Source organism: Carlito syrichta, unplaced genomic scaffold (genome assembly GCF_000164805.1).
Source record: "Carlito syrichta isolate Samal-C Ts95f unplaced genomic scaffold, Tarsius_syrichta-2.0.1 Scaffold316463, whole genome shotgun sequence".
Classification (NCBI taxonomy): domain Eukaryota; kingdom Metazoa; phylum Chordata; class Mammalia; order Primates; family Tarsiidae; genus Carlito; species Carlito syrichta.
Window position 1 is genome coordinate 341,211 of NW_007260559.1, and position 69,326 is coordinate 410,536.

Genomic DNA, 69,326 nt, shown 5'->3' on the forward strand with positions numbered 1-69,326 from the left:
AGCCGCAGCGGCGGCGCTGTGGCGAGGCAAGGCCGCGCCTCTGGCGAGCGCTCTTCGACGGCGCCCTCAGCGTGAAGGGAGAACGGACGGGTTGGTATCCAGGGGGAACTGCACTTCTCCAGCGCGCGGGATCCGCTGGCGACTGACAAAATGGCTGCTGCACCACCGGAAGTGACGCGCGTCGAGGGCGGGGCCCGCGCCCTGATTGGAGCACGGTCGTTTTCTGGCTGGATGGGGCCGACTGAGTGACGTCAGGCCTGCGGGCGGACATTTTGGAAGCGGGTAGGCCCTTCGTGGGAGATCGAGGGGGTCGTTGGGCGGACATCTTAAGTCCTGGCAGTTCCCCTTTTCATTTTTCCCTTCTTTCCCACGCTTTCTAAGGAGCCACGTGTGGGAGGAGCTGGTGGGCAGTTGTGATCTCATCCCAGACCTCCGGAGGGGTAAAGGAGTAGGATTTTTTAACCTTCTGAGAGGCCCGACGTAAAAGCATCAGGTTTCGACCCTCCTAGCAAACTGTCCGTCTCTAGACAGGACCAAAGACGGCTCCAGCCATGGGGAAATCTAGGTTCCATTTAATAAGCGTTATGAAATTAAGTCCCTCGCCGGGCTCGGTGGCTCAGCCTGTAATCCCGCGCCTTTGGGAGGCTGAGGTGAGTGGATTGCCTGAGCACGCGGGTTCGAGACCCGCCTGGGCAGCGAGACCTCATCTCTCCAATAAATCAAAAAATCAGCCGGGCGTGGTAGCGCATGCCTGTAATTCCGGCTACTCGGAAGGCTGAGGCGGAAGGATCGCCGGAGCCCAGCAGGTCGAGGCTGCGGTGGCCGGGAGCAGCCACTGCACTCCAGTCTGGGCGACAGAGTGAGACTCCGACTCAAAAAAAAAAAAAGAAATTAAGTCCCTCGATGATAGAAGTTATTGTCGCTTCTAAACTTTCAAATGTTAGCTCAAAAGCTACCAGGAATAGTCGCGATTTTTCTGGAATGATCAGCATGCATAGGGACAATTTTCTGCACATAAAGGGCAATCGTGATGGAGAAAGGTGGGAAGGGGTAGGTAGCACTGTTTTCGTAGAGCTTCAATTGCGTATGTTTTTACGTAAATCTAGGGGGAAACGTTCTCCATTTTACACCCAACATATACCAAGGGCACAAGAGGCTGACAGACGAGCTGCGTTTCCCGGTGGGCACCGAGAGTCCTGCTTGAGGCATTTAGTTGGTAGTCCGGCGGTCCTCCTCCCACGAGCTCGGGGCGGACTGCACTTCCTGGCAACTGGGGTCGGGCGCTGGCGGCGAAACTTCAGTCCTCTTCCTCCACCAGGGAATCCGCAGCCTCCGTTAAGACCCTCGTGGAAGCAGGTAAGGTTAATGCAGGCGCTCAAAACTAGGATGCGCCCAGTCTCCGTGGCATTGGGGCGTGTACGTGTGCGCCAGATAGCCCGGACACGTGAGGCGGCATCGTTGGAAGACTACAGGTGTAGGGTCGTGAGCTTCCGAGGCTCAGAGAAAAAGCAAGACACAAGGTCGGGCATCTACTTAGGATTAATCAGTCTGCAGACTTCGCGATTACCGCTGGAAGAGGGAGGAATTAAAAAATGGCGTCCCACCCCTTTCCCCGAGGAGTGGGACAGAAAGCAGAACCCCAAAATCCACCCTCTAAAAGGATGCTTGGCCAGCCCCACTGCAATTCTGCAGTTATATCCCTCTAAGACGAAATAGATTTAAATAGAATTTTAAGTCAACAATACAGGTAGGATGTAAAAATGACAGAAGTGGAAGTGACGAATACTACTACAAATTTAAAAAACACATTCCTCCACCCAGTTTCTGCTAAAATACAGCGCGTGAAATCACTGAATCCACTAACGCTCGGATTCTCCTTTGGGCCAATTAAAACAGACGTTCTAATAAAATGCTTTCCCTATGGACAAATTGTCTTCCTGAGCAAAGCTAAACCTGCTGTACCATGAGAACAGGTAATTGATGTTTATTTCCAGCTCCTTCTGGGCTGCAAGCTACCTAGGACTCAAGGGTAATCAGAAGTTCCACTTTACTAAAAGCCAAAATTTAGACCAGAAAAGCAATAAAGGTACATTTTATAACATATCCAAAAATTAGAACCCATAACTCTGCGAATATTTTATTTTCCTTGTCCACAGCTAAGTGATATTTCTACTGTAATTCCATAAAAACGTTGTCATTACAATGAAAGGGTTTTTTGAAGTAAAATGTTTAATATTTTCCCTTTATGGACAAAGGTCTGAGTGCATCTCACACATCACGTTCCCAAAAGGGGCTTATTCCTTTTACCTTGGATAGAATTGGGGAAATGTTGACGATACCTTGACCTAATATTCCTACATGTAAAAAAGCATGTTTTCAAGAGGACTCATTTGTCCATAGTATCCTTAACTTTGCACAGGTTGGCAGGTAACAGACTGCTTTCGGTAGTCTATTCTTTAAATAAATTATAATCGCTTGTTATTTTCCAGCTACTCAAACATTTTTGCAATTTAACATGGCTGTCAACTCCCCAGCTCAACAAACTACTCTGGAAATCTAGTTACCCACGAAGCAGCACTCTCCATTTAAACTAATTTTCTGTGAGCGAGAGCAGAATACAGCTGATAGTTTTAAGCACCTTCAACTCAGCTTTCAGCTATTAGTAAGGTGGGATACCAATGAATAGAAGCAAACCCATTATAAAATATTTATGAGAAAAGGTAATTTAACAAGAAAGTCATATAAGATTTACTTTCTGCAAGCAGAGAAATTATAGAAAAGCACATTTTTATATTCACCTGGACTAAATCTATGCAGCATCCTAGTACTTGCAGCCGTGTAACCAAAAAGACAATGAAGTCTGTGCCCAAGACACTGAAGCTAAGCAAAGCCAGTGCTCAACCATTGATTTTATGAATCGTATTTTGCTTGACATCTCTCCAACTGACTTTAGGAGGCATTATTCCTGAGAAATGAACTTTTGTTTGTTTTTTAATTTGAAGTCGCACTCTGTCGTCCAGGCTGGAGTGCAATGACATCACAACCACCACCACAGCCTGAACCTGCTAGGCTCAAGATCCTTCTGCCTCAGCTTCCAAATGGCAAAACTATAGACACACGCTACCACACCAGGGTAAATTTTTTATTTTAGAGATGAGGTCCCGCCGAGGTGTCCAAAGCTGGTCTTCAAACCCCTGGGTTCAGGCAATCCTCTTTGCCTCTGCCTCTCAAAGTGCTGGGATTAGGTATGAGCCAACCCACCCAGCCTCCTAGAAATTAACTTTTAAAAACTGTCTACTTCTTAAATTCTCAGCAGCATTGATAGTTCTCCTATCACTATGTAGGCCCAACATGCCTGTTACAAGAGTAAAAAAAATACAGCACAACCAAGAGTTACAGTCAGATCTTTATTTAAAAATCAGATCTGCCAACTTAACGCTTTCCACCAACTCGGGGAGCAGAAACCTTCACAGGCTTCACAATCTTTTGCTTAGGTGCTGCCTTCGTGGGTGCCTGTAAAAAGATAACATGCCATGTGTGTAATTATTCCACAAAACATTTAAAAAATTTATTTTAAAGATGTGGGTTACAATCCAAGATTAGGCAGATAAGTGGAACATTTTATTACCCATCTCTTACGTCCAGATTCTCCATGTATCTTAGATCACTTTCTTGTAGTTTAACTGCATTCATATTACCAATCATTTGATGTAAACCACCACCCAATATTCAAAGTCCATCTTTACAACGAAAGATGAAGACTAAGACATCATCATAGATTAGAGGGGAGTAAGGACATACAACTAAGTGCAACGTGGGATCCTGAATTGTATCCTAACAGAGAACATTATGTTTTATTTGTGGTATAGGATAGATGTTAATTTCTGGTTTTGAAACCTTTACAAAATTGGTAACCTTGAGAAAAAGCTGGGTAAACTCTACTATTACTGTAAACCTCTGAGTTAAAGTTATTTCAAAAAAATACAGCTTGAAATACAAAAGCCACCCTTTATTTCCCCTTTCCCAATTCTTAACATTAACAAATGCTTTGGCTCCTGGACAGGGGAACTCTCTGGAGACCCAAACCACTCACTTAGAAATCAGTTACAAACATCATTTCCAATCAGACCTTGCAATAAGTTTCTTAAAACTGAAATTTTATATAAAAATTTGGATTAAAAGTTTTCCTGTTGTATTGCTTAAGAAATCCAAGCAACCCATAATTACCTTAGCAGCAGCCATGGCAGTCTTTTTAGATGCTTGCTTAGCTTTTTTTGCTTCCTTAGCAGCCCTGTGGGATTAAAAATAAGACAAAACACTTTACTACTTAAGGGTACAGCTTATTTTATTTATTGTTTTGAGTTGGAGTCTTACTCTGTCACCCAGACTGGAGTGCAGTGGCGTGCTCCTGGCCACCGCAGCCTCGACCTGCTGGGCTCCAGCAATACTTCCACCTCAGCCTTCCAAGTAGCTGGACCTACAGGCACGCGCTACCACGCCCGGCTAATTTTTTGATTTATCGTAGAGATGAGGTCTCGCCAAGTTGCCCAGGCGGGTCTCGAACTCGCAGGTTCAGGCAATCCACTCACCTCAGCCTCCCAAAGCACGGGATTATAGGCTGAGCCACCGAGCCTGGCTAAGGGTACAGCTTATTGACCAGGCTGGAGTGTGCTGGGCAAGTAGAACAATCACATTTCTTACATTCCCATCTCCATCTATTTGTAGGTTAAATCAAGGGGATCTGTCAAATTTAACCACCACATCAGCTTAACATGTATTACATTGCATGGTAACTACAACTGCATAGAGAATTTCAATACAACAAATTACTTAGACTACATAATAAATCTAAAAATTTATAATCAACAATTCTAATATAAATGGAAATATAAAAGTAAGAATAGCGAATTAGGTTCTGGAGCCTACAAATGCAAACATAACCGAAAGTCAATCTCAGTAGCTGAAATGCTCGTAAAGAAGCCTTCCTCACCTGATGGCTTGTTCTCGTTGAGCCTTTCTAACTTCAGGTTTCTGATTCCTCTTGGCCATTATATCAGCAAGAGATGCACCAGTAATGGCCCTCTGGAATTTTACTGCACGGCGGGTTCTTTTCTTTTGAATTTCTTCCTACAAAACACAAAGATGGGGGACACACTTAGGAACCTGCTCTCATGAATTTGATGAAGTCGTAAGATTCATATTCAACAAAAAGTTATTCACACAATTATTTGAACTAAAACATGTTTTCCACTTATGGATTGTGTAAGCCACTATTACAAATTCTGGCCATTTTCTTACTAATTTAAAAAGACAAAAAACTAAGGAAGTGGTTATTTCATGAACTGGATGGTACTGTTAAGTGGTTTTGGTTAAGACTTGTTTACACGTTTAATAATTTACTGGCCACATTGCCTCTGAGTTTTGGCCCCCTTTCCAATCTGTGAAAGGTGACTAACAAACTTCTTTCTGGGGGGAGGGGGATGGGATTAACAGTAGCAAATATCTGTCTGGGGATAGGAAAACACCTCTTATCAACAGGGTGCCTGAATGAAACGTAATTGTACACCTAACCCTTAACTGTACCCCACAAAACCATAATAAAAAATATTGATTAATAAAAAAATAAAAATAAAAAAATAAACTTCTTTCTACTTTCTTGGTTGCAATCTTGCACTATTCCCACGGCACCAGTCCACCTTGCCTCAGTTGACTTTCAATGACCATTTTTATACCTACCCCTGAATTGTACCTCACATTTTAAAATTTTTTTTAAAAAGATAGCAAAAACAAAACACAAAAAAATGAAGTTATTCTGGCAAAAAAAAAATTTTTTTTACTTATAGAAAAAAAGATCAAACCTCAAGTCACCTATTTTAACTCAAAGAACTATCACTGGGAGAAATACTCAAGTTAGACAACGATGAAAGTGAAGCCACCCAATTTAGGTAGTGTCTAGGAATCAAGGCAGAGTGAAATTCTAAGATTTCCTGCAGGTTCTATATTGGAAACCTCCACTACACAATGCTTGTGAGAAAAAAAGACCTTTCGGTGCACCTTTAAGTTCACAACAAGCCGGGCTCGGTGGCTCAGCCTGTAATAATACGCCTTTAGGGGGCTGAGGTGAGTGGATTGCCTGAGCCCGCGGGTTCAAGACCCGCCTGGGCAGCGAGACCTCATCTCTACAATAAATCAAAAAATCAGCCGGGCATGGTAGTGCATGCCTGTAATTCCAGCTACTTGGAAGGCTGAGGCGGAAGGATCGCCAGAGCCCAGCAGGTCGAGGCTGCGGTGGCCGGGAGCGGCCACTGCACTCCAGTCTGGGCAACAGAGTGAGACTCCACCTCAAAAAAAAAAAAAAAAAAGAGTTCACAACAAAACATATTTGAAGAATTATTAAGGAAAGGATATATAAAATTACCTTTAAAATATTTTTAAAAGCAGGATTTACTGAGAGGACAGAAAAGCTCCCACAGTGGGAGGAGACCTGAAGGGGTTGCCCTACTTTAAATTTTTTAACAAAAGACATATATATTTTTTTTAAAGCTGGAGTCTCAAGGTTGCCCAGGCTGGAATGCAGTGGCACACTCACAGCCACCACAGCCTCAACCTGCTGGACTCTGGCAATCCTTCCACCTCAGCCTTCCAAGTAATTGGAACTACAGGTGTGCGCCACCACGCCCACCTAGTTTTTTTGGTTTATTGTAGAGATAAGGTCTCACCAAGTTGTCCAGGCTGGTCTCAAACCCTGGGCTCCAGCAACCCTCTCACACCAGCCTTCCAACAAAGTACTGGGAGTACAAGTGTGAGCCACCGTGCCCAGCTTTCTTTTTCTTCCATCAATCCATTCTTTTTTTTTTTTTTTAATTTTAAAGATGTGGGGTGCGATTCAGGCTTAGGTATACAAATGATCACTGTACAGGTAAAGTTTGGGCCTGATTTTGGTGCCCACTCTGCCTGGTTTGAGATCAAGTACCCTTATTGATGAACTGTGCCCCCCTCACGCCCCTGGCAGTGTCCTGCTACTGCCAGTTCCTTTCTTATGCAGCTATAATTGCTCAGGGTCTGCTTATGAGTGAGACGTGTATGGTTTTAAATACATCCTCATCTTAAACTTCTTCTCAGAGGAAATCTTGTAGAAATGCCAACCATTTACCTGTTTTTATATCTTGTCTCAAATCCATTTTAAAATACTGTTCTTATTTTAAGATATACAGAACAAAGTTGACCATTTTAACCTTTTTAAAGGGTCTAATTTAGTGCCACTAAGTACTTTCATGCTGTGCAACCATCATCACTGTCCACCTCCAGAACTTTTAAGCGATGTGATCTTGGCTGGCTCAGCCTGTAATCCCAGCAATTTGGGAGATGAAGGTGAGTGACTGCCTGAGCCCGTGGGTTCGAGACCAGCCTGGGCAACTTGGTGAGACCGTGTCTCTACAATAAATCAAAAATTAGCTGGGCATGGTAGTGCGTGCCTGTAGTTTCAGCTACTTGGAAGGCTGAAGCAAAAGGATTGCTGGAGCCCAACAGGTCCACTGCACTCCAGCCTAAGGGAGAGAGGGAGACTCCAATCCAAAAAAAAAGAGACATGGTCTCAATATGTTACCCAGGTTGGCCTCGAACTCCTGAGCTCAAGTACTACTTCCACCTCAGCCTCCCTAGATGCTGGCATTACTGGAACATGTCACTGTACCCAGCTACATCATCTCAAACTCTAAACCCACTAATCAAACTTCCCATTCCTCCCTCCCCCCATAGCTCCTAGTAATCTCTATTCTACTGTCTATAGAAGCGTGCCTACTATAAGTTCCTTATAAAAGCAGAGCTGTACACTATCTATTCGGCTTAGAACACTTAGCCTGTCTCCAGGATTCATCCAAGCTGGCTGATAAGCCTCCCACCCAGCCACCCAAGTAGTTGGACTACAGACCAATATGCTGGGCGTTACTATAAAACATTATCCGTAGGAGTGATCCAAGTCTTTCTTTCCAATTTTTTTAGTATAAACCTACAAGTGGAATTGCTGATCACACGATCACTTTTGTATTTATCTTTCTGGGGAAACACCAAATGGTTATCCACAGCGGCCGCACCATTTTATGTTCAGCAGTGCACAAAAGTTCCAATTTCTTCTCATTCTCACCAACACTGATAATTTCCCAGTTTTGATAACAGACACCCTAATGGGTTCATCAAATGAAATTAGAAATGAATGGCTCCTTCTTGGGACATTTCAACTTAATACATCTAAAGGCATTTCTTTCTCACAATACCTAGGTTAAGTCTTTCATCCAGGAGATGCTCGTTAAATAAATATTCACAAACCTAAGGATTCCAAGCCTCCCGAATAGTATAAGTCTTAGTCTTTTTTCCTCACAAATCTCTTTCGCCCAGCTAAGAGGGCACTTTACACACACACGCGCGCGCCTGTCAATTACAGCATTTTGGGAGGAGGATTACTTGAGCCCAGGAGTTTGACACCAGCTTAGGCAACAGAGCAAGACCTCATTCCTACAAAAAAATTTAAACTATTAGCCTGGCGTTCTAGCGTGTACCTCTAGTCCCAGCTACCTGGGAGGCTGAGGCAGAAGCTCACCTGAGCCCAGGAGGTCAAGCTGTGATTGTGCCACTGCACTCCTGCCTGGGCAACAGAGACCCTGCCTCAAAAAAATAAAATAAAAAGGCACCAAGAAAACATAGAACATTCAGTCTTGAGAACGTTTCATGAAAGACTCCATAACTGATACCTATGATGGGACCAATCTCTAAAGTACTATAATCTAAACCAAATTACCTTAACTACTCAATTTACACCCACCGATACAACATAAGCCTCCTATGGCGTCCTATAATCCAAATGAGCTTAATGTAATGTATCTGACTTGCATTAGGGCGTGCTTTCAAATCTCATCTCGGTACTGTTAGCCTAATATAAGAGGACAATTTTTATCTCACTGACACTTTACAGTTGAAGAGCACTTTCACGTACCAACTCATTTAATGACAATTTTACAGAGCCCCAAACCAACGTTCAGAGAGCTGTAACTACTCCAAGACTAGCCCACATCATCAAAGGTGCGCCACTTACCGACTGTCCCTTTTTGTGCTTTCTTCTATAGAGGACAGTCCAGTTTATTTGCCGAGGATTCCTCTTGGAAAGGAACGCTGACTCGCATTTTGCGTTAAGAAACTGAAAGACCTAGAATGATAAAATTCCAAGTAACTACCTCCTCAACTATGCAAAGCGTACATGAAACTGAGCTTGAAATGCTTATAAAATTCACTCTAGCTTTTTTCTCATGTCACAAAACTGAGACCCACAAGGACCGGAAGGCTCACGCCACCCAGCAGGAAAGTAACTGGGTGGCACCCACAAGGTCTGCGCGTGTGGTTTTTTCTCGAGGACAGGCAAAACTACGCTCCCAGCAAAGGCTGGGGTGGTGCGTCCGATCCTGGAAGCATTCTTCTCTCGTGCCCCCTGCGATTGCCAAGAGGACGTGGTGCCCCAAAACCACAGGATACCTCGGCATCCCAGTTAGGTACTCGACCTGTCTCACCGGAGATCGACACTCAATGCCGCTTCTCTTAGAAGTTTCGGATCCCAACAAACGTTCCATATAGGGTCCCCAAAGCCTGGCCTTTCCTCCTCGGGGTACAAGCAGTCACGTTATGCCGACCGGCCTTTTTACCTTCCCGTCGGTCCTGGCGTAGCGCCTCCCGTGTCCAGGGTAAATCTTGTAGCCGCTGAAACTGCACAACTCGACCCTGCAACAAAAGGGGAAAGCCTATTAAGGAGGGTGTCTGCGGTAAGGAGAAGCCATCCCCAAGACGCCTGAGAGGCGTTCGGCCCGAGGATGGAAGCGGATTAGAAACCACAGTCCTCGCTTACTTCATGGCGGCAGATCCGGGAGAAGAGGGAAGACGGCGAAGAGAAGGAGAGGATCACGGGAAGAGACCTTATAGGCCGCGGGGCAAATCTCCTCCCTAAATTCCCTTCGAGGGCCCCGTCGCTCCGTGATGACGTCGCCGCGCGGGTCGACCGATCTCGGTTTCCGCGATGATTGATTTCCTGGGGAGGAATTCTGCGAGAGGCGGGGCCGGAGGGAGGTGACGGCCAGCAAGGCGGTAGTTCTGTCCTGCTATCAAGTGTTCCAGAGCCGTCGTCCTGCGCAGAGAATGTGAACGGGAGAGAAAGATGTCCTGTCTTCTCTCTCTTTTTTTAATTAAAGTATTTTTACTTTTTTAGAGACAGGCGCTCGTTCTGTCGCCAAGGCTGGGGTGCAGCGGCGCGATCATAACTCACTGCAGCCTCGAACTCCTGGACGCAAGAGATCCTCCCGCCTCAGCCTCCCGAGCAGCCGGGACTACAGTCATGAGCCACTGCGCATGGCCTAATATTTTGTTTTGTTTTTACTTTTTTGTGGCGACGGGTCTCGCTCTGTCGCCCAGGCTGGAGTGCAGATCATAACTCACCGCAGCGTCAAACTCTTGGGCTCAAGCGATCCTTCCGCCTCGGCTTCTCGAGTCCCTGGGACGGTAGTCCTAGTCGCACACCACACTGTGCCCAGCTAATTGCCTTGTTTTGTTTTTGTGTTAGTTGGAGGCTCACTCAGTCACCCAAGCTGGAGTGCAGTAGCACGCTCACGGCCACCCCAGCATCGACCTGCTGGGCTCCGGCGATCCTTCGCGTCCACCTTCCAAGTAGACGGAACTGCAGGCGCGCGCCACTACGCCCGGCTAGTTTTTGTGGTTTTTATTGTAGAGACGAGGTCTCACCAAGTTGCCCAGGCTGGTCTCGAACCCCTGGTCTCGAGCCACCGCGCTGAGCTTCATGCCTTTGTTATTATAGACGAAATATAGCCGGGCGTGGTAGCGCGCGCCTCTAGTTCCAGCTAGTTGGAAGGCTGAGGCGGAAGGATCGCTGGAGCCCAGCAGGTCGAGGCTGGGGTGGCCGTGAGCGTGCTACTGCACTTCAGCCTGGGGACAGAGTGAGACTACAACTCAAAAAAAAAAAGTTTCAAACAATTATTATGTGCCTTGGGATTGAAAGATTTAAGTCCTAAGATTCAGTCCTAAAAACAGTAAGCACCACTTATGTTATCTTGTAATTTAAAAAACACTTTAAGGGAAAAAAATACCAGCCTATACAAGACAGTTTAAATAGCAACCCCGTATTAGATAAATACAGGAAACTGTAGGAGCCTGTCAATAGGTGAATATGTAAGCAAACTATAATGTATATCAATGTTCTTTGACTCAACAATAAAGTGGAATGAACTGTTGATTTATACAACAATACGGATGGATCTCAAACATTAGGCTAATTGAAAGAAGCCTTACTTACATTAAAAAGTACATCCTGTATGATTCCTTATATATCAAGTTCCTTATATATCAAGTTCTACACCATGCAAAACTAATCTGTGGTGGGGAAGAAATCAGAACAGTGGTTGCCAATGTCTGGGAGGGGAAAGATTGGCTGGAAAGGGGTAGGAGGGACCTTTCTTTGTTAGTGTTTGTGCTCTATATCTTCATGGGTTTTGGATTAATTACACAGTTTGTCAAAACTCAGGAGATGTTCATTTAAGATTTGAAAATTGCCGGACACAGTGACTCATGCCTGTAATCCCAGCACTTTGGGGGGCTGAGGCAAGAGGATTGCCTGAGCCCAGGGGTTCAAGACCAGCCCAGGCAACTTGGCGAGACCTTGTCACTACAATAAACAAAAAAATTAGCCGGGTGTGGTGGCGTGCGCCTGTAGTTCCAGCTACTTTGAAGGCTTAGGCAGAAGGATCATTTGAACCCAGCAGGTTGAGGCTGGGGTAGTGGTGAGTATGCCATGGCGTTCCAGACTGGGCAACAGAGTGAGACTCCTACTCAAAAAAAGAAGATTTGAGAATTTCATTGTACATAAATTTTACTTCAGCACAAAGGAAACTAAATATTGAGCACTGGTTAATGAAATACATGGTGAAGTATTTAAGGAGAAGTGTACTGATCCATTACAAAACATGATGGCACTTCATAAGGGAGGGAGAACGTTTTGCAGGATACTCTGTAGTAAAACAACAACAACGAAAAAAAAAAACATGATGGTGGCTCAAGCCTGTAATCCCAGCACTTTGGAAAGCTGAAGTGAGGGGATTGCCAGAGCCCATGGGTTCAAGAACAGCCTGGTAAACTTGGCAAGACTGCAACTCTACAATTAAAAAAAAAATTAGCTGGGCATGGTAGCACTTGCCTATAGTTCTAGCTACTTGTAAGGCTGAGGCGGAGGGATCTCCTGCGCCCAGCAGGTCAACGCTAGGGTGGCTGTGAGTGTGTCACTGCACTCCAGCCTGGGAGACGGAGTGAGCCTCCAACTCAAAAAAAAAAAAAGAACATCATCATCATCGTCCCAGTGGTGGGATGATGAAGCAGGAGGATCACTTGAAGCTAGGAGTTTGAGATGATCCTGGGCAACATAGCCAGACACCATCTCTACAAAAAATGTTTAAAAATTAGCTAGGTATGGTAGTTCATGCCTGTGGTCCTAGCTACTTGGGAAACTGAGGTGGGAGTGTTGTTTTGAGCCCAGGAGTTCGAGGCTGCAGTGAGCTATGGTCAGGCCACTCTGCCCCAGCTTGGGTGACAGAGTGAGACCCTGTCTCAAAAACAAACTGACCAGCCAAAGCAGGAGGATTGCTTCAGCCTAAAAGTTCAAGACCAGCCTGAGCAACATAGAGGGAACTTGTCCCTACAAAAAATAAAAATTAGGTATGGTGGCATGCACCAGCTACTTGGGAGGCTGAGGCAAAATGATTGCTTGAGTCCAGGAGTTCGAGGCTTCGGTGAGCCATGATTTTTCCACTGCATTCCAGCCTGGGTAACAGTGAGACTCTGACTGAAAAAACAAACAAATGGATGGATGGGGGATAGATGGACGTACATGTGCTAAAACAAGTATAATAAAATGCTGATAATAGAATCAAAATGTAGGTAAATGAGTGTTCTTTGCAAAATTCTTTGCATTTTTCTGTGTTTGAAATGTTTCATAATAACGTTTGGGAAAATAAATAGAGACATCTTCTGGGAGGAACTGGTATTACTGATTGGCTTAGAAAGGCAAGTACAACAAAGCATGGTTTTTAAAAATATGAGTCGGTATGTAATAGCTGCTTATTATTTTTCACATACCTCCTACTTGTTCTCTCATGTGTGTAAGCTGGAAAGCTTTCTCCCTGTCAACTGTCTAACCTCCTACTCAGATTTTACTTTCTGTAGATAAGGATCAGTAAACTTTTTTTCTAAAGGGTCAGATAGTAAATATTTTAGACTCTGTGGGCTAAGAGACAAAACCAAAGATATGTAGGTACTTATAAAATGAGAGAGAAAACTAATTGCCACATTTTCATTGATGAAATTAAAAATATGGTAATACTGAGTACAAGGTGGCGTGGTGGCTCAGACCTATAATCCCATCACTTTGGGAGGCCAAGGCTAGAGGATTACCTGAGCCTAGGAGTTTGAGATCACCCTGGGAAACATGGTGAGACTTCGTCTCTACAGTTAAATAAAAAAATTTAGCCAGGCGTGGTAGCATGTGCCTGTAGTACCAGCTACTTGGAAGGTTGTGGCAGAAGGATAGCCTGAGCCCAGCAGGCTCAGAGACTGCGGTGGCCATGAGTGTGCCACTGCACTCTAGCCTAGGTGACCGTGCGGAGACTCCAACTCAATAATAATAATAATAATAATAATAATAATAATAATAATGGCCGGGCGCAGTGGCTCATGCCTATAATCCCAGCACTTTGGTAGGCCGAGGTGAGAGGATTGCCCGAGCCCACAGGTTTGAGACCAGCTTGGGCAACTTGGCAAGACCTCATCTCTACAATAAATCAAAAGTTAGCCAGGCATGGTGGCATCATGCCTGTAGTTCCAGTTACTTAGAAGGCTGAGGCGAAAGGATCACCTGAGCTCAGCAGATTGAGGCTGTAGTGTGCGTGAACATGCCACTGCATTCCGGCCTGGGTGACAGAGTGAGACTCCAATGCGCGCGCGCGCGCACACACACACACACACACACACACACACACACACAATAATAATAAGTACTAATTTTTGTGAAAACAGGTCTACTGATGAGAGGAATGAAAATCTTGTTGTGGAGTAAACACTAATAAGGGTACCTGATCCCAAAACAGGGGAATTGAGGACCAATGGGAGATTCAAACTTCACCTGTACTATGATCACTTACGTACCTAACCCTGAATTGTACCCCACATCTTTAAAATAAAAATCTTTTGGGGGGAGGTGCAGAGTAACATTTTTCTTAGGTTTCAAAGTTCTTATTACCTATCATCAAAATGCACTGCAAATGTTCATCTGTCAATCATGATCTGTAATGAAATGTGTGAAGTCTCATCTTTGAAAATATCTTTTCATACAGATAGGCACTGCCCAATACTGATATCAATCCAAAGGCATATGATTTAAACTGAGCATATTATTCTCTGGGAAGGCAGTTATAGAATGTATTATTCTCTTAGTATTTGCTTTTTAGCACATTAGAGGAATCATTTCCAACTGATGGTTAGATGAAAGGGTCTCAATTGCACAGTGAAATGGCCCTTGAAATGTGGAAGTTTCCTTTGTTCTTGCATTGAGGTCTGTAAGATACTGCTAAAACTGTAGTTAGAGCTTTAAACTCAACAACTGCTAACTCATGTGAGGAGGATGGAAATCTTGCTTTTTGTTTTGACTTGTAATTCAAATAATGTTAGTTACCAAAATGACTTTACCACAGAATAAGTTTTGCATGCCAGTACTGTTTTGTGATTTCAGGTTGAGTTCATTAAGAACTATCATCAAACAATCAAGATTTGCAGACTAGCAAAAACAAATTCCAGAGACTTTCACTTAGTGTTTCATATAGTGGTTAAGAGAAGTCTTTCTCATTTAGAAAAATTTCAATCTTGGCTTTAAAAAAAATCATAATAAAGTGTTATCAGTGCTAAGTCATCAAACGCCATGGCAGAGCAAGTCAGGATACTCTGCTATTTTAAGAAATAATGCAATCCATAAGACAGGACGAAATTTAACATGGATACTGCTGAGCCAACAATACCTGTACATGGTAGAATCAAGTGTTTTCCACAATCTACCTGTTACTTAACAATGTGATGATATTATGATCATAGGATTTAAACACCTTACATTTCTTTTCTTTTCTTTTTTTTTTTTTGAGTCAGAGTCTTATTCTGTCACCCAGGCTGGAGTGCAGTGGCACACTCTTGGCCACCACAACCTCGACCTGCTGGGCACAGGTGATCCATCCACCTCAGGCTTCCAAGTAGCTGGAACTACAGGTGTGCGTCACTACAGCCAGCTAATTTTTTGATTTATTGTAGAGACAAGGTCTCACCATGTTGCTCAGGCTGGTCTCGAACTCGTGGGCTCAGGTAATCCTCTCACCTCTGCTTCCCCAAGTGCTGGGATTACAGGCGTGAGCTACCACAACTGGCTAACACCTTACATTTCACCAGCATTGTAAATCTGTCAAACTAAGTCTTTTTCTTACATTATTGTGTGTCTCACATAGTAGATTCCATTTCAAGTATACTGAATCAGTGTTTTCTCTACTTTAAAAATGTTCTCACCTATTTCATGCAGCTATTCATGGAGGCTAATTCCTCAGTCAGTTCAACTTGGATAAACAGGAACAAGTGAGTAAATTACTTGTTTTGTGGATTTTTTAAAAAATTTAAAGGTAGGTTCTTGCTACATTGTCCAGTCTGGATTTGAATTTCTATGCTGCCTTATCCCCCATTCCCCACTCTCCCTACTCTCCTCTCCCCGCTACCCCAGGAAGCTGAGACTACAACCTTGGGCCACCTCACCAAGCTAACTTACCTTGTTTTTAAATTGGCTGTTATTCCCTATGTCCTTGACACTTAAAGCAGTTTTCTTACCTAAAGGTTAATGGCTTTAAACACGTTTATGTTTTCCCGCATGCATTTCTTCAGCAGCTGCAGTCAAATCTCATTTAAATAACTTGCCATTAGTAGATGATCTTCCTCACTTGGGTAACAAATGAAGCACTTGGAAACTTACCTTTGGTCTCTGCCTAATTTTTATTTTTGTTAGGAAATTCCATTATAATGAGATTGTCTTCTTTTTAAACTTTTCTGTTTTCTGTGATTTTTTTTGTATATTCTGGTAATGCAGACAATATGTAGTATTCTTTTTCTAGTTTAATTTGTATAATAAAGACAGTGGTTTGTCTTTTTTAAAACAAAATAATACATGCTTCATTGTACTTTGGGATATTTTAAGTCCACCTCTCTTTCTCTTTTATATAATTGAGTATATTCTGTTAATAAAAATAAATAAATAAAATGCCAAGGTATGGTCATATTCATGGCATTCTAAATGCTGTCAAGTTACAAATGTGTTACTGTGATTTGTAATGCGTAGCAGCAGTGCCAAGTGGTTGCCAATGTGTCATCTCGGGTTGTGACTATTTTGTGGTTATAGCCTAAATGCCATAGACAGTAGTAAATGAATAAGTATGGCTATATCCAATAAAATTTTACTTACGGACACTGAAATTCGAACTTTTAATAATTTTGTATGTCTTTTTTAGCTATTTAAACTTTAAAAACTAGCTGGATGCAGTGGCTCATACCTAATCCCAGCACTTTGGGAGGCAGAGGCAAGAGGATTGCCTGAGCCCAGGGGTTTGAGAACAGCCTGGGCAGCTTGGTGAGACCTCATCTCTACAATAAATTTTAAAAATTAGCTAGGCATGGTAGTGCATGCCTCTAGTTCCAGTTACTTTGAAGGCTGAGGAGGAAGGGTCACCTGAGCCCAGCAGGTTGAGGCTGCGGTGGCCATGAACGTGCCACTGCACTCCAGCCTGGGCGACAGAGACTCTGACTCAAAAATAAATATATAAATAAATAAACTGTAAAAAACCACAATAATCCATAGGTTGCACAAAAGCAGGAGGCAGGCTGGATTTGACCCTCAGGCCACAGTTGTCAAATCTCTGCTAGAGAACATTTATATATGATAGCCTTTGAGTTTTTCCATTCACTTGAGGGCATGGAAAGGAATTAGTATTTTTGTTATTCATATTCTTTCTGTGTTACAGATTTTGTATTGTAGTTAAATATTAAAATATCAGTGCTTTCAAAGTTTTAAAGGTCAAATTTTAAAACAGAAAGATTATGGCCAGGGGTGGTAGCTCACACCTGTAGTTCCAGCACTTTGGGAAGCTATGGTGGGAGGATCACCAGGAGTTTGAGACTAACCCAGGCAACATAGGGAGACCCCCATCTCTACAAAAAAAATAAAAAAGTTAGCTGTGCTGGTGGTATGCACCTATAGTCCCAGCTGCTTGGGAGGCTAAGGCAGGAGGATTGCTTGAGTGCAGGAGTTGGAGACTGAAGTGAGTTATGATCTTGCCACTGTGCTCCAGATTGGGCAACAAAGTGAGACCCTATTTCAAAAAGTAAAAACAAAAACATTAAAAATAAAAAAGAGAAAAGTTAACATTTGAAAAAAAGAGAAAGAGAAAAGTTAACATATTTGCATTCCTCCGCAAATCAATATACTTTATATATTTCTTTTTGAGTCTCACTCTGTCACCCAGACTGGAGTGCAGTGACCACTCCTGGCCACCGCAGCCTCGACCTGCCGGGCTCCGGCGATCCTTCCGCCTCAGCCTTCCAAGTAGCCGGAATTACAGGCATGCACTACCACGCCCGGCTGATTTTTTGATTTATTGTAGAGATGAGGTCTCGCTGCCCAGGCGAGTCTCGAACCCGCGGGCTCAGGCAATCCACTCACTTCAGCCTCCCAAAGGCGCGGGATTACAGGCTGAGCCACCGAGCCCGGCTACTTTATATATTTCTATGTCTGATATTATCTGCTCCTGACTGGAAATATAGAAAAGGTAAAATCTTTTTTTTTTTTTGAGTTGGAGTCTCACTCTGTCGCCCAGACTGGAGTACCGTGGCCGCTCCCAGGCACCACAGCCTCGACCTGCTGGGCTCCGGCGATTCTTCCGCCTCAGCCTTCCAAGTAGCCGGAATTACAGGCATGTGCTACCACGCCCGGCTGATTTTTTGATTTATTGGAGAGATGAGGTCTCGCTGCCCAGGCGGGTCTCGAACCCGTGGGCTCAGGCAATCCACTCACCTCAGCCTCCCAAAGGCGCGGGATTACAGGCTGAGCCACTGAGCCCGGCTAGGCCAAATCTTTAAAAGATATGGAATGACAAAATATCGGTCACAGAAAAATATTTATTTGTTTATTTGTTTTTGAGTTGGAGTCTCACTCTGCCGCCCAGGCTGGAGTGCAGTGGCACACTCACAGCAACCACAGCTTCGACCTGCTGGACTCAGGCGATCCTTCTGCTTCAGCCTTTCAGGTAGCTGGAACTATAGGTGTGCACCACCATGCCCAGTTAATTTCTTTATTTATTGTGGAGGCGAGGTCTCGATGTGTTGTCCAGACTGGCTCAGGCAATCTGCTAACTTGCGCCTCCCAAAGTGCTGAGGTTACAGGCATTAGTCATTGCGCCTGGCCCCCCAGGAAAATATTTAAAACATATTACTTGAAAATATCAGTACCAAAACTATGTACGATATGTACATAGATTCATATAGATTCATTTTTGTTTGGATATATGTATGTGTTGAGGGGAGCAGGGAGTCTATTCCCATGAACAAAAGGCTGCAAAAAATACCCCAAGGTGTTAATAGTGATATCTCTGTATAGTGGATTTATTGGAGAATTTTTTTTTTTTTTGGAGTAAGAGTCTCATTCTGTTGCCCAGGCTGGAGTGCAGTGGCATGCTCACGGCCACCACAGCCTCGACCAGCTGGACTCAGGCAATCCTTCTGCCTCAGTCTTCCAAGCAGTTGGAACTATAGGTTCAAGCTACCACACTTGGCTAATTTTTTGATTATTGTAGAGACGAGGTCTCACCAGTTGATCTCACCAGGATGATCTCAAACCCTGGACTCAGGCAATTCTCTTGCCTCAGTCTCCCAAAGTGCTGGGATTATAGGAGTGAACCACCATGCCAAGTTTGGGAAATTTTTTTTTTTTTTTGAGTAGGAGTCTCACTCTGTTGCCCAGGCTGGGGTGTAGTGGCATGCTCACGGCCACCACAGTCTCAGCCTGCTAGGATAAGGCAATCCTTCTGTCTCAGCCTTCAAAGCTACTGGAATCACAAGCATGCACCACCACGCCTGGCTAATTTTTTAAAAATTTATTGTAGAGACGAGGTCTTACTGAGTTGATCTCACCAGGCTGATCTCAAACCACTGGACTAAGGTAATCCTCTTACCTCTGCCTCCCAAAGTGCTGGTGTTATAGGTGTGAGCCACTGCACCTGGCCTGGGAGATTTTTAGTTTTACTTTTTCTTTGCCTGTATTTCTAATTTTTTTTCAATAATAAACTCTCTTAAAAAATAAATATATGCTATATAATTTTAATTGTGCTATGTTATTTTTAAATATTATAAATCTTGAAAGACAAAGAGAAAGTCAAATTATATTTAGACTCCTTTGGAGATTTTTCTTTATAGATTAAATTAGCGAATTGCCTGAGTCCGCGGGTTCGAGACCCGCCTGGGCAACTTGGTGAGACCTCATCTCTACAATAAATCAGAAAAATTAGCCCGGCGTGGTAGCGCGCGCCTGTAGTTCCAGCTACTGGAAAGGTTGACGCAGAAGGATTGCCAGAGCCCAGCAGGTCGAGGCTGCGGTGGCCGGGAGCGGCCACTGCACTTCAGTCTGGGTGACAGAGTGAGACTCCAACTCAAAAATAAATAAATAAACAAACAAACAAATAAATAAATTAGGTTTGGAAACTTATGTAACACTATGTGCACAAGTAACTTTATAGCAAAGCTCTTCTGATAATTACTGTAGTTAGATCACTTATATGAGCTACACTAGTATGTGTCATACTGAACCAGTTCTTTTATTATAAGAAAGGCACATAATTTACTCATACTCTGAATGGTTTTCTTTCCTTTCCTTTCCTTTTTTTTTAGTTGGAGTTTCACTTTGTCGCCCAGACTGGAGTGCAGTGGCCGCTCCCGGCCCCCGCAGCCTCGACCTGCTGGGCCCCGGCGATCCTTCCGCCTCAGCCTTCCCAGTAGCTGGAACTACAGGCGCGTGCTACCACGCCCGGTTACTTTTTTTGATTTATTGTAGAGATGAGGTCTTACCAAGTTGCCCAGGCGGGTCTCGAACCCACGGGCTCAGGCAATCCACTCACCTCAGCCTCCCAAAGCGCGGGATTACAGGCTGAGCCACCGAGCCCGGCTTCCTTTTCTTTTTTTTTTGAGTTGGAGTCTCACTGTTGCCCAGGCTGGAGGGCAGTAGCATGCTCATAGCCACCACATCCTCAGTCGGCTGGGCTCGGGTGATCCTTCTGCCTCAGCTTTTCAAGTAGCTAGAACTACAGGCATATGCCAACATGCCCAGCTAATTTTTCTTGATTTATTGTAGAGATGAGGTCTTGACAAGTTGCCCAGGCTGGTCTCGAACCTGTGGGCTCAGGCAATCCTCTCACCTTGGCCTCCCCAAATGCTGGGATTATAGGCTGAATTTTTTTCTCTTCAGAGAAATTCTTCTTTTTTTTTTTTTTTGAGTTGGAGTCTCACTCTGTCGCCCAGACTGGAGTGCAGTGGCCGCTCCCGGCCACCGCAGCCTCGACCTGCTGGGCTCCGGTGATCCTTCCGCCTCAGCCTTCCAAGTAGCCGGAATTACAGGCATGCGCTACCACACCCGGCTGATGTTTTGATTTCTTGTAGAGATGAGGTCTCGCTGCCCAGGCGGGTCTCGAACCCGCGGGCTCAGGCAATCCACTCACCTCAGCCTCCCAAAGGCACGGGATTACAGGCTGAGCCACCGAGTCCAGCTTCTTCAGAGAAATTCTTTTCAGAAATTGATAGATTTTTCCTAGTTCTAACTAATGTCAGCAGAGACCCAAATGAGGTGGACCATTCTATATAATTACAGAAATGAAGACTTCGGTATTTAAATACTATTAGGAAGTTAATTACTCCTCTCTCCCCAACCCCACCTTGTATTTCTCAGGGTTCTTTAGAGAAACAGAACCAGTTGGGGAAGTGTGTCTATGTGTGTGATTCATTTACCTTCCGAGATCAGACGAGATCAGGTGCATTCAGGGTGGTATGGCCATAGACATGTGTGATTTATTTAAAGGAATTGATGCACATTATTATGGAGGCTGGCAAATCCAAAACCTTGAGGATGAGCCAGTAGGCTAGAGACCTACAGAAGAGCTGATGCTGTGAGTCAAATCTGAAAGCCATCTACAGGATTTACTCCTGCTTAGGGGAGGTGAGTCTTTTCTTCTATTTAGTTCTTCAACTGATTGGATGAGGCCCACCCACATTATGGGGCAATCAACTATACTCAAAGTTCATAGATTCAGATGCTAATCTTATTCAAGAATGCTCTCACAGAGACATTCAGAATAATGTTTGCCTCATATCTGGGCACCATGGCCCAGCCAAAATGACACATAAATCAGCCATCATGGCTGGGTGCAGTGGCTCACGCCTGTAATCTCAGCATTTAGGGAGGCAGAGGCGAGAGGATTACCTGGGTTCACAGGTTCGAGACCAGGCTGGGCAACATGGCGAGACCTTATCTCTACACTAAATTTAAAAAATTAGCCAGGCGTGGTGGCGCATGTCTGTGGTTCCAGCTACTTGGAAGGCTGCGGCAGAAGGATCGCCTGAGCCCAGCAGGTTGAGGCTGTGGTGGTTGTGAGCATGCTACTACACTCCAGCCTGGGTGACAGAGACTCTGACTCAAAAAATAAAAAATTAACCATCATATCTCCTTATTTAAAAATATAAATCAATAAGCGACAAGAAGGAACTGAAAAAAATATGAATCAAGTCAAAGGTATAGAGATGGAGAGTGAAATTTTCACTCTTACAAATACACTTTCTAAACTTTTTTTTTTATTGAGTTGAAGACTCATTCTGTTGCCCATGCTGGAGTGCAATGGCATGCTCATGGTCACTGCAGCCTCGACCTCCTGGGCTTAGGTGATCCTCCTGCCTGAGCCTTCCAAGTAGCTGGAACTACAGGTGAGCCCCACTATGCCTGGCTAATTTTTAAAAATGTATTTATTGTAGAGATGAGGTCTTGCCAAGTTGCCCAGGCTGGTCTTGAACCCCTGGGCTCAGGCAATCCTCTCGCCTTGGCCTCCCAAAGTGTTGGGATTACAGGCATGAGCCACCACGCCTGGCAACTTTCTAAACTTTTAAGAACTCAAAATCTTCCAGATATAAATTAAAGTTAGAACTTTTAAAAATTCAGTAATTTTCTGTTGAGAATGACATGATGAATCACTTTTATGTGTTTTACTGCCTTTTAGAAAAACTTCAAAAGAGATGAAATTAAAATGTCAAGGATTCCTTTATTACTTTTAAACAAAAGACAACTTCTTCCTAGTTAATTAGCTGAAGGCCCCTGAAAAATATCCAACAGTGGCTCTATTCTGGAAATTAATTTATAATTCCACCTTTCTCCTCATACATTAAGTGATATATAGGGAGAAAAATGAATATTTTAGAATTTCATCTTGAGACAGCTAACTCTTCCATAGACATTATTTTGGTCCTGACATTGCATTCTATTTAGGATTGATGCTTTAAGAGTGTTCTGAATACCTTCCTGAACTCTCATTGGTTTGGGGAATGGTGGGCTGGAAGTTTATGTCTAGAGGAGTGGTGGAGACAGTTATTCACTGGTTCCTCGAACTGTTTTGTTTTCCTTTCCCTGACAGAGCTTCCTGTGTATCCAGGATGAGTCCCTGGCCAGAGACCCAGCTAGAACCTCATTATCAAAAGGCAGAGTAATCAGCACTTCTGTTCAAATATTAGTATAGAATTTTATTGTTTAAATTATTATTATTATTATTTTTGAGTTGGAGTCTCATTGTTGTCTAGGCTGGAGTGCAGTGGCACGCTCATGGCTACAGCAGCCTCGACCTGCTGGGCTCAGATGATTCTTCCACCTCAGCCTTCCAAGTAGCTGGAACTGTAGGTAGGTGTCACCACACCCAGCTACTTTTTTCATTTATGGTAGAGAAGAGGTCTTACTAAGTTGCCCAGGCTGGTCTTGAACCCCTGGACTCAGGCAGTTCTCTTTCCTTGGCCTCCCAAATTGCTGGGATTACAGGCTTGAGCCACTGTGCCTGGCCCTGTTTAAATTCTTTAACTTTGGTCCTAAATTTATTTTTTGGAGTTCAGGTGTGATAGATCATGCCTATAATCCCAGCAACTCAGGAGTTGAGGTGGGAGAATCACTTGAGAACAGGAGTTCAAGACCAGCCTGTGCAACACAGTGAGACCTTTATCTCTACAAAAATAAAAAATTAGCCAGGTGTGGTGGCATGTACTGTAGTCCTAGTAACTCTGGAGGCTGAGGTGGGAGGATCACTTGATCCCAGGAGTTTGAGGCTGCATGAGCTACGATTGAATCCCACACATGAAACTATTAGTATGTATAACCTTTTCTGCTGGTTTCTGTTATGTGTAATTCCTACTAAAATAATAAAAGCACAATTCTTTCTAAATTCAGAACAATTGACTTTTCATTTTATTGTTTTCTGATTGTATGGGCAGTACATGTTTTTTGTTGTTGTTTTTTTTTTGTTTTGTTTTTTTGAGTTGGAGTCTCACTCTGTCACCCAGACTGGAGTACAGTGGCTGCTCCCGGCCACCGCAGCCTCGACCTGCTGGGCTCCGGCAATCCTTCCGCCTCAGCCTTCCCAGTAGCCGGAATTACAGGCGCATGCTACCACGCCTGGCTGATTTTTTTATTTATTGTAGAGATGAGGTCTCGCTGCCCAGGCGGGTCTCGAACCCGCGGGCTCAGGCAATCCACTCACCTCAGCCTCCCAAAGGCACGGGATTACAGGCTGAGCCACCGAGCCCAGCGATAGCACTTTTAAAAATACTGTAAAATGCTGTGTGTAAGTATTACATAAGACATATATCACAATATGCACGAATATTTGGGGCATACTTAAGCTAAAAATTTGTCTTTATCTGAAATTCAGACTGAACTGGGTGTCTTGTATTGTATCTCGCAACCATAACATTAACCTCTTGGGATCTACTTGTAGGGATTTTGTGAAGATTAGAGCTAATGTACAAGGGGGGGAACCCCAAAGACCCAGGAATTTATTTATAAAAAATGGTGTATTTCTTATTTCTTTGCTTTGCTTTTTTTTTTTTTGAGATGAGGTCTCGCCAAGTTGCCCAGGCTGGTCTCAAACCCCTGGGCTCTGGCAATCCTCTTGCCTCTGCCTCCCCAAGTGCTGGGATTACAGGTATGAGCCACCAAGCCTGGTGTGTATTTATTCTTACATGTTTAAATGTCAGTCACCTTCAAAGTATTTTCCACTTGATACAATACACCCATCAAGACACTTTCTCCACTGCTCAGAACAGTTTTTGAACTCATCCATTTTGATGCCTTTTAGTGTTTCTGCTGTTTTTTGTTTCACCTCTTTCACATCAGCAAAATGTTTCCCTTTGAGGATTTTTTTCATCCGAGGAAACAACAAAAAGTAACTTGGGGCAAGATTGGGTGAATAGGGAGGGTGGGGCATGGGGCTAATGCTGTTTTTGGTCAATAACTGCTGAATATTCAGTGTGATGTGGGCCGGTTATTCATGTAAATCACCCATCAAGAAATGGGCAAATATGTTGAAAGACTCTCCAAAAAAATTCACTGAAGCCCAACAGTCTCTCACAACAATGCTAGCTAGTACACTGATGCCAACGGGTTCCTAGAACATTTACTTAGCAGAGGAAGCCTATACTACAAGGGGCATACCCTCCAAAAATAATTCCAGTTTTTTTGGGATCCCCCTTGTATGTACAGTAGTTATGACAAAGCCTAGCACATAATAGGAGATAGGTAATGATGATAATAATAATGGGGAAAGTTCATATTATTTGGGACTTCTAAATAACCTGTATTATAGATATTTCATGTAGGCAGTCTCTCCTGAGTCATAGGTTATAAATAAGGAAGCAGGACCAAAAGATTCTACCAATGCTAAACAAGGAAGAAAACATTTAATTACATACCTAAACCTCTGTATCAAGATTTTTTAATTGTTAAAAAATTGGCTGGGTGTGGTGGCTCATGCCTATAATCCCAGTATTTTGGGCGGCTTAGGTGAGAGGAGTGCCTGAGCCTGCAGATTCGAGACCAGCCTGGGCAACTTATTGAGACCTCATCTCTACAATAAATAAAAAAATTAGCTGGGCATGGTGGCGTGTGCCTGTAGTTCCAGTTACTTGGAAGGCTGAGGTGGAAGGATCGCCTGTACCCAGCAGGTAGAGGGTGCGGTGGCCGGGAGCGTGCCACTACTCTCCAGCCTGGGTGACAGAGTGAGACTCCAACTCAGAAAAAAAAAAAAAAAAATTGGCATATTTTCTAAATCTTTACAGAATCAAAATTCTTTATATTAATAACTTCTTAGTTTTAAAACTTGAATGAATACTTCAAAGTTATATTTACTTCTTTCAAATATGAAAATTTCAATTCTAATTAGAAAAACACCTTCATGTTGTCAAGGTCACTTGCACTATCCACAAATGTTCCAGTTTCTTGTCTACTTAATCTCTTCATGCTATCTGAACTTGTTTATAATATTCTCCTGAAACTGCTCCGTTGAAGGTTACCAACCACTATCACAATAGTCTCCTTTCTGCCACTATTCTACCTTTCAGTTCATCTTTGTTATTTGAGCAGTTTAACCTTTCTAAAACACAAGTTTCATTATGTCAATCCCTTACTCAAAAATACCAAATGAAAACTAGTGGAATGAATGGTGGGAAGCAGGTGAGGTCAGATTATGGTGGCCCTTGCAAGTTGAATTTCAAGTGAGAAGTTTTTGAGGAATACTTTTCTTTTTTTGAAACTTTTTTTTTTTTTAGATACAGAGTATCTCACTATGTTGCCCAGCCTGCTCTTGAAATCCTGGCCTCAAGTGATCTTCCCACCTCAGCCCCTGCAGCCTCTCAAAGTGCTAGGAGCCCAGCCTTGAGGAAGATATTAACAAGCTAAAAGGTTTTAAGCATAATGACTATGCTTAGTTATCCTGTAAAAGGAGCCCTTGCTTTTTTTTTTTTTTTTAGGTTTTGCCAGTAACAGTGGGCAGAGGAATTAGAAATGGCAGAGATGAGTCAGGGTAATCAGCTGTTGTAGGGATCAAGTATAATGTGCTGATATAAAAGGAAAGTCCTTCATGTACTGCCTGGACCTGCCAAAGAAATACTACCTTGCTGAGAGGGTCATGGTTTAATCAGTAGAATCATCCAATTTGGTTGGGGCTTGTAGATTTGAACATATTCAAAATGAGGCTATTTAACTAAAGTGTAGCAACTTGATTTCAGATGTAAAAAGTGTACCTGAAGCACATAAGATTTTCTGTACAGTGATTTTAAAGGGCTGCTGGGTCACTTGGGCACATGAGTCCTTGCCCAGGAATATAAGGTTACTCTCTTTAAGCATAATGACTATGCTTAGTTATCCTGTAAAAGGAGCCCTTTGACTTTTTCCTCAAGATCCCAGGGCAGACAAAACTCTGTTTCAGCTATTGCTGTAAACTTGCCAAAACCTGTGTTCCTCAAGTACCCTCTAAGCTTCCAGGACCCCCTTCCCAAATCATTATCTTGCTAAATTGGAGAGAACTGTAAACCCTTTTCCCCTCCCTTAGCTAGGTATTCTCCGCAGTCCTCATGGCTTATTCCAGGGAACACAGGTTAATAGAACGCAGTATTCAGACTTGCTTTGTTTTTAAACATATAGTAAGACTAGGTTCTCTAGGTAAGGGGTCTCTTGGTTAGAGGGAAAAAAATTTATACCCTTAATTTCCTCCTCAGAACTAGGAAATTTGTCTTTAGACGAAAATAGAGAAAGATAAAAGAGTCAAAAGGAGTTAAGGCAAGTGCAGAGAGTCAGGAGAATCCAAGGAGAGGATGTTCACAGAATCAAGTGCCTGGAAATCTCAACACCTGTGTTAGCAAACTTTCTCAAGCAAAAAACGATCAGACTTTGGAGACTGCTGTTTCAGAAAGAGGGGAGTTCAGAATAAAGGTTGCAAGAGGAAATAGGGGAGCTGGTAGTAGAAAGTGGAAGTTCTTCTTGTGTATTCTGTGGCACTATCAGGTTCATTTCTCACAGTGAGCACAGCTTCATTAATACCTGCAGTCTGTGCTGACTTTTCACCTTATTCTGAACTGTTTAGAGTTTACCCATCTTTTAAGCCCGAGCTACATTTCACTTCCTCCAAGTCTTCACTGAAGCTTATAATTTCCATTTCTCTCTTCGTTCCCTGAAATCTTATTGAGTTCATAGCTACAATCACACCATTTAGCATGTAATAGCTATATCAAACGTGTGAGCTTGCTCTCTTCCGCCTAGGCAATGGAATTCTTGCGTCTTGAGACTATTTTAAGCTTCTTTTGCATACTTCCTAGAAAAATTCTGCGATCACACTTGTTAAATATGCCTACACTTCAAAAGTTCGGTTAAATATTCAAGAATAACCCCATTTACAAATACAAGTGTTTACAAGTTTCTACTTCTATTTTTAGTATGCTTTAAACGCTTTTACTTAACGAAAATTTCAAATGCTCCGTACACATCTTGGAGGATCATCTCCACAAAATCGCTCAAGTCATTCCTACAGCGGGAGTTGAGAACTTAAAGCTTATTCAGAATTATGAAAAGAATGGGGCAGCCTCCACAGAGACTTCTAGCAGTGCGCTCTCAAGTTCGGTCCGCATTAAAGTCAGCGTCCGTACAATCATCCTGACAAAGTGTCAAATTTCACACACACCTGGAGAAAGGAGAAGAACGATCACCTGATAAGGCCGATCGCTCAACAGTCAGGTGAGGGAACGGACCAGGGTCCCAGAACCCACTGTCGCTCAGAAGCTCGCTCCAGTTGACGTCACGAGGCGAAGGCAGCCCATTGGGCCGCCTGGGTGCGGTGCATCCTGGGAGTTATAGTTTCCGATCCCCTCCTCCAGCCTACAAGCTCCACAGAGCGCTGGAGGACGGTTGCTTGGCGTTATTAGCAAGCGGCAAATATGGCGGCGGCGCGCGAGGACGCGGCTTTGCCTCCCGGAGAAGGTAAGGCGATCTCCACCCCTGAGTCCCCAGGTTTACTCCACAGGGCTGAATTACATAGATGCCTGCTGGAGAGGAGATGCCTGGGTTTAGAGATGCAGCTCTGGACCAGTTCTTTTGATGCGGGGCTGTGGGCGTCGCGGAGGCGCGCTGCCCCCTGGGAGTTGTAGTTCCCCTGCTGCGCTGCTCAACTCTCCGGCGTCGCGGCGAAGGCCGAACGGGGGACTACAACCCCCAGAGGTCTTCGCGCGGCCGGGCGCCCTGGCTCCCGCGCTCCGGAGGATGACAGGGGCGGGGGGTTTCGGACTGCGGTGACCTTTTTTGGACATTTACTTGGAGTCCCTGGTGCCCAAGCGAAATGTGCAGGATTTCCCTCTTTAGCCTGAAGCTGCCGCTTCTCCCCTCGATTCCTAGAACGTTCAGGAAACCTTCCCTTAGATACTGCTCCTTAGGCTGGCTTTGAACCTTTCCTTGGAGAGGCCGTAATAACATCTGGGGCTTGATCCAGAGTCCACCGTTCTCTCCTTTTTTCTGCAGACGGGTCCGAAGAGGGGGGTTGGTCGCTGTCCAGCAAAGCGCGGGGGTATGGGTGCCTTTGTGGCCGAGAGAAACCTCTGTGAGGCGCCGGACGCGAGCGCCTTTTGTTTTGGTTACGGTTCCAAGGCTTGGCCGCAGCCCTCGGGATCAGGGCCGGGGCCGGGGCCAGAACCAGGGCCAGGGTCGAGGCCGGTCTCCACGACTTGAACCAGAAGCTCATTTTCTGGGAGCCGTAAATTCTTGGGAGAGGAACTGGCGGATGGATTTAAGATGTCTGTAGACCCCTTGCAATCGTGTGCAAACACTGTGCACTTTTCTAGTTCAGCACACAGCTTTCATCAAATTCTCCCAAGGACCCATGAGCCCTCACATGCCAAGAGCCATTCGACACTGGGAAAACGCTGAAACCTTCTAGAAGAGCAATCTTGCATGATTATTTCCCGCAGTCCTCTTAATCTGGGTATACATTTGAAATTGGCAGTCTCTCTGACCCCGCCCCCTTCGAGATCTGCTTTTCTTAAGCTCCACCTCTCTAGCCCACCAAGGGTTCCTAACTGACAATAATGGCATTAACATTTGTAGAGACTTTTTATGAGCCAGACGATGTTCTTTATATCATTATTTTTTAAAAATAGAGGCAGGGGTCTTGCTATGTTGTCCAGACTGGTCTCGAACTCCTAGGCTCAAGCGATCCTCCTGCCTCAGCCTGCAAGTGTGCTGGGATGGGAGGTGTGAGACACCGCGCCGACCTGCCGGAGGGTATTCTGAGTGCTTTTCCTACATGGTCGGGTTTTCTGTGTACATTCATAAGGCAGGTATTATTATCAGAGTAGAAAAGTGAGCCCCAGCCGGGCTCGGTGGCTCAGTCTGTAATCCCGCGCTTTGGGAGGCTGAGGTGAGTGGATTGCCGGAGCCCGCGGGTTCGAGACCCGCCTGGGCAGCAAGACTTCATCTCTACAATAAAATAAAAAATTAGCCGGGCGTGGTAGCGTGCGCCTGTAATTTTGGCTACTCGGAAGGCTGAGGCGGAAGGATCGCCGGAGCCCAGCAGGTCGAGGCTGCGGTGGCCGGGAGCGGCCTCTGCACTCCAGTCTGGGCGACAGAGTGAGACTCCAACTCAAAAAAAAGAAAAAAGAAAAAAAAAGAAAAGTGAGCCCCAAAGAAATCAATAACTTGCTCAAGGTACCGCGGAGATTAACTGGTGGAGCCAGGAACTTCTGTTATGTTATACTAAAGTGCTTAACTGAATACCTTGTTCTAGAAATGGGGCTAAGGGCTGATCATATTCCCCACATCAGCTTAGTGAAATGAGTGTACTAATTTAATTTTACAACCAAATTAACTGAATTCTACTTTGATTTTCAAAATCATTTAGTCACTGGTAGGTAGGCTGTAAGCAGGTCAATCTCTATCAATAGTTGAGTTCCTTGTAAACAGTATGATCATTACTAAGGTCCAAAATATGGAAGTAATCGATTATATTTAAATGTGAAGAATTCCAAAGTATTATATCATAGAAACTTGAGTAGACCATCATAACTCTAGTTGTAATTAGATATTTCTGAGGAAAAGTCAGTAACTCGATCTGTGGTAATTTAGAACTCAAGATTGCTTTAGTTTTAAGATCTTGATATTTATTATACTCCGTTCTAACTTGAAATGTGTAGAGATTTATAATTCTGTCCCTATGCTCAGCTGTTGTATTAATTTTATTTGTGTTTTTAACAAATTTCCTTCTCTTTTCAAGGATCAGTGGTCAATTGGTCAGGGCAGGGACTACAGAAATTAGGTCCGAATTTACCCTGTGAAGCTGATATTCACACTTTGATACTGGATAAAAATCAGATTATTAAATTGGAAAATCTGGAGAAATGTAAACGATTAATACAGGTGGGTATTGCTATCTAGGAAATAGATAGGACCAATTTATAATTAAACAAAATAAAACAAACAACCTCACAAAAGACCTGGAAAGCAGTAAATATTGCCTTAAATTTTTGTATGACAGTTTCTCTTGAACATGAACACATGTGTGCACATTTAAAGTACATTAGAAAAAGAAGCATTGTTCTAAAAAGGAAACATTTTATGTGGGCAAAATATTAAGTTGTTAAGATAACTTTTTACCTCATGGTTGGGCTAAAGAGTTCATTCATTTCTTCATCCAAGAGTTGTTTATGGAGTCTCTCTTGTATGACTGACACAAAGAGTGTAAGGACCCTGTTCTTGGGGACCTTACATTCTCAAGTTGTTACTGTGTTAAAAATATCTTCAGTAGTTGGAAGAGGTGTGATTGCTCAGCTTTATCTGTGTTTTCTATTGCTGAGGAACAGCAGCAACAAAAAGCAGAGTCATACTGTAGAGTATTTAGACAACGTATATGAAAAGTACAAAAAGGGCTTGTATTTTGGGGAATGTTTAGCCATCTAAACAAACCTCATTTAATCACTTTAATATGAAAGTTAAAAATATATATATATATTTACATTATGTTTATATATTTGTTGTTGTGGTTTCTAGAAATAGCAATATGTTTCCTTTTCACAGTTATCAGTGGCTAACAATCGTCTGGTGCGGATGATGGGTGTGGCCAAGCTGACTCAACTCCGGGTATTAAATTTGCCTCATAATAGCATTGGCTATGTGGAAGGGCTAAAGGAACTAGTACATTTGGAATGGCTGAATTTGGCAGGAAATAATATTAAGGTGAGTGGTTTATTTATTTATTTTTTTAGTAATTAGATTTTTTTAAATTACAAAACTATTCTGTGTATAAAAGAAATCCAAGCAGTATAGAAATAAGTAGAATTGCAGTGGCTCAAGCCTGTAATCCCAGCACTTTGGGAGGCTGAGGGGAGAGGATTGCCTGAGCCCACGGGTTTGAGACCAGCCTGGGCAACTTGGCGAGACCTCATAACTACAATAAATCAAAAAATTATTTGGGCACAGTAGCACGTGCCTGTAGTTCCTGCCACTTGGAAGGCTGAGGCGGAAGAATCGCTGGAGCCTGGCAGGTCAACTCTGGGGTGGCATAAGCATGCCACTGTACTCCAGCCTGGGCAATGGAGTAAGACTCCAAAAAAAAAAAAAAAAAAAAGAAGTAGAACTAAAAAGTAAAAAGTACCCACTTTCACTCCCCAGGAAGAATCTCTGTTAACATAAACTAAAAAAAAAAAATCTAATTTGATACACATCGCATAGTTTAATATTTTTTTTTATTATTATTATTTATTTATTTATTTTTTAGTCAGAGTCTCACTTTGTCACCCAGGCTGGAGTACAGTGGCATGCTCACAGCCACCGCAGTCTCAACCTGCTGGGCTCCAGCGATCCTTCCGCCTCAGCCTTCCAAGCAGCTGGAACTACAGGCGTGCACTACCACACCCGGCTCATTTTTGATTTATTGTAGAGATGAGGTCTCGCCAAGTTGCCCAGGTGGGTCTCGAAACCATGGGCTCAGGCAATCCACTCACCTCAGCCTCCCAAGGCGTGGGATTACAGGCTGAGCCACTGAGCCTGGCTCTGGCTAATTTTTGATTTATTATATAGGTGAGGGCTTGCCAAGTTGTTCAGGCTGCTCTCAAACCTGTGGACTCAGGCAGTCTTCTCACCTTGGCGTCTCAAAGTGCTGGGATTATAGGCGTAAGCTACCGTGCCTGGCTTAGTTTAATATTTTAAAAAATTTGAATAAAGACTCTATATTATACTTAGAAAAAAGTATATGAAACCATAGAATAGTTCGGAGGAAGACTATATCATCCTGAATTAAGCTTTAAGTAAATGTGTAAATGATATAAGGGAGAATATACAGTTTCAAAAGTCAGGAGATCTGAATAGTCCTATTTTCACTGCTTGATAACTATATAATTTGGGGTAAGTTAATAAATATCTCTGCCTAATTTTTTTTTCATAATCAATATTTTTTATTATGGTTTTGTGGGGTACAGTTAAGGGTTAGGTGTACAGTTACGTTTCATTCAGGTACCCTGTTGATAAGAGGTGTTTCCCCATCCCCAGACAGATATTTGCTACTGTTATTCCCATTTCCCTCCCCCCCCCCATAGTTTCCCAGTACCGTCAGTCATTTTCTTATAGTATTACATTGGATGTTCAAGGTCCATTATATGAGTGAGAACATGTGATATTCGGATCTTTGTTTCTGTGAGAGGTCACTCAGTATTATAGACTCTAGGTAGCTGTGAAATTCATGATTTTGTTCTTTTTTATGGCCACATAGTATTCCATCGTGTATATGTACCACATTTTTTTAATCCAGTCCTCTTTTGATGGGCAGCATGGTTGTTTCCAGGTTCTTGCTATTGTGAACAACGCTGTGATAAACATACGTGTGCAGATATCTTTTTTATAGAGTGATTTGAGTTCTTCAGGGTATATTCCCAGTAGGGGGATTGCGGGGTCATATGGGAGCTTGATATTTAGAGCTTTTAGGAATCGCCACACTGCTTTCCACAGAGGTTGCACTAGTTTACACTCCCACCAACAGTGTAGAAGTGTTCCCTTTTCGCCACACCCTCTCCAGCAGCTGTTATTTTTTGAGTTGTTGATAATTGCCATTCTGACTGGAGTTAGGTTCTGCCTACTTTTTAATGTTTAATTTAATTTTATTTTCATGCCACTAGTTGTTAAATGTGTCTTATTTTTTATATGCCAGGTGAGGGAACTAGATTAAATGGTATATGTTTTTTGAGTTGGGGTCTTACTCTGTTACCCATACTGGAATGCAGTGGCACAATCACAGGCTCACCACAGCCTTGACTTCCTGGGCTCCTAGGTTCAGGTGATCCTTTCACCTCAGCTTTCCAAGTTGCTGGGACTACAGGTGTGAGCCACCACACCTGGAAAATTTTTTGATTTTTTTTTGTAGAGGCAAGGTCTCGCTATGTTGCCTAGCTCGTCTTGAATTCCTGGGCTCAAGCGATTCTCCTGTCTCTGCATCCATTGTGCCCAGCCGATTAAGTGATGTTATAGCTGCTTTTTATTGGGTAATTACTTTATGCTTGGTACTATTCTAAGCATTTATCTGTATTGACTTATCCAATCTCATGGCAGCTTATGAGGTAGGTATAGTATTTTTTTTTTTTAAGTTGGAGTCTCATTCTGTCAGTCATGCTGGAGGGCAGTGGCAAGCTCCCAGCCACCGCAGCCTCGAGTGGCTGGGCTCAGGTGTCCCTTCTGCCTCAGCCCTCCAAGTAGCTGGAACTACTACCATGCCCGGTCATTTTTTGTTTATTGTAGAGATGAGGTCTCACCAAGTTGCCCAGGCTGATCTCGACCCTGCAGGCTCGGGTAATCCTCTCACCTCGGCCTCCCAAAGTGCTGGGATTATAGGTGTGAGCCACTGTGCCCAGCCTAGGTGTAGATATTATGGCCATTATATAGATGAGGAAACCAAAGCCTTGAGAGATTAATTCATTTGCCCAAGGTCACACAGGAAGGAAGTTGCAGGGCCAGGATTTAAGTCTAGGCTATTTGGCTTCACTCTAAACTTGTCAACTCTGTTCTATACCAGTTGTCATATGTTATCACTAAGGTTTCTTCAAGTTGTTAATATTTGGGATGGTATGAATCATATGTAGGCCTCTATTCATTGAGCCATAATGAAGGTGGAAGCTTGCAATATGACAATTTACTAAATTCTGTTAGTACTGCCTTCCTTTTCTCTTGTTAAGCTCTGCTGCTCTGTTTCCAATAATGAGAGGCGGTAAGAGACTTTTTCAGCTACAAGAAGCTAGGGAAGAGTTTCTTTTTTTTGATTTTGTGTGCATTAAATAATATGATACTTCTCTTGTGATAGGCCATGGAACAAATCAATAGCTGCATAGCTCTACAGCACCTCGATTTATCAGACAATAGCATATCGCAGATAGGTGATCTATCTAAATTGGTATCCCTGAAGGTAAGCATGTTTTCTTGTCATTTCTGAAATTTTATACTGAAATACCAAGAGAAAGTACTCTGATTGACCTAAAATCAACCTTCTATATATGCATAGATTATTTTCATTACAAGAATTCTGTTGGAGTACAAGAAGTTAAATATGAAACTTTTGTTAGTTTCTATAATTGATTTTATCATTTTCTGAACATGATGAAATTCCTTTCATGCCCAACCAACTAGTATTAGTAGCTTTAGTTATATAGTACACAGCATTTGGTGAGGTTGAGATTAATCTTTTCTGAACTTGTCTGCTTTTTGACACCCAGGATTGCTATTTTTTTAATAATAGGTATTAATTATCAAAATTAATTTTACTTTAAAAAATAAACATACAACATACTGTACTATTTATGGAGGGACATGTATCATGCAATCAAATTAGTAACAATTGGAATCACAGTTTTAAAAAACATGTGTAGGACTTACAAAAATATTTTTGTTTCATTGGATATTTTTAGTGTCAGATGAACCCATTACGTTCTACAAGTAGTATTTTAGCTCAGTTTCCCTCAGATATTTAGCAGAAATTATTTTTAGCAACAATTATTCTAAACAATTTGGTAGAGCCAGATGTTGTCCTGATTGATGCTAAGAGAATTCAAATGAACCAAAGATGATTGAATGTTTTATTTTGTTTTTTTCTGGAATGGAGGCATGATTATCTGATCAGAATCCTGAGTGTTCAGAGTCTTGGGTTTATTCTTGATTGTTGCTGACTTAACATGAGTGAGCTTCATCTACAAGTAGCACATTCAGCTTTCCTCTAGCTTTTAGTTACCCAGAGAGTACAGTTGCAAATTTTGGGTTGTGGGTTTTCTTTCTCTATCTTTTGGGAAATTTGCTTTATACATGGTTATTTTAATGACCTGCCCCCCTGCTGTCTTCTCTCCCTCTATTTTGATATTTTAAAAGGAGGTGAACAAGTGTTAGAAATTGCTCAATGTCTAGTAACTTAACTCTCACAGTTTGCCAAGTTGCCTACTTGCTGTTTCAAGCATGTGTTCTTTGACATATCTTTAGACTTTCTTGAGCTTAGGATGTTTGCATGAAAAGAGAAAGTTGGACCAGAAGACTACCTGGGACCTTCTAGCATTAACAATCTTTCATTTGTGTGTGATGAGAAGTATAATAAGATAGAACCCTTTATTCTCATACACATCATTTTGGTTTTGTTGCAATAGGCCAATTTATTTGTAATTTTTTCATTTGTAATTCATACTGTTTTTTACTTTCAAGACCCTGCTTTTACATGGAAACATCATCACCTCTCTTAGAATGGCACCTGCTTATCTACCCAGAAGTCTTGCTATACTTTCTTTGGCAGAAAATGAAATTCGAGATTTAAATGAGGTAAAATTTAAGAGTATTCTATGGGATCCAGGAAGCTGGAAAGTTCAGGAGAGACACAGGAGAGGGTTGTAAGCTCACTTTTAGACAGTGAGCATCTTGGAAGAAACTGCTATTCAGATGAAACACTTGACTCTAGATGATCATTATTTTCTCATTTTTTAAAATGCCATTGGGTCATGATGGCTTAATTTCATTTGTAATGCTGCAGTTGTCTTTCACTGGGAGGTGATTGGTGGTAGAGGCCATCCACATTACAGGGGTTAATAAGGTACCCTGTCCATCTTCCCTTGACTGCTGAGATGTTTTCAAAATAGGGTTCTCTCAAAATAGGTTCTCTCTGGAGTTCTCAATACTGATACTTTCTAAGGGATTTTGTGCAGCAGGGACAGATGGCCATATTGTTGGAATTTTGGAAGTCAGTGGATAACAGAAGATACTTGCTGCTTTTCAGAACAAGAGGGAAATTGTTAAATTCTCAAATGCTGCCAGAGATATGTCATCGGCGGAAGCCCTGTGCTTGACACTGAATAGTGCCTTTTACTCAACAATGGTGTGTTTTGTTCCAGATCTCTTTTTTGGCATCCTTAACTGAACTGGAACAGTTGTCGATCATGAACAATCCTTGTGTGATGGCAACACCTTCCATTCCAGGGTTTGACTATCGGCCATTCATTGTCAGCTGGTGCTTAAATCTCAGAGTCCTAGATGGATATGTGATTTCTCAGAAGGAAAGGTGAATATGACTTTAACACCACAAATGTGATTGAGAAGACCATTTCTAGTTTACTACAGATTAATAAATAGACTATTTCTTAAAATGTGCATTTGGAAATTAAGAGCATTGATGTAGTAATGTAAGAGACTATGTGCTGTTCACTTAGAATTTTCTTACCTTTCTAAAAAAGAACATGAGGGCCGGGCTCTGTGGCTCAGCCTGTAATCCCAGCACTTTAGGAGGCCGAGGGGAGTGACTTGCCTGAGCCCGTGGGTTCAAGACCAGCCCGGGCAACTTGGCGAGACCTCAACTTTACAATAAATCAAAAATTAGCCAGGCGTGGTAGCACGCGCCTGTAGTTCTGGCTTCTTGGAAGGCTGAGGTAGAAGGATTGCTGGAGTCCGGCAGGTCGACCCTGAGGTGGCCATGAGTGTGCCACTGCACTCCAGCCTGGGTGATGGAGTGAGACTCCAACTCAAAATGAATGAATGAATGAATGAATGAATGAATGAATAAGAAATGTCAGCCCCAGAGGCTGGGGCTAGTGAGTCTAACTTAGTACTTAACATAAACAATTTAAGCTGTAAAAGTTCTTTTGTTTATCACTTTGGCGCTTGTTATGCAGAAAACATGTTAGAAATTCTTTGTAGGATCTCAGATCAATCCGGCAAAACCTTGTAATCTAGCATATGTATAAGGGCAGCATTAATAATATCTTAGAATTGTCCAGTTACCCTTCATAATGATAATTCTGGGAAAGTGCACACAGTTCTAATTTGGAATGGGAGGCAGACATGGTGATTGGTCTTCTCCTCATATCTGTGAAGCAACAGAAGGGAGAATTCCCCCTTGTCTAGATCACTGATAGTTTCTGGGACTTGGAGCTGGGACCCCTGCAGAGTGGGGCTTTCTGGACACTGGCACATGATCAGTGGAATTAGAGCTTTAGGGGAGGTAAGGAACTAGGATGTAGACAGTAGGGGGTGGAGTTAGAGAGGATAGAGAGGGTCCAGAGGACTTTATTCTCTCTGTGTCTCATTTCGCTTTCTCCTCTCAGAACAAACACACATGCATCATGGACTCAACACATACATTTTTCCTCACCCTTTTAGTCTTTCTCTACTAGAGACTGGTGGTACTTGAGGAGTTTCTGCATGGCAGGATGACTTTTTTCTGCTTCCCTGCTGTTTTGTGTAGTTGCTGAGTAGAGCGGGAGGGCAGTGAGGACTGGCAACCACGAACCAGACAGTGGTGGTGCTGGAGCGGGGTGAGGGACATATGTCATAGTTTGCCTACAAAAAAGGGTCCCTTTTCTTCTTTCCTGCAGTCTGTGTTGCTTGTGAGAAGAAAATTTATTTTGTTTCAAACTGTGGCTATTTCTAAAGCTGAGATCTGGGTTTACTTGAATAATCTCTATGGTTGCTGGATTTTTCTCTGGAAGTAGGACTGGCAGTATTTTCTTATCTGAGAGGCAGCAGGATGAGATGGACAGAGATAAAGATTTGGTGTAAAGAGAGACCTGGGAAGAGAGATGAGACCTGTCTGGAGATACAAGGGAAGGCTTCACGTTTTTCCCTGCCATGTGTTATCTGTGTGGTCTTGGCAAGTACCTTAGCACCTTTCTAAGCCTAAATGTCCTCATTTAAAAAATGTGAATAGTAGTACTACTAGCTTTCGAGGGTGTTAGGACTAAGGATAATGTATACAGCATAGTACTGGTCATATAGTAAGTGCTTGATAAATGATAATTATTATAATGTAAGACTAGATTAGGGGTTGAAGAGTTTGTTGAAATGAGAGTATTAAAAAAACTGAAAACATTTGTTGAATGGGTATATAACAGTGCAAAGCCTATGTTTCTATACTGCGTAAATGGGTTTAAAGCAAGTGACTTTAAGGTGAATTTGAATTTTCTTTGAACTTCCTCTGTCATGTTTTACAAACCTTTAGTTTCAGAGACTTTAGGAGGTCAGGAAAAGTGGGCTCCCAACTGGGATAGCCCCTCTCTCTGGGGGAGGAAGAAGTGGGAGAATTCCTCCTTAGCTGCCCTTTTGCAGGCAAATTTTTTTTTTTTTTTTGAGTTGGGGTCTCACTCTGTCGCCCAGACTGGAGTGCAGTGGCCGCTCCCAGCCACCGCAGCCTTGACCTGTTGGGCTCCGGCGATCCTTCCGCCTCAGCCTTCCGAGAAGCCGGAATTACAGGCGCGCTACCACGCCCGGCTAGTTTTTTGATTTATTGTAGAGATGAGGTCTCGCTGCCCAGGCGGGTCTCGAACCCGCGGGCTCAGGCAATCCACTCACCTCAGCCTCCCAAAGGCACGGGATTACAGGCTGAGCCACTGAGCCCGGCTGGCATATTTTTAAAAATTGTAAAGTATTACATAATTCTGATACAGTTTTTAAAAATTTTTATTTATATATATATTTTTTCTGAAAGCAGGATTTATTGAGAGGACAGAAAAGCTCCCACAGTGGGAGGGGATCTGAAGGGGTTGCCCCGATATAGCTTTAAAACAATATATATATATATATATATATTTTTTTTTTTTTTTTTTTTTTTTGAGTTGGAGTCTCACTCTGTCACCCAGACTGGAGTGCAGTGGCCGCTGCCGGCCACCACAGGCTGGACCTGCTGGGCTCTGGCAATCCTTCCGCCTCAGCCTTCCGAGTAGCTGGAATTACAGGCGCGCTTTACCACGCCCGGCTAATTTTTTGATTTTATTGTAGAGATGAGGTCTTGCCTGCCCAGGCGGGTCTCAAACCCACGGGTTCAGGCAATCCACTCACCTCAGCCTCCCAAAGGCGCGGGATTACAGGCTGAGCCACCGAGCCCGCTGTATTCCTATTTTTAAAGAACATTTAACGTATTCAGAAAGTTAAGAGAGGACAACATAAAGAACTACATGCAGCTTCAACAGTTATCAACATTTTGCCAGGCTTGTTTCATCCCACTTTTTTTTTTTTTGAGTTGTAGTCTCACTCTGTCACCCAGTCTGGAGGGCACTGACATGCTTCCAGCCACTGCAGCCTCAACCTGCTGGGCTCAGGCGATCCTTCAGCCTCAGCCTTCCAAGTAGCTGGAACTACAGGCACACGCCACCATGCCCAGCTAATTTTATTGGTTTATTGTAGAGATGAGATCTCACCAAGTTGCTCAGGCTGGTCTCGAACTAGAGGGCTCAGGCAATCCTCTTACCTCGGCCTCCCAAATATGCTGGGATTATAGGTGTGAGCTACTGCGCCCGGCCTCTAATTTCTTTTATTAAATAAATAAAAACATTTTGTTAGACTATAATATTGGAATTTTTTCAAGTAATCAACTTAATGCATCTCATCTCTCATTATTAGAAACCAGTTTTTCCTTTTTTGTGACACTGACAAATCATAAAAAACTAAATTCATTATGCTTTATTGCTCTATGACTCTTGCATGATTTGAATAGGTACCAAAGGGACAGTTTCTTTTCAGGACATAATTCAACCTTGGGTGACTTGACAGCCTTGGGCTTTATAATATACATGATGTGGATATGAAGGTCCAAGAAAATGGTTGTGGATTGGAATTGTTTTCAAACTATTTGCAATGCTGAGTTAATGGTATAAAAACAGAAAAAATATACCAAGATGTTTCAACCTCAACGTCATGTTGAGGGGCAGATTTAAAATTAGGCCAAAGGCATGTCAGTTTAAAAAATTCAAACATATGCAAAGGTAAACAGAATAGTCTAATGACTTCATAGGACTCCATCACCCAATTTCAACAGTTTTGAACTTACAGCTAACCTTGCTTCATTTATATTTTTGGTCACTTTACCTTCTTCTGTATTATTTTGAGGCCAATCTCTGATTACATATAATTTCATCTGTGACTGTTGCAGTATATCTCTCTAAAAGAGAGGAACTCTTTTTTTTTTTTTTTTTTTTTGAGTTGGAGTCTCACTCTGTTGCCCAGACTGGAGTGCAGTGGCCGCTCCCGGTCACCGCAGCCTCGACCTGCTGGGCTCAGGAGATCCTTCCGCCTCAGCCTTCCAAGTAGCTGGAACTACAGGCGCGCGCTACCACACCCAGCTAATTTTTTATTTATTGTAGAGATGAGGTCTTGCCAAGTTGCCCAGGCAGGTCTCAAACCTGCGGGCCCAGGCAATCCACTCACCTCAGCCTCCCCAAGCGAGGGATTACAGGCTGAGCCACCGAGCCCGGCTTCTTTTTTTCTTTTTAAGTTGGAGTCTTACTCTGTCGCCCAGGCTGAAGTGCAATGGCACACTCACTGCCACCGCAGTCTCAACCTCAGCCTGCTGGACTCAGTCAGTCCTTCCACCTCAGCCTTCCAAGTGACTGGGACTACAGGCACGTGCCACCTCACCTGGCTGATTTTTTGATTTACTGTAGAGACAAGGTCTCGCCATGTTTTCCAGGCTGGTCTCCAACCCTTGGGCTCAGGTAGTTCTCTTGCCTCTGCCTCCCCAAGTGCTGAGATTACAGGTGTGCGCCACAGCACCTGGCTAAGAGAAGAACTCTTAAAGAAACAACCACAATGCTATAATCATATTTCAGAAAAATTAACAGTAATTCCTTAATAACATCAGATATTCAGTACTTACATTTCCAATCTCTAAATTTTGGAGGGGGGAAACAGGATTCAAATAAGGCCACATATTGCAATTGGTTGATATATCTCTTAAATTTTTTTCTCACTCTTTTTAGTATCTTAAAACATCAATTTATTATTATTATATCCTCCATAGGTTGGCTGTGCTGACTGAATGTTTCTCACTTGGGGTCTCGTGGGCTTACATCAGATCACACATGGGGCTGGACTGGTCTGGATGTCCAAGATGACTCTCTTAAATCTTTATTTTTTTATTTTATTTTTCTGAGTTGGAATCTTACTCTGTCACCCAGGCTGGAGGGCAGTGGCACGTTCCTGGCCACTGTAGTCTCAATCTGCTGGGATCAGGTGATCCTTCCACCTCAGCCTTCCAAGTAGTTGGAACTACAGGCATGTACCATCATGCCTGGCTAATTTTTTGATTTTTGTAGAGATGAGGTCTCGCCAAGTTGCCCAGGCTGGTCTTGAACCCATGGGCTCAGGCATTCCTCTCACCTCGGCCTCCCAAAGTACTGGGATTATAGGTGTGAGCCACTGCGCCCAGCCTAAATCTTTAAATCTGTTGGTTTTCCCTCTCTTTTATTTTATTTGCTTTCTTTTCTCTTGTTTTGTTTTTGTTATATTTTTAGATAGTTGTTGAAGAAATCAGATTATTGGTCCTATGTTTCCCATTATCTGCTTATTTTGCTGATTACATCCCTGTATCCCTTTGGCATGTTCCTCTCTCTTCTGAATTTCCTGTAAATTAGATATGGAGGTTTGATCAGTTTCAGATTTGAGGGGTGTGTGTGTGTGTGTGTGTGTGTGTATGTGTCAACATCTCACTTTGTCACCTAGAATAGAGTGCAGTAGAACAATCATGGCTTACCTCAGCCTCAAGCTCCTGGGCTGAGGTGATCCTTCTGCCAACCTTCTGAGTAGCTGGGACTATAGGTATGTGCCATCATACTTTGCTAACTTTAAATTTTATTTTATTTTATTTTATTTTATTTTATTTTTTTTGTAGAGATGGGATCTTGCTATGTTGCCCAGGCTGGTCTCAAATTCCTAGGCTCAAGTGATTCTCCTGTCTCAGTCTCCCAAAATGCTAGGATTATGGGCATGAGCCACCATGCCTAGCTAATTTTTTGAGTTTTTTTTTTTTTTTAATAGAGATGAAATTTTGCTATGTTTCCTACACTGATGTTGAACTCCATAGCTCAAGCAATCCTTCCACCTCAGCTTCCTAAAGTGCTAGGATTATAGGCGTGAGCCACTATGCCTGGCCTTTAGATTCAGACTTACTTTTTTTTTTTGAGTCAGAGTCTCACTCTGTCACCCACGCTGGAGTGCAGTGGCACATTTGTGGCCACTGCAGCCTCGACCTACTTGGGCTCAGCCTTCCAAATAGCTGGAACTATAGACACTCGCCACCACTATGCCCAGCTAATTTTTTGATTTATTGTAGAGATGAGGTCTTGCCAAGTTGCCCAGGCTGGTCTCGAACCCCTGGGCTCAGTTAATCCTCTTGCCTCTGGCTACCAATGTGCTGGGATTACAGGCATGAGCAACCGAGCCTGGCTACTTACCATTTTAAAAAAATGAGATCTTGGTTTATTAGCATCCTCTAATTGTGACCAGTTAACTTTTTGTGGTCTGTTTTCTTTTGTTTGTTTTGAAGATGAGGATCTTGCTATGTTCCCCAGGCAGGAGTACATCGATTATTAATAAGTATGATCATAATGCATTATATCCTCGAACTCCTAACTTCAAATGATCCTCTTGTTCTTGCCTCAGCCTCCCGAGTAGCTAGAATTGGTCATGCATCATCATGCCTGGCCAGCTTTTTTTTTTTTTTTAACTGTCATTCAAAACTAATGGAGCTGAATGTAATTGATGTGCTTAGGCACTGCAGTTTGAGTGAATGGAGAGACTACTCATTACTTCTTTGAAAAAAATGTAAGGGCTGGCATGGTGGCCCACACCTGTAATCCCAGCACTTTCGGAGGCTGAGGCCTAAGAATTGCTTGAGCCCAGGAGTTTGATACCTGCCTAGGCAACAACCATTGCACTGCAGCTTGGGTGACAGAGTGAGCCTCTGATTCAGGGGAAAAAAAAAAAAAGAAAAAAATTTAAGAATATTTGGTATTATCAGTGCAGCTCTACGGAAGTGCCTCTAAACAAGAAAATGGGTTTAAGACATTATTAGATAAGGGAGATGAGTCAGAATGATAGATTCTTAAAAACTTGAGTGAAATTTTTTTGTTGATTTTTGAGTCAGAGTTTCACTCTGCTGCCCAGGCTGGGGTGCAGTAGCATGCTCATGGCCACCACAGCCTTGACCTGCTGGGCTCAGGCGATTCTTCTGCCTCAACTTCCTGAGTAGCTGGGACTACAGGTGTGCGCCACCATGCCCAGCTAAGTTTTTGATTTATTGTAGAGGTGAGGTCTTGCCAAGTTGTTCAGGCTGGTCTTGAGCCCAGAGGCTCAGACAGTTCTCTTACCTCCACCTCCCAAAGTGCTCAGATTACAGGCATGAGCCACCACGCCTGGCTTGAGTGAATTTTATTACAAAAAATATCCAAGTCTGGGCTCAGTGGCTAACACCTGTCATCCCAGCACTATAGGAGGCCAAGGTGGGAGGATCGCTTGAGCCCAGGAGTTCTAGACTGGCCAGGGCAACATAGTGAAACCTCAACTTTACAGAAAAATAAAAAAAAATTTAACTGGGTGTGGTGACGTACACCTATAGTCCCAGCCACTCGGGAGGCAGAGGTGGGAGGATCATTTGAGCCTGGGAATTGGAGACTGCATTGAGCTGTGACAGTGCCACTGCACTCCAGTCTAGGTGAAAAGCTGAAACCTCAACTAAAAAAAAAAAAAAAAAAAATCCAGTGGTGCTATAAAGGTAAATTCAGAAGAAGGACCATTTTTGCTTGACAGTGTATCTTCTCTGCCATGGTGTCATCTCCTTTTCCTCACTTCCGTCAATTCTAGTCTGAAAGCTGAATGGCTCTATAGTCAAGGCAAGGGGAGAGCATATCGGCCTGGCCAGCACATCCAGCTTGTCCAGTATCTGGCTACAGTGTGTCCTCTCACTTCTACACTGGGTCTTCAAACTGAAGAGGATGCCAAACTAGAGAAGATTCTGAGCAAACAGAGGTAAGTCTGTTTCTTTGTTGCAGCTAATGAATTCATAAGTGAAAATACTCCCCAGTCTTTCCTATGATGACGGTGGGCCTGAGGCAAGTGCTGTGACCCACATTTCTGGGCGCCTAAACTCCTTGTCTCTGCAGCAGTTCCTGAAGGGAAGTTGGACCACACAGTGCAGCCTAGCTTGCTCCACAGAAACTGTATTGCTAATTGCTACTTAGGTGGAGACTGCCAAACAATATGGTATGGGGGAATGGGATTTTTTTTTTTTTTTGAGTTGGAGTCTCATTTTGTCACCCATGCTGGGGGGCAGTGGCACGCTCCTGGCCACTGCAGCCTCGACCTGCTGGGCTCAGGTGATTCTTCCACCTCAGCCTTCCAAGTAGCTGGAACTACAGGCACACACCACCATGCCTGGCTAATTTTTTGATTTATTGTAGAGATGAGGTCTCACCAATTTGCTCAGGCTGGTCTTGAACCTGCGGGCTCAGGCAGTCCTCTCACTTCAGCCTCCCAAAGTGCTGGGATTATAGGTGTGAGCCACTGTGCCTGGCAGGAATGGGGCTTTTAAAATGTCTTTTTTAAACTAGCCTGGTATGGTAGTGTGCGTCTGTAGTCCCAGCTACTCAAGAGGCTGAGGTGGAAGGATCACCTGAGTCCGGAAAGTTGAGGCTGATGTGAGCCATGATTGTGCCATCGAACTTCAGCCTGGGTGACAGAGTGAGACCCCGACTCAAAAACAGAACAAAATAAAAATAAATAAAAAATGTATTTGTTCTTTAATGTAGGTGTTTCATGTGAGTTTTTAGGAACATTAAGAGGTGTAGCTAGAAGCATCTAGTCATTACCTTAGCAGAGAGCCTACCTATAAATATTTGTGCATTACTGGGAGCGATGACTCACACCTATATTCCCAGCACTTTGGGAGGCCGAGGTGTGAAGATTGCCTGAGCTCATGGGTTCGAGACCAGCCTGAGCAACTTGGTGAGACCTCATTTCTATAATAAATCAAAAAACTAGCCGGGCATGGTGGCTGTAGTTCCAGCTTCTTGGAAGGCTAAGGCGGAAGGATCGCCTGAGCCCAGCAGGCCGAGGCTGCTGTGGCTGTGAGTCTGCCACTGCACTCCAGCCTGGGCAACAGAGTGAGACTCCGACTCTAAATAAGTAAGTAAGTAAGTAAATAAATAAATAAATGAAATGTGTGCATGTGTATATGTGCATATATGAGGTTGTTTGTCTGCAATTTACAAATAAATTTCTTAATCTTTTTTATCCAATGCTTTCAAATGAGACTATACTTTGACAGGGATTAAAGATACCCACTTTGAAAACTTGTAAACTTCTACCTTTTTGACATTGTTACCTAGGGAGTAGAAATTTTTTTTTTGTTTTGTGTTCAGTCACATCAGATGTTACTGATTTTTAGGTTTCACCAGAGACAACTGATGAACCAAAGCGAAAACGAAGAGTTGTCTTCTCTTGCTCCTGTTGAAACAAGGGCATCCCTTATGCCTGAGCATTCAAGCCCAGTTCAGGATTGCCAGATTGTCCAGGAAAGTGGTAAGAATTTATCTCTGATTCCTTTTTCCAAGTTGCTTGATTTGTTGGGTATCATAAGGCAGAAAAAAAATATGTATTTTCATAATTTTCTATTAGTCTGTTAACTTCAGTGAACATTTAGATCTTATACTTTATAGATATGTATAGACATGTACCGTTTATATGTATATATATTATAACTGTCTGTTTCTAATTTTTTAAAAATTATAAAGACAGCTATCTTTTGTGTGGCCTGATGCTTTGCTTATTTTTATGATTATCATAATAATTCATTTTTTAAAAAATGGTTTGATGTTTTAGGTTTATTGGAGGAAATCACTGAAGGCATTTGATTGTATTTTACTATATTTCAGGAATTAGATTTCATTAAAAGGATACAACTGAAAAAACTCTTTAAATATTTAGTGGTTTAAATGATACTCTGTCGATTCTTCTAGAACCTGTCATCCAAGTCAATTCTTGGGTTGGGATAAGCAGTGATGATGATCAGTTATATGCTGTTAAGAATAATTTTCCAGCCTCTGTACACGCCACAAGATATTCTCGAAATGACCTGCATCTGGAAGACATACAGACAGATGAGGACAAGTTAAATTGTAGTCTTCTCTCTTCAGAGTCTACTTTTATGCCAGTTGCGTCAGGATTGTCACCAGTATCACCTACAGTTGAGCTGACGCTTCAGAGCATTAACTTGGGCCTAGAAGATGATGGTATTGCAGATGAATCTGTGAAAGGGCTGGAAAATCAGGTTTTGGATAAGGAAGAGGAAAAGGCTTTATGGGCTGCAAATGAGAATTCTGTTCAGATGATGAAAAGTGAGATCAGTACAGAGGTAAATGAGAAAACTGGGCGATTACCCTGTCCTGTACCAACAATAATCAGTGCTATCCTGACGGATGATAACCACAGTCTTACATCTTTCCCGGAGTCAGCTGGACACAATGTTTCCTGTGCACAGACAGATAATAAAGAAACCATATCTCAAACAGCTTCAGAGAAACTTCCTTGCAGAATTTTAACCCAGAGATCTGTGGCTTTGGGAGAAGATAAAGATGCCCTCCAGAAATTGAATGAAGCAGCCACCAAGCTTCAGGCCTGTTGGCGGGGCTTTTATGCCAGGAATTACAACCCTCAAGCCAAAGATGTGCGTTATGAAATCCGCCTACGCAGAATGCAGGAGCACATTGTCTGCTTAACGGAGGAAATAAGGAGGTGGGTTAAAAGTCCTGTTGAGGTGCTGTGTCGTTGGTTTGGGGGTGTCTGATTCTTAGAGTTAATTCAGAACACTGTGCTGCTGTGATCATAATCCTTTTCACACCATATAGCTGTAGGCACTGTTGGTTTGTTTACTTCCTGTGATATACTGAAAGCTTCTGCAGAGCAGAGACTGTCATAAGTGTTTCCATCTGTAGCAAAGCAATTGGTACATAGATGCAGTGCAGTAAGAAACATTGAATGAACATGAGCTTTATAGGCATCTCCAATTCTAAACATAGAAAGATACATAAAATGTAGAGAAGCTAAGTAAGTATAAAGATGAGACAATGAGGAAATCTACATAAAACTCAGTAGGTGACATAAGAATTCAAAAAGAGGCTAAAATTCTGGGACTATGGTAGGAATTTTTCCTTAATTCCATGGCTCACTGACTGCCAACCCAGGAAAATTAGGATTTCATTAGTATTGTAACTAGTGATGTTTACTAATATCAGAAGAGGAGGACTCAGCAGACAAGACTCAGAGGGACAGCCAAGGTGGTAGGAAAACTAGGAGAATTTCACTTCCAACAGGGGAAAGTGGGAAGTGTTTCAGGAGAGATGAGAGGTGTCATGAAGGGAGGAGAGAACTGTACATTAGATTTAGCAGCTGAAGGTTACTGGCAACTGTTTTGGAGATTGCCCAGATGATCTTCAGGTTTGATGATTTGCTAAAAGGACTCACAGAACTCAAGAAAATTTTTCTGTTTATAGCTATAAACAGAATGGATACAGATTTAAAAGGATACAAATTAAAATCAGCAAAGATAACAGGTGCATACGGCAGAGTTCAGGAGAGAGCAGGTGCAAGCTTCTAGTTGTCCTCTACCAGTGGAGTTGGACAGGCAGGGCTTACTTCTCTCAGCAAAGATATATGACAACATATAGGCAGCATTGCCAGCTGGGGAAGCTCACCTGAGCCTTGTGGCCCAGGGTTTTTGTTGGGGGTCAGTCAGTAGGCATTTTATGCCCACGTGATGGATCTTAACTACTCAGACCTCAGAGACCCTAGAAGTCAAACTGAGACATCATGGCCTACATCTCCAAGTGAATAAAACAGGTATTCACTAGAAATCACATTGATTGCCTGAACTGTCTGGTGTAGACTAGGACCCCAGGTGTATAAAGACACTCTTTTTCAACAGGATATTCCAAAGGGCTCTGAGGTTATTTCCTGAGAACCAAGGGCCAGTTCTATCTTTGGAATGTGCAATTTGAGCATCCCAGTCCTGCTGAGTGACCTTTCTGCACAGTGGTCTAAGAGCAGCCTCAGAGGTTTGGCGGGGAGAGTTGAAAGCCAGTTTGGAATGGGTTAATAGTGAATCAGGGGAGTAAAGAGTTTAAAGGATGGGTGTAGCCAAGTCTTGTTCTGAGAAGTGGCTGCTAGAGGTAAGGAAGATTCTCCTTTAAAGATTCTCCTGATAGATGTATTCATGTGTTGATGGGAATGATTCAATAAGAAGGGAAAAACTGAGGGTGCAAAGAAAAGAAGGGAGAAATGTAGGACTGAAGTTCTTGAGAGGGTAAGAGAAGAAGAGATCTAGTGCACAAGTAAAGGAGAAGGCCTGAGGGAGGAGAAGGAACAGGGAAGCAGGTTTGCTGGTGGGAGGATGGGGAAGTCCTGTCGCATGCTTCTTTTTTTTCAGTATTATTTAAGATATGGTAAGCACTTAGAAATGAGGAGAGGGTGAAGGCGGAGTAAGGAGAGAAGTGTGAGGTGTGAGGTAGTCGTCTTAAAAACGAACTTGGAAGGAGAATGGAGGAGGACGGCCGGACAGTATGAGGACAAATGTCAATGTGCAGAACAATAGATCGGGTGGTATGATTTTCATCAGCAACTCTGAGTGGTTCTGCTCTGATTCATGTGTGGTTAATTTAGTTCAGTCAGGAATTATTTTTTCGCAGGAGGATATAGTAGAGAGAGCGAAGGGCAAGGGAGCTGAAGATATTTGGGAGGAGGTAATACAAGATGGAGCTTAGAATTTAAAAGAGGTAAAGGGGCAGTGAAGGCAGGAGGGAAGGATCATTGAATTGGAGGTCTGGATTGTTGCAGTGGGGTGTAACAGCAGGTGGATTGGGAAGATCAGAAGGTGATTGTTGTGTTACGTGCTTGGAACCATTTTTTTTTAAGATTAGAAAATAAAGTTTATTTAGAAAGAAAATTAGAGAAAAAGAGGAGATTTACTTCCCCAGGGTAGGAGAGGGGGCCAAAGCCAGGAAACATGGCCCGGCCATAGCTCAAAGAGCACATGGCCACACCATAGTGTACCAAGACAATGGCCACAATGACCTAGCAATGGCAGGAACCATTTTTGAAAGTGGCATAGTCAAAATGTTTTGGTCTAGGGTGAGAATGGGTAACTGACAGGGGCTGGATTGTTAGATAGAGCACCCATGTGAATGTTGAGGTCTCCAAAAATGGTGACAGGAATGAGGAAGGAGACTGGTGCTGATTTCAATGAATGGGGGTAGAATGGGGGAGGTCAGTACACGAAGAAGAATTTTGGGCAGGAGTTGAGAGAGGTAAGGAATCATCTGAAGACAGCAGTGAGAAACAATCTTCGAACCCTGATGTAATGAGAGACAAAAAATAGCTTCCACTTGGGAAAGCTGTTAAGTGCTCCCAGAAGTAGGTCTGCTTTTGGTCAAGGAAAACTTTAGAGAGAAGTTGAGTAGATAAAAGAGTTTGCTGATTACAACTCAGGAGTCCCAGGTAGCACAGCAGAATGGCCTCAGGGCTAGATAGAGTGGATAATTGGGTCAGAAGTTTGGAACAGAATGGTGGTGATGGTTTGGGTGATAATGGATAACTAAAGAGACTTCAGGTTTGGTGATAGGCCTAAGTATGGAAAGAGCAGCAATGAGCCCAGAGCTAAAACTGTAATGAACAAGGGCCAGTGACAGATGGGAGATCCGTTAGCAAGGAGTATGCCAGGGACTGGGGCAAACAGGGAAGTGAACTCGGATGGATTCGTCCTGCCTAGTCTCATAGGAGAGCTTGGTGTTTCAAGCTGTGACAACAGTATTTAACTCAAGTGTGATCCCGAATTGTTTTGGAGGCTTTGAGTAATCACTCCTTTCTGCCCTTTTTCCCCTGGTGTATTTGGCTGAGAAATTGAAACCAGACACAGAGCCATTTAATATTTTATTTTATTTTTTATTTTATATTATTTAATTTTAATTTTTTTTTTTGGTCAGAGTCTCACTGTTGCCCAGGCTTGAGTGCAGTGGCATGCCCACGGCCACCACAGCCTTGACTTGCTGGGCTCAGGTGGTCCTTCTGTCTCAGCCTTCCAAATAACTGGAACTCCAGCCATGAGCCACCACACCCAGGTAATTTTTTGATTTATTGTAGAGATGAGGACTCGCCAAGTTGCCCAGGCTGGTCTTGAACCTGTGGGCTCAGGCGATCCTCTCCCCTTGGCCTCCCAAAGTGCTGGGATTATAGGTGTGAGCTACCCGCCCAGCCAAATATTTTGTTTTTTATCACTGGCATTACTTTGTAGAACTAGTGTCTGAATTTCAGTCACACCTCATTGGGCTTCTACTTTGAGTCATAATTCAAAATTAAGGTTTCAGTTTAGATATTCTAAAAGTGGAAAGGACTATTATTAGATTATGAATCTTATAATGCATGTTTTTATTAGTTGTAACAGAAAGTGCAAGTCAAAGTAACTTCCTTGTGTGTCAGTGATGTATTTTGAATTATTGTAGATTAAGAAAAGAAAGAGACGAAGAACGTATTAAAAAATTTGTACATGAAGAGGCTGTCAGATTTCTCTGGAACCAGGTAAACCCCCTCTTACTGATTTACCTAACATATGAACAAAGAAAAATTCTAGATTCAACTAGATATAAATTAGTTGTGTTAAGCATTCTTTTTAAAGGTTGAGGGTGTAGTTTGTGTTCTTTGCCACTAACTTTGAATTTGGACAGTGAATTTTTGTTTATTTGTTTGTTTGAGTTGGAGTCTAACTCTGTCACCCAGGCTGGAGTACAGTGGTACACTCATGGCCACCATATCCTTGATTTGCTGGGCTCAGGCAATTCTTCTGCCTCAGCCTTCCAAGTAGTTGGAACTACAGGCGTACACCACCACGTCCGGCTAATTTTTTTTTATTTCTTGTAGAGACAAGGTCTCTCCAAGTAACCCAGGCTGGTCTCAAACTCCCGGGCTCAGGCAATCTTCAAGCCTCCACTTCCCAAACTTCTGGGATTACAGGCATGAGCTACTGCACCCGACTGGACAGTGAATTTTATTGTACTTTATTTAATCTGAAGAAAAATGTTTTCATAATTTTGACAAGAAAGATAAAATGGTATAAAGCCTAAGAAAAGTGGCTTAATTGAGGGATGTTATTATAACTTTCTAGTATATATAAAAACCCAATTTGAAGTTTTATGTAGCTAGCTATATTTCTGTCTCTTGGTAATATTTGAATGAAAATTAATTAAGGTGGTATATGATGGATACACTATGCATGTCCAAAAAAGTACAGATTACTACTTGTGGGAGAGAATTTGAATCCCGTAACAGCATACTTTAGGGATAGTTTAGGCAATTGGTTTTACTAGTATTATATCACATCAAATACTTCTTCATGATAATTTCTTGGAAATGATTTTATAAAAGAACTTGTTATAATAGGATTTGACCTATAAAATTTAAAAATAATTATTGATTTTTACAGTTTTTAAGGTTTGTTATTACCAACAGTAGGGAAATAGTTAAATAAAATATAGACTAACAATATGAGGTTGCAGTGGCTGGGAGTATGCCACTACCCTCCAGCCTGGGTGACAGAGTGAGGCTCCAACTCAAAAAAAGACAAAAAAAAACAACAACTACAGAATACTATGGAAGAGTTAAAAAGAATACAGTAATAGTATGGACTGACATGGAAAGATCTCCAGAATAACACTGTTAGTGAAAAACAGCAAGTTACAGAACTTAGGGTTCCACTTGTGGTTTTTTTTTTTTTTTTTTTTGAGTTGGAGTCTCACTGTTGCCCAGGCTGGAGTGCAGTGTTGTGCTCACGGCCATGCAGCCTTGACATGCTGAGCTCAGGTGATCCTTCCGCCTCAGCCCTCTAAATAGCTGGAACTACAGGTGCACACCACCATGCCCGGCTAATTTTTTGATTTATTGTAGAGACAAGGTCTCACCAAGTTGCCCAGGTTGATCTTGAACCCCTGAGCTTAGCCAATCCTCTCACCTTGGCCTCCCAAAGTGCTGGGATTACAGGCTTGAGCCACTGCGCCCAGCCCTCCACTTGGTTTTAAAAACTACTTGTATGTATATATACATATATGTGTATATAGTGTATATCTAGATTTTGAGAGATGATCTTGCTATGCTGTCTAGGCTGGAGCACAGTGCCTATTCACACATGTGATCATATCGCACTATAACCTCAAACTCCTGCCTCAACCTCCTAAGTAGCTGGAACTATAGGCATGCACCACTGTGCCTGGTTTTCCGGTGTACTTGGAAATACTACATAGAAAAAAGTCTGGAAGGATATACATCAAACTGCTATCAGTGATTACCTTGGAGAATGGTCAAAGGAAAACTAAAAATTCTATATATTGTTTTCTTATATACAGTTTTTATAGTAAAAGTTTAAAAGTTAAATTATACTTAAAAAATGTAAAGGTCCTATTACCAAGAATTTGGCATATTTTTAGGCATTTTAGACAGTTGTATATATTGTTAAATGAGACTTATTTTCGAGGGTCTACTTACTATTATTTTTAAAACAGAGGTGGGGTCTCACTTTGTTGTCCAGGCTGGTTTTGAGCTCCCTGGCTCAAGCAATCCTCTTTCCCAAAGTGCTTGAATTACAGGCATAAGCCACTATGCCTGACCAGAGGATCTATTTGTATCTTTTTTTTTTTTTTTTGAGTTGGAGTCTCTCTCTGTTGCTCAGGCTAGAGTGCAGTGGCATGCTCACAGCCACCGCAGCCTCGACCTGCTGGGCTCTGGTGATCTTTCCTCCTCGGCCTTCCCAGTAACTGGAACCACAGGTGGGCACCACCAAGCCTGGCTAATTTTTTGATTTATTCTAGAGACGAGATCTCACCAAGTTGCCTGGGCTGGTCCTGAACCCCTGGGCTCAGGCAATCCTCCCGCCTCCACCTCCCAGAGTGCTAGGATTACAGGAGTGAGCCACCATGTCCAGCTGGGTCTACTTATTTCAAGAGGCTCTAATCTGTCTTATTGAATAGGCCTCAGTGTATACTGAGTAGATTATTGACCCCTTAGTCAGCTGGACATGTACTGTTGTGCTTATAGTTGTTTTTCCAGTAGAAGCAGGAGAATGTCTTTGGCCCTTGCTTCCTCTCCTGGGGAGGGCCTTTTGTTACCAAGGACACGTGCCATTCGTGCCAGCCTGGGTTAGGCTGAGGATGCTATGGAAAAGATAAGGGGAGTCAGACAGTTTCTAGCTCCAGTTCTACCACTTACCAACTTCATGACTGCTGGGGGAAAAAGCTCAAAGGACCATTGTAGAACAGACAAGGTTTTTATTTTATAATAAAACTCTATCCTCTGATTTATAGGTAAGGTCTCTGCAAGCTTGGCAACAAACAGTGGACCAGCGTCTATGTTCCTGGCATACTGATGTTCCTCCTGTGTCAAGTACTCTGGTGTCATCTCAACCTACATTATTTGCCCAAAGTCAGGAGCCCTCTTCTGATCAAAATTCTGATTGGCTCATTGCTCCTGATGAAGCTCCACAAGAGAAAACATTACCAGAATTTCCAGACTCTGGTTTTCATTCCTCCCTAACAGAACAAGTTCACTGTTTGCAGGATTCTTTGGATTTTGAAAAAAATTCCACAGAAGACAGTGAAAGCTCCATAATGGGGAATTCTATTAACACAGTCAAATTTGGCAAAGGATCAGATTTAGGGGATGATAGTGAAGAACATGGTGAATGGAGCAAGGAATGCTCCAATAATGAGCAGGATAATAGTCTGCTTGAACAGTATTTAACTTCAGTTCAACAGCTAGAAGATGCTGACGAGAGGACACATTTTGATGAAGGGATGGGAGATAGTGAGCCTCACATAGCTCTTTCCCCGGAAAAGTTAGATGTCTTGTCTGACCGTGCTTCTGCAGAGGAGACTCATGGTGCATCTCCTACTTTGCAAGATGACATCAGCCAGACACCAGAGAATTGTAAATTAAATGCAGAAGTTCAAGGGCAGCAGCCAGAATGTGAGTCTACATTTCAGGTATTGCATGTTGGTATTACCGTGTAGCGTGTCTGATCTCTTGGGAAGCAGAAGGCCACTTAACTTTTCTTAAAAATATTTTCAGTTGCCTTTTTTTTGAAGGGGAGTACTCTCTACTCCCAATTTGTTACTATTTATATAGAATTTGTATTCTCGTCTCATATTCTCCAGATTCTAGATATTAAACTGAGTCTTCATTTTGATTTTGCTAGTTTTTTACTTAGCTGCAATGTACCAAATTACTTATATTGAAAATGATGTGCACTTTATTTCATAACACCTGAATTGCATCAACAGTGTTCCTGTTTCTTTCATGTACTCATTTCCTTTCAAAAATAAACTAGAATATATTAAAGAAAATAAAATTTACCTTAGAGACATAAATAATTTTGGTTCTTCTGTATCGGAGGAAATTAATTATGTCATAGAGTGCAGTTTGTTAAAGTGAATATAAATGAAAAATATGACAAGTGTGAACTATTGAGATTTGCCATCTCCTTGGAGTAAGAAGATGTTTTTTGAAGTCTTTTTCTCCTCCTTTCTGAGTCAAGGGAAAGCCTTTTTATAAGTTAACTTAGGAAGAAAAGGTAAGATTGTAGGAATTCTTAGTGGGAATAATTAAATTGTCTCATGGACAACTTTGGTTAATGTCATGCATCAGTTTTAACACATGAAGTGTTCCATCAATTATTAAAATCAAGTTTACTAGGCAACACAAGAGTATTTCACTCAGATATGTAGAAAGGAAATGCTAGGCTTCATTCACTTGAAATAATGTCACAGCAAACATTTGTCTTTTTATATCTTTTTATTTTGTTTTTATTTTATTTTTTGAGTCAGGGTCTCACTCTGCTAGCCAGGCTGGAGTACAGTGGCATGATCATGGCTCACCACAGCCTTGACCTCCTGAGCTCAGGTAATCCTTTCTCCTCAGCCTTCTGAATGGCTGTGACCACAGATGTGTGCCACCACACCCACGTTTTAAATTTTTTTAGAGACAGGTCTTGCTATGTTGCCTAGGCTGGTCTTGAACTCCTGGGCTCAAGCAATCCTCTTGCCTAGGCTTCCCAAAGTGCTGGGATTACAGGTGAGAGCCCCCATGCCTGGCCTTATTTATCTTTTCATTAAGTGCTTTTTTACCCTACAGATAAGCATTTATGTGCCAATATATTGTTAGAAATTAATGTATTTCATCTTCTCTGTTCCTGCTTTTATTTACTTATGTATTTTAAGAGAAGGTTCGTGGTGATTCACTTCACTATTGACTTCTGCCCCATAGTTAAGAGTATTTAAAATAACATTAGTGGTAGAATATGAATGACTTTTTCTAAAGAACTATAGTTTATCTAATCAAAAAAAGTACCACATTTGAAAGATAGTCTTATGCTGGTCAAGAAAAAATAAACCTCACTTGTTTAAAAGAATATGTATATATTTACAACTTCAGGAAGAAATAAGATTGTGTTTGAATATTGTAGGAAGATACATTTGTAAATCAAGGATAATTTTTGGAAGCTTGGTATTTTAATCTTTGAGACTGTTCTAATATCATTAGATAACACATATTTGATTTCCCCCAATCTATGGACATACAGCCATTTAAAACTATGGCAATACTCAAGTGTTCTCTAAATTTGGGTGCTAAATATCTACTCATTATTCTGTTACACTCCTTAAGTTCCCTTCTTTGAAGTTGTGTAAAATAAACATTTCAGATCCTTAAGAATAAAGTTGTGTCACATAGTACATAGTATTTGTTGATAGTCACAAATGTTTCTCCAGTATGGTAAGATGTATTTTTCTTAGTTTATAAATATGTAGCACTCAGGTTGGGAAAACTTGGATTTCATTCTCAGAAATCTAGAATCTCTTGAAAAAGAAATGTTTTCTGTCTCTTATAACAAAAGGATGGCCGGGTGCGGTGGCTCACACCTGTAATCCCAGCACTTTGGGAGGTGGAGGAGAGAGGATTGCCTGGGCCCGCAGGCTCAAGAGCAGCCTGGGCAACATGATAAGACCTCATCTCTACAATAAATCAAAAAATCAGCCAGGTGTGGTGGCATACGCCTGTAGTTCCAGCTACTTGGAAGGCTAAGGTGGAAAGATCACTTGAGCCCAGCAGGTTGAGGCAGCAGTGGCCGTAAGCAGTGTGCCACTGCACTCTAGCCTGGGTGACAAAGTGAGACTCTGACTCAAAAAATAAAAAAATACAAAATAAATCACAAAAGGATTTTCCCTAGTGAAATGTGTGACATTGAATGCATATTAAATAAAAATTGAAATTTTTACTTTTTAAATAATGTTAATTATCTTTTGTGAATGATTTTTAATATCTCCTTAAATATATCCTATTTTTCTATTTTACAGTTAAGTGCCTCATTTGCTGCCCATAGTTAGACAAAGAAAAACCAATTTGCACTGTACTAGTACCAAAATACTGCTTCATGGTACACTAATTTTTCATAAGAGCTACTGGAACATCATGGTTCAGTATTACCTTAGGTTTCTGTTAACATTCTCACCGTCCTGTCTTTAGGTAATGGCAAAATACAACTCAATCCATTTGAGCACCAACATTTAACAGCAGGATTTCCTTTTTTACCTTTGTCTTGTTTTTCTAGCTCATAAATAGTATTTAGCATACTTTTATTAAACATTTAGTAAAATATGATAATATACTGTTCTTTGTATTTTATTTAACTTATACTAGTGTTTAGAAGTGAAAGAACATTAAATAGTTCCTTCTTTAACTATACTGACTATCTTGTATGTAAATAGAATGAAAATGTAAATTAGACTGTAGGAAAACTATAGCATAGACCTAATATAGTTTGATGGATTTATAATATAATGTAAAAGTAATTTATGTAACTAAGATACTTGGCTTTAACTCTATGAACTATTCATTGGTCTGGTTGAAGAGGGGAGTAGGTATAGTAAGATTTGGGAAGCTGAGCTTTGAACATCTTTTTTGTGGGGTTTTTTCTAACGGGAGGTTTAATTCAGTTGTGCTATTTTAATTCATATCAGTTCTCTTGATTTATGGAAGATTCAGTTTATCAGTTAAGAATTCCTGCAGAAGCAAAGTCATACCATGTGAGAATTGAAAGGACTTTAGAGATTTCTATTCTAATCTTTGTTTTAAAGATGAAACTAAAGCACAACATGTTAAATGACTTAATTCTAAGGTTATAGCTAGTTAGTAGTAAGTAAACCATTAAAATTTATGTTACTGTGTTCCAAAGTTTTATTATGCCCTCTCAATTAATCTTTAGTGAGTCAGTAGAGAAATCTCTGCATATTTTTCATTCTCTTTGAAAGAGAAAAAATGTTTAAAAGGGCTACAACTTTACCTCTCAAAGCAGAGTTGCTTGTAGAAAATAACTCATTCTTTCAGAATCCTGGGGAATTTTCTCCTAGAACTGTGACTTGATTCAAATGGCTCTAAAGAGCAATAGTAGAATTAATATTTTAGAAAAGAATAACTGCACTTTAGAGTCCATTTATTTGATGACAGGCAGTATGACAGGTTGCTGAGGTATATAAAATTTTCTAGTGAAATGCTGTTTGATTACATTTTATCTTCAGTTTTACAGAACAATAGATGTTAAAGTTTTAACTGTTCTGGTGTACAGAAAGCTCTAATCATGACAGTTGATAATATGATAATACACAAATTAATTTGACTTTATAAGTTTAATTATAAAAGACTTCACAATATGCATGTTTTAGGAAAATATTAATTTATTTAGCCATGTATTTGTTTGTATATATGTAAATAACTTTGTTGAATAATGTGTCATTCTTGAGTGTGTAGTTTTTTCTGTTTGTTTTTGTTTTGTTTTTGAGTCAGAGTCTCACTCTGTCATCCAGGCTACAGTGCTGTGGTATGTTTACTACCACTGCAGCCTTGACGTGCTGGGCTCAGGTGATCGATCCCTCCATCTCAGCCTCCCCAGTAGTTGGAACTACAGGAGTGTACCGCCACACCCTCGGTTATTATTATTATTTTTTATTTGTCATAGAGATGAGGTTTCTCCAAGTTGCCTAGGCTAGTCTCGAACCCCTGGGCTCAGGCAGTCCACTCACCTCGGCCTCCCAAAGTGCTGGAATTACAGGCATGAGCCACTGCACCTGGCTTTGGTTTTTGTTTTTTTGAGTCTGGGTCTCACTCTCTCCCAGGCTGGAATACAGTGGTATAATCACATGGATTGTGGCTGAGCCTCAACTTCCTGGGCTCAGGCATTCCTTCCACCTCAGCATTTCCATTATTTGGGAGTGCAGGCGCCACCATGCCCAGCTAAGTTTTTGAATTTTTGTAGAGATGAAGTTTTGCTGTGTTGTCTAGGCAGGTCTCCAACTCCTGGGATCAGGTAATCTTCTGCCTTGGCCTCCCAAAGTCCTGGGAATACAGGCATGGGCCATCACACCAGGCTGAGTGTTTTTACTTATTCTGGATTATTTTAAATAATCACAATAATAATGTATTTTCCTGTGTTATCTACTTAAGTCTGGTTTTACTTTTTATAAATATTTTCAGAAAATACAGGCTTAAGATGTACTATCTCCTTTTGTACTTTTTTGTGCAGAGTATTAGAATTGGATTTATAACATTAATAATATAAAATATAAAGCCTTTTTTTCCTCTAGAGAATTAAGACAGCAAAAAGAGAAAAAAATAGAATGGGTCTGATCAGTTTCCCATTTATAAAGAAAAAAAATGACTTCACTGTTTAATGTATATTTTTATTTTGCCATATACCTTATTAAAAGATATTTATTAGCCGGGCATTGTGGCTCACGTTTGTAATCCCAGCACTTTGGGGCGGAGACGAGAGGATTACCTGAGCCCAGTGGTTTGAGACCAACTTAGGCAACTTGGCAAGACTTCGGCTCTACAATAAATCAAAAAATTAGCTGGGCATGGTAGTGTATGCCTGTAGTTTCAGCTACTTGGAAGGCTGAGATGGAAGGATCGCCTGAGCTCAGCAGGTTGAGGCTGCAGTGGCCGTGAGCAGCATGCCACTGCACTCCAGCCTGGGTGATACAGTGAGACTTTAACTAAAAAAAACAAAAACAAAAAAACCAGGTATTTATTATTTTGTAATGTTTAAAATTTTAAATATATCCTCATTCATGAGGTGAAACACAAAGGGTCTGTAAGGAACATTCTAAGCATTTAAAATACTGTTGCTTTAATTGATCAAGCCTATCGTGCCATATTAAAATTAAAAGTCAAAGCAGTCCTCACAGTCTTAGAGATAAATAAATGTCTTCAAAATGAGGTGCTTTTTATCTGTGAATAAATAGAAATCACACTAAGTTTTAATTTCTTTATTGATTTTAGTGGATAACAGGAATTACTCTGTAGTGGCTTTGTTTGTTTTCTAATTAAATTTCTTTGAGTATTTTGCAATAATTGTAATGCTGGCAATAAGCGTTTACAATAATTTGATTTTTGACTACATTTTGATTTCTCTTTCATTTTGTTGTAGAAATAGTAGATATTTTAAAGGGGTTTGATCTGTTTTAAGAAGGATTAATATTTTATATTGTGCTCATTTAATTTGTATTTGAGACTCTCTAATTTTAAATAAAAGGTTTGTGTATTAGTCTGCTTCATCTGTTCTTTTGGGATTAGTAGTAATGGTTATTATTCATTGTGCTCATAATTAATCGGTACATTTCAGAACAAACTGCAAATAGAACTCTACTATGCAAGATCCAGAGTACTGTCATTATATAAGTGAATTCACATTAAAACAGCACATTAAAACAGTCTTAACCTTATAAAAATGGATATGAAGTAAAAAGAATGTTTTATTCAGTATAGATTTCATTACCTCCAGGCTACTCACTGGAATTCTCTAGGTGGAGAAGAGCAGATACTATCCCTCAAAGAGTCCAAGTGACACTGTCAGGTGCCAATAAAGATAGTGGGTGCTGAAAGTGTCAGGCGGTAAGTGGAGTAGGAACCCTCTCATTTGACACAATTGGGACCTGTAGTTGGCTGGTGAGTCAAAAAAATTGGAGTAGAAAATCATTAAAAAATGAGATATATGTGCCATAAACTTTAAAGCATCTTTATTGAGATAAAATGGACACACTGGAAAGTGTACATATTTAAAATGGACAATTTGATAACTTTTGACACATATATGTGCCCATAAAACCATCACAACAGTCACGACAATAAACATATCTATTATCCCAAAGAGATTCTTCATCCCCTCCATTGTTTTATTATACTCAGCATAATTATTTTGAGATTATTTCTGATTCCTTTTTATTGGTGAGCAGTATTCCACTGTACGTATTTGCCATAATTTGTTTATCCATGCGTCTTCTGGTAGACACTTGGGTTACTTCTAGTTTTTGGCTATTAGAACTGAAGCTGCTATGAACAGTTCTGGATAAGTCTTTGTACAGACATATATTTTCATTAGTCTTGAATAAATTCCTAGGAGTGGAATGACCTGATCATTAAGTTAAGTGTATGTCTAACTTTTTAAGACTCTGCCAAGCCAGGCCGGGCTCAGTGGCTCACACCTATAATCCCAGCACTCTGGGAGGCTGAGGTGAAAGGATTGCCTGAGCTCAGGGGTTCAAGACCAGCCTGGGCAACTTGGTGAGACCTCATCTCTATAATAAATCAAAAGATTAGCTGGGTGTGGTGGCGCATGCCTATAGTTCCAGCTACTTGGAAGGCTGAGGTGGAAGGAGCGCCTGAGCCCAGCAGGTGGACTCTGGGGTGGCTGTGAGAGCCACTGTACTCTAACCTGTTGCACTGCAACAGAGTGAGACTCCAACTAAAAAAAAAAATAAAAACTGCCCAGTCAGTAGTGGTTGTATCACTTTACATTCTCACTAGTATAGGATGGTTCCAGTTTTTTGCATCCTCACTGACATTTGGTATGGTTAGTCTTTCAAATTTTGACCATTCAGTATCTCTGTTGCTGTTGTTGCTACTGCATTCTCCTCTTCCTCTTCCTTTCCATCCCAGCCCCAGCCCCAGGCTGGTCTTGAACTCCTGGCATCAAGTGATCCTTCCACTTTGGCTTCCCAAATTGCTGGGATTATAGGCATGAGCCACTGTGCCTGGCCTCAATGTGGTTGTAATTTATACTTCCCTAATGATTAATGCTGCTGAATCTTTTAATTTGTTTATTTGCCATCTGTATATGTTCTATATCTTCTTTGGTTAAGTGTCCTTAAGTTCAGTGAAGTATTCAAAAAATTTGCCAATATAAAAGACTGTTTGACTCTTTGAGTTGTAAGAGTCCTTTATATAACCTAAATCCATATCTTTGGATGAATATCAAATATTTTATCCCAGTCTGTGAGTTGCCTTTTAATAATCATAATCATACTTTTCTTTTCTTTTTTTTTGGAGTAGGAGTCTTACTCTGTCTCCCATCCTGGAGTGCAATGGCACGCTCATGGCCACCCCATTGTTGACCTGCTGGGCTCAGGCGATCCTTCCACCTCAGCTTTCCAAGTAGCCAGAACTACAGGCATGCGCTACCATGGTAAGCTAATTTTTGATGTATTGTAGAGACGAGGTCTCGCCAAGTTGCCCGGGCTGATCTCAAACCCATGGGCTCAGGCAATCCACTCGCCTCAGCCTCCCAAAGTGCTGGGATTATAGTCTGAACCAACAAGCCCAGCTATAATTATGCTTTTCGAAGAGAAAAAGGTTATAATTTTGAAATCTGATGTATTGACTTTTTAAAAGTTTGTGCTTTTTGTGTTGTATTTAAGAAATTTTTGCTATAATCAAGGCCATAAAGATATGCTAAGTTTTCTTTTAGAAGTTTTATCAATTCAGTTCTTACATTAAAGAAGATGATTCATTTCATGTTAAATTTTTCTATATGGGATATAATAAAGTTTGAGGTTTATTTTTTATATATGATTATTGATCATCCCCATGTCCAGCACCATTTGTTGAAAAGATTATTCTTTCCGCATTTAACTGCCTTGGCACCTCTGCAAAAATCAGTTGACCATGTACGTATGAGTCCATTTCTGGATTCTCTTCTGTTTTGTTAGTTCTGATTTATCAGTTTGTATCTCAGTACTTCACTGTCTTCATTACTATAACTTTATACTAAGTCTTGAAATCAGGTAGTGTTTAAATCCTTTGTTCTTCTTAAATGTTGTTTTGAGTATAGATGTTTTGTAGTTCTGTGTATAAACTTCACCTATAATCCACCATTCAATTTTTAGTTTCTTTAAAATGGAGAATTTAAGTTGGGCATGGTGGTTCGTGCCTTTAATCCCAGCACTTTGGGAGGTGAGGGCGAGAGGATTGTCTGAGGCCAGGGGTTCGAGACCAGCCTGGGCAATTTGGCGAGACCTCATCTCTACAGTAAAACAAAAAAAAATTAGCAGGGTGTGATGGAGTGCGCCTGTGGTTCCAGCTATTTGGAAGGCTGAGATGGAAGGCTCACCTGAGCCTAGCAGTTTGAGGCTGTGGTGGCCATGAGCATGCCACTGTACGCCAGCCTGGGCAACAGAGTGAGACTCTGAGCCAAAAAAAACCCAAAACAAAAAACAAAAAATGGAGAACTTAAAAACATAAAGCCACCTAAATGCAGAATACTTTTAGATTTTTATAATTTCTCCGTGTGATCTTGGATAATTTTCTTGCCTTAATGCAATAGCAGTTTTCTTTTGTTTTTTTCTTCTAAGTAACTCACTTTTGAGTCTTTCCAAAGCACTCGACTTTGTTTCCTTTGAATATTTTATGATTTGACACTTTATTTCAAAAGTTCATGTATCCTAGGTAATGAGATTATATAATTATAATAACATAGCTGGAATAAAATGGTTTAGGAACAAATATAACTCATTGATGGGAATGGAAGTTCATACTCTGGAGAGGGAGTTAAAAGTAACTCAAGAGGAAAACAAATCTATTCTTATGCTTTCTCATCTATCTTCAAAGGAAAATAAAACCTTTCTGTGCCTTAAACAATACTCTTCCAAATTTGGACAATCTAAAATACAGGACTGAGAGGGTATGTCTTTTTAAAATGTGTCTGAATTGAAGCTGACTCTCAATTTGGTGATGATGTGAATGTTGGTGCTTCATCGGATAGCATCTGAATTAGCAAGAGTAATGGTTCTCAAACTTTCTGGTAATCAAAAGCTTCGGAGTACATTGTCTGGTTCTATTATGTGACATTCTGGGATAGGCAACAGTATAGGGAGGGAAAACAGATTAGTAGCTGCCAGGGATTGACTATAAAGGGACTGAATGTGGGAATTTTTAGGGTGATGAAACTATTCTGTATGGTACTAGGATTGTAGATGCACGAGTCTATACATATTTGTCAAAAACCATGGAACAGTACATCACAAAGACTGAACTTTATGCAAGTTAAAAAAAATCTCAACTAAGACATCGGGGATCTCAGAATGGAATGAGAACTATGAGAAATGGAACCAACTATACAAATATATGACATAACCTGACTGAAGGGGGTGAGGAGAAAGAGGGATAATATGACCTAAGTAACATTGGAAACCTGCTTTGACTATACAATGTAAGGCTGCTAAGGACAAAAAGAACTGTATTAGGACACTGTACTCTGGTTGATAAATGTGGTTCTTACAGGGGTACAGGTTTCCATTCTGTAACAGCATTTATACTAGGGTTGAACAACTAAGTAAATATATTATAGATGATAGCCAGGTATCTTGCTGTTAGAGAAAGAAGTTACAAATCAGCAAAGGGAAAATGCTAGAATAAAGGCTGTGGGGTTGGATTGGAGTTGGAGACACCAATATTCACTCAAGTTTATACTGATAGTTATGGAAATAAATATAGATATGTGTTTATACATGGGTTAGTATACACACATACATTTCTGTACTTTGAGAGGGCCTAGAAAGAATGACACTCCACTAGCAACACATACATATCTAGACCATCTGGTATGTTGGTCTCTAGCACTCTTCAATAAAAGGAAACAGGGTCCTCTGGAGAAGTGGTTGATTCCAGGGGTTGTGCAGGGTAAAAACAAAATGAGCAGAGAACATCCTATAGTGTCTGAAAGTACGGGAGTGATAAATGGAAGATGAGGCATATCTAAAAGACAAAGGAGCCAACCTGAAAGGGCTCCCAATGGCCCAAGCTGGAACAATTTGAGCAAACGAAATTACAATAGTTAGATTATAAACGAAGGAATATAAAATAAATATCCATGAGTGCACCCTGATGTAAATAAACTATTGAATAAGTAAGTGGAGGAGAAGGGATAACTCTTTTTTTATTCTCCTCAGTGTGGGCACAGAAAGACAACTTTTTTTTTTTTTTTACATAAGATTTCCAAATAAATGCAGACGGGATGAGGGAAATAGAAAAATCACCATTATAAAACCACAATAATAATTGCTACAGCAGAGATCCACCGATGAATGCTAAAATTAGTGGGCAAAACTTTAAAAGGAGAGAATAGAGTATTTGCATAGCTTCAAAGCATCTTCCCCTAGGTATATATTGACTATTATGGTGGTTTTAACATATACCCATATGTTCTTTGATACTCTTCCCTTCAGAAGGTAAAGCTTAATTTCCCTTTCCTGAGTGTGAGCTGGACTTAGTGACTGGCTTCTAACAAATGGAGTATGGAAAGGGATCAAGTTTAACATCACCAGTGATAAATCATGCTACTATCATATGGTCCTGGATCTGATTCGATGAGTACACTTCACTCCGGTATTCTTCCCCTATATACAAAACCTGGTCTAATCATGAGTAAATGCCAGATAAATCCAACTTGAGGGACAGTCTACAAAATGCCTGATCAATATTCTTCAAAAGTTTCAAGGTCATGAAAAACAAGCAGAGACTGAAAAGTGTCACAAATGGGAAAAGACTAAGGAGACGAGATTACTAAATGCAACATGGTATTCAGGATGGATTCTGGATTAGAAAAGGAACATTAATGGAACAATTGATGAAATCCAAATAGTCTATAATCCAAAATTTATAGTTCAGTTAATAGCTTCATATTCATGTTAGTTTCTTAGTTTTCTTAGTTGTACCATTGATATATAACATGTTCACATTAAGGGAGTTGGGTGATGGCTATGCAGGAACTTTCTATATACAGGAACTTTTTGTAACTCCTCTGTACATTTAAAATTAATGGAATAAAGCCGGGCTCGGTGGCTCAGCCTGTAATCCCGCGCCTTTGGGAGGCTGAGGTGAGTGGATTGCCTGAGCCCGCGGGTTCGAGACCCGCCTGGGCAGTGAGACCTCATCTCTACAATAAATCAAAAAATCAGCCAGGCGTGGTAGCGCGCGCCTGTAATTCCGGCTACTCGGAAGGCTGAGGCGGAAGGATCGCTGGAGCCCAGCAGGTCGAGGCTGCGGTGGCCGGGAGCGGCCACTGCACTCCAGTCTGGGTGACAGAGTGAGACTCCAACTCAAAAAAAAAAAAAAAAATTAATGGAATAATTTCAAAATAAAACTTAAAAATATCTGGAGAGCTTTACACAATGTGGATTTCAGGTATTCCTGCCCTTGGGACTCTTATCAGTTTGTTGGAGGTGGGGCCCAGGATGCCTATTTCAACAAGCTACTGATGTCATTCTGATTATCAGTGGAATTGAATTTGAGGATTACTGAGTTGGAGAAATCAAGACTGGAGGAAAAAAGTGATCTCATTTTTCCCTAAATCATACATGTAGGAATAGCTATCATTAATTAATTTGAAAAAGGAAAATGTACCCACTAATTCAAAGGCATGGACCAAGGCAGTAGTGGCACCAAATACCTCTTTCCCCTTTAGTCTTCCACCCTTGGCAACATCCTCTAAGGGTCTATGGTGTTTTTAGAACTAGGTGGTTGGTATCTAATGTGACAATGGTCACTCAATTTTGAGTAAGTTATCGGTCCTTGGGACCCAGATTTTGGTCACTTGTACAAAGGGAAGAAGCAAAGGAACTGACTTGGGCTCAGAAGTGCTTGTGCCCCAAGCTTCTGCCATCAGAGACAGGTTTAATTTGCTTTTGCTTATTTACCCTTAAGTCCTATGCTTTGTTTTGTTTACATAAATAAAGTTCAGTATTTATAAATGCTAGCATCTAGCTGAGTGCAGTGGCTAACGCCTGTAATCCCAGTACTTTGGGAGATGGAGATGAGAGGATTGCCTGAGTTCAGGGGTTCGAGACCAGCCTGAGCAACATGGCGAGACCTTGTCTCTACAAAAACAAAACAAAACAAAAAAACTAGCCAGGCATGGTGGCACATGTCTGTTGTTCCAGCTACTTGCAAGGCTGAGGCAGAAGGATCGCCTGAGCCCAGAAGGTTGAGGCTACGGTGGCCATGAGCATGCCACGGCACTCCAGCCTGGGCGACAGAGTGAGACTTCAACTCAAAAATAAATAAATAAATGCTAGCATCTAAACCAATTTTTTTTTTGAGTTGGAGTCTCACTTTGTCACCCAGGCTGGGGTGCAGTGGCACGCCACTACAGCCTTGACCTGGAGGGCTCAGATGATCCTTCTGCCTCAGCCTTCCAAGTAGCTGGAACTACAGTACAGGTCACCATGCCTGGCTAATTTTTTAATTTATTGTAGAGATGAGGTCTCTCCAAGTTGCCCAAGCTGGTCTTGAACCCATGGGCTCAGGCAGTCCTCTCACCTCAGCCTCCTGAAGTGCTGGTTTATAGGTATGAGCCACTATGCCTGGCCATTCTAAGCCATTTTTGCAGACACGTCACAAATGACCATCTCCTTTGGTTTTGTATCATCGCCTGCAGTTTATGTTCTCTTTCTTGCTCTCAGTGACATTATCATAAATGGAATGTTCAGCAATTCCTTATGCTATGTCATAGCCTAAGACAGAATTCAGGAGTGTTGGGATACGGGGTGAGGTACTTTTCATTTGTCATTTCACTTATTCCTAAGTGCAAGTGGCATTGTCCCTAATTTTCAGTACAGGAAATGAGCTCAGAGAAGTTAAGTAATTTGCCTAGGATGGCACTACTAGTAAGGAGCAAAGCTGTGGTCTAGCCCCGGGTAGGCTAGGATTCAAAGTGTATACTCGTGTGATAGTATTTTGCATTGGAGGTGCTGAGCAGGGAGTTTGGTGATTTTGCAGTGAGACCTCTTTTAAGAATCTGGCTGTGATTGATGGGCTTCTCTGGTCTGGACTGCTGTTGTTTATGGCTATGACTGTAAAATATAGGTAAGATCTCTCAAATGCCTCAGCATTATGAGTGCTTGGGGAGGAGGGCAATGGGGTTAATGAGTTCCCAAACCGTGACTTAGAGGCCATCATGCCCTTTCTTTCTAAGTATTTGGCAACTAGTGAGACGGCCTAGCTGTGAAGTGTGAGGTGGCTGGGGGTCCAGCTACTGAGAGATAAAGCTTAAGTGGAGCAGAAGTCTAGTGTGTGGGACTCTTCTTCATCAGTCAGAGGCATGGAAGCTATCTTTTTTTTTTTTTTTTTGAGTTGGAGTCTCACTCTGTCCGCCAGACTGGAGTGCAGTGGCCGCTCCCGACCACCGCAGCCCCGACCCGGTGGGCTCCAGCGATCCTTCCACCTCAGCCTTCCAAGTAGCTGCAACTACAGGCGCGCGGCACTAGCCCGGCTAATTTTTTGATTTATTGTAGAGATGAGGTCTCACCAAGTTGCCCAGGCGGGTCTCGAACAGACCTTGCGGGCTCAGGCAATCCACTCACCTCAGCCTCCCAAGGCGCAGGATTACAGGCTGAGCCACCGAGCCCGGCTGGAAGCTATCTTTTACAAACACAAAAGGCCCTGGAGTGCTGCGTGTCCTTGAGAAAGAAGAAGCACGAAATGGTTATTCCAGAAGAGACTGCCCTTTGGCACTATTTCCCTTATTCCATTCTGGGTCTGGCTGCCCCTGCATGTAGGCCTGCCAGGAAGACACCTTAACGAGCACACAGAGTCCCTTGTGGTCAATAAATATTAAAATAACGTCAATTGTAATTTACGTTAATTATTCGTCTCCAACGTTGGGGTAATAGTCTGGGAGAAGGTCCACGTTTTGGGCCTGTGTTAACCCCCTGTGCCCCAAGCACTGAGAAACACAGAGCAGCCAGTGATCCGGCTTTTTGGGCAAGTGCTGTCTTCTAAGGACTCCTCTCAGTTTCTGAATTTCACATAATTGCGACCGACGTTTTACCAGTTAGAGGAATGTCCAAAATAGGGTCAACCAGAAATGGGGGGAGGGGGTAACTGGCATTTTTTAGCCAGAAGACCCAAGCCGTATACAGTGAGAGTAAAAGGGACGGCTGTTTCAAACAGAAGAGGGTGACTGATTTCAAAGCAGGGAGAGATTCCAAGACCTGGTACCTCCGTGCTCGTGCATGGCAAGGAAATCGCATTTCTCCGGTTCAGGGAACAACAATCCCGCCGCCGCCCAGGGAAGCCCGCCCAGGCGGAGCCAACTCCGATTCGTGGTCACTTTCGCGGCCAAGAGAAAACCTTGAGGCCGATGCTCCCAGGGGGACTCTGATGTCCAATGGTCAAGAGGAATTGGGTCGCGCGAGCAGGGACAGACTTGGGCGGGAGGGCGAGAGCCGCAGCGCCGCGTCGCGCGCCGCAGCCCCGGCCGCGCCGAGAGAGGAATGCCAAGTTCGCGTCCCAGACCGCAGGCCCCGCGGGGCGCGCGCCGCTGTCAATCAACGTCCTCGGCCCGCCCCCGCCGGAGCTCCACCAATCGCAGCCAGGGGTCGGGGGTGAGGCGACGTCGCCCGGTGAGGAAGCAGGGGGCGACCGGCCT

The 69,326-nt window shown here is 42.1% G+C and overlaps 2 protein-coding genes across 3 annotated transcripts; one reads left to right on the plus strand and one right to left on the minus strand.

The window, feature by feature from the left end:
• Nucleotides 1-3,389: 3,389 nt before the first annotated feature.
• Nucleotides 3,390-9,979, minus strand: RPL24 (ribosomal protein L24). The gene is made up of 6 exons (XM_008074457.2): nt 9,890-9,979; nt 9,690-9,765; nt 9,089-9,199; nt 4,991-5,127; nt 4,228-4,291; nt 3,390-3,513 (listed from the first exon to the last, which is right to left on the minus strand). Exons 1-6 carry the CDS (start codon nt 9,892-9,894, stop codon nt 3,433-3,435), a joined length of 474 nt encoding a protein of 157 aa, XP_008072648.1. The 5' UTR covers nt 9,895-9,979; the 3' UTR covers nt 3,390-3,432.
• An 18,101-nt stretch (nt 9,980-28,080) lies between these two features.
• CEP97 (centrosomal protein 97) lies at nt 28,081-54,942 on the plus strand. Of its 2 annotated transcripts, none has more exons than XM_008074458.2 (11): nt 28,081-28,207; nt 30,489-30,631; nt 31,289-31,447; nt 34,557-34,658; nt 35,936-36,049; nt 36,616-36,782; nt 44,348-44,512; nt 45,930-46,063; nt 46,501-47,275; nt 51,034-51,109; nt 53,881-54,942. In XM_008074458.2, the coding sequence occupies exons 1-11, from the start codon at nt 28,165-28,167 to the stop codon at nt 54,583-54,585; spliced, it is 2,583 nt and encodes an 860-aa protein (XP_008072649.1). In that variant the 5' UTR covers nt 28,081-28,164; the 3' UTR covers nt 54,586-54,942. The 2 variants fall into 2 exon arrangements, with proteins under 2 accessions (XP_008072649.1, XP_008072650.1); XM_008074459.2 differs by having other exon boundaries at nt 46,678-47,275.
• The last annotated feature ends 14,384 nt before the right edge of the window (nt 54,943-69,326 follow it).

Excerpts from the sequence above, each read along its gene's own strand:
- RPL24 (XM_008074457.2), bottom strand. Across the intron at positions 5,128-9,088 it reads AGCACAAAAAGGGACAGTCG|GAAGAAATTCAAAAGAAAAG; the intron begins GTAAGTGGCGCA and ends TGTGTTTTGTAG. Across the intron at positions 3,514-4,227 it reads CTGCCATGGCTGCTGCTAAG|GCACCCACGAAGGCAGCACC; the intron begins GTAATTATGGGT and ends ATCTTTTTACAG.
- CEP97 (XM_008074458.2), top strand. The coding sequence starts at position 28,165 with ATGGCGGCGGCGCGCGAGGACGCGGCTTTGCCTCCCGGAGAAG. Across the intron at positions 36,050-36,615 it reads AAATTCGAGATTTAAATGAG|ATCTCTTTTTTGGCATCCTT; the intron begins GTAAAATTTAAG and ends GTTTTGTTCCAG. Across the intron at positions 44,513-45,929 it reads AAGATTCTGAGCAAACAGAG|GTTTCACCAGAGACAACTGA; the intron begins GTAAGTCTGTTT and ends ACTGATTTTTAG.